General features: G+C 47.3%; 2 protein-coding genes and 1 long non-coding RNA gene across 4 annotated transcripts; 1 reads left to right on the forward strand and 2 right to left on the reverse strand.

Moving 5' to 3' along the window:
- Positions 1 to 13,029: 13,029 nt before the first annotated feature.
- On the reverse strand, positions 13,030 to 20,596 carry LOC132478687 (uncharacterized). Its single transcript, XR_009530407.1, has 6 exons — positions 20,462 to 20,596; positions 19,507 to 19,620; positions 18,272 to 18,392; positions 17,458 to 17,560; positions 15,947 to 16,067; positions 13,030 to 14,781 (listed from the first exon to the last, which is right to left on the reverse strand). It is a non-coding gene; the product is annotated as an uncharacterized LOC132478687 (long non-coding RNA).
- A 249-nt stretch (positions 20,597 to 20,845) lies between these two features.
- On the forward strand, positions 20,846 to 41,664 carry MRPL45 (mitochondrial ribosomal protein L45). Of its 2 annotated transcripts, XM_060081404.1 has the most exons (8): positions 20,846 to 20,952; positions 21,845 to 22,022; positions 22,421 to 22,538; positions 26,977 to 27,075; positions 39,357 to 39,405; positions 40,301 to 40,450; positions 40,809 to 40,982; positions 41,192 to 41,664. In XM_060081404.1, the coding sequence occupies exons 1-8, from the start codon at positions 20,887 to 20,889 to the stop codon at positions 41,276 to 41,278; spliced, it is 921 nt and encodes a 306-aa protein (XP_059937387.1). In that variant the 5' UTR covers positions 20,846 to 20,886; the 3' UTR covers positions 41,279 to 41,664. The 2 variants fall into 2 exon arrangements, with proteins under 2 accessions (XP_059937387.1, XP_059937388.1); XM_060081405.1 differs by lacking the exon at positions 40,301 to 40,450 and having other exon boundaries at positions 20,847 to 20,952.
- A 3,702-nt stretch (positions 41,665 to 45,366) lies between these two features.
- On the reverse strand, positions 45,367 to 60,566 carry GPR179 (G protein-coupled receptor 179). The gene is made up of 11 exons (XM_060081618.1): positions 59,773 to 60,566; positions 58,359 to 58,467; positions 56,668 to 56,755; positions 55,993 to 56,228; positions 54,898 to 54,966; positions 54,403 to 54,512; positions 53,876 to 54,114; positions 53,567 to 53,705; positions 52,818 to 52,923; positions 51,853 to 51,999; positions 45,367 to 50,388 (listed from the first exon to the last, which is right to left on the reverse strand). The coding sequence occupies exons 1-11, from the start codon at positions 60,564 to 60,566 to the stop codon at positions 45,367 to 45,369; spliced, it is 7,059 nt and encodes a 2,352-aa protein (XP_059937601.1).
- Positions 60,567 to 60,819: the final 253 nt, after the last annotated feature.

A 60,819-nucleotide genomic window follows, 5' to 3' on the forward strand; every position in this document is an offset into this window, starting at 1 on the left:
TGATGTTGAGCATTGTCACAGGTTGAATTCCCTTGGAAGCAGACTCACTGGGAGATGAGTTGGCAGGAGGTTTTTTAGGGAGTGCACTTGGGCTCAACATCTGTGGAAGAGAAAAGACAGAGCATGATTGAGCAAGGGAAGAAGTTGAGCTATTATACAATGTAGTGTCAGAGGCCTCAGCTGACCTTACAGAAAGCGCTGAAACTGGGATGAGCCGTCAAAAATGTTCTGAGTTTGGACAAGTGGCTGGGCTTCTGTACCCCCATGTTGATTAGTCACTGGATGTAGACCACTGCAAGAAGAGGCTCTTGTTTATTAAACATTTACTGAGTGCCTAGAGCAATTCATTGTGTGTGTATGTGTGTATAAGCTTTGACCTTGGGAAAGTCAGGGCTCTTCAGCAGAGGCAATCACTGAAGTGGACTGATTGAAAGCTGTCTGCTGGCAGCCTTCCCAACAGCTGAGGAGTAAGTCCTCCATTCCAAAAGGAGAATCAGAGTGGCACATCATAGCATTTACTACAAGCACTTTTCATGGCTTATTGGCCATTTCTATCTCTTTTTTGTGAGGCATCTTTTCAAGTATTTTGCCCATTTTTTAATTGGGTAGCTCAACTTTTTGTTGTTAATTTATAGGCACTTCTTAAATTATCTGGATATGAATCCTTGGTCATGTATATGTAAAATGAAAACTGTTTTCCCAGTCTGTCATTTGTCTACTCGTTTTCTTAGTGATATCTTTTTTTTTTTTTTGGCTGCGTTGGGTCTTTACCGCTGCGCCCGGGGTTCCTCTAGTTGCGGCAAGTGGGGGCTACTCTTCATTGTGGTGCACGGCCTTCTCATTGCGGTGGCTTCTGTTGTTGTGGAGCATAGCTTTAGGGTGCGCGGGCTTCAGTAGTTGTGGCTTGCGGGCTCTAGAGCACAGGCTCAGTAGTTGTGGCACACAGGCTTAGTTGCTCTGTGGCATGTGGGATCTTCCCAGACCAGGGATTGAACCCGTGTCCCTTGCATTGGCAGGCAGACTCTTAACCACTGTGCCACCAGGGAAGTCCCAGTGATGTCTTTTGATGAGTAAATATTTATAATTTTGATGAAGTCCAAGTTTTCAATTTTTTCTTTTATGGCTAGTGCTTTTTGTGTCCTGCTGAGAAATCTTTGCTTCCTTCAAGGTCACAAAGATACTCTTCTGTACTTTATCTAGAAGCTGTATGGTTCTTGTGCTACTCACTTTAAAAAATAAGGTTTAAGGTAAGGAGGTTTCTGATTACTTGATCAATGTAGGGAATTCAGAAAATTTAGATGAGCATTAAGAAAATAAAAATAATCAGTAATTCTAAACATATCACTGTTAGTAATTAGTATACTGACCTCCTGTCTTTTTTTTTTTCTTCAATACGCGGGCTTCTCACTGTTGTGGCCTCTCCCATTGCGGAGCACAGGCTCCGGACGCGCAGGCTCAGCGGCCATGGCTCACGGGCCCAGCCGCTCCGCGGCATGAGGGATCTTCCCGGACCGGGGCACGAACCCGCATCCCCTGCATCGGCAGGCGGACTCTCAACCACTGCGCCACCAGGGAAGCCCCTCCTGTCTTTTTTGATGATACATAATGATACACACACACACACCATGTTACATAATGATACACACACACACACACACACACACACACACACCATGTTGGGATCGTAACCTATTTCACTTAATATATTATTCAAGTATTCATGTTATTAAATATTCTTCAGTATGTCAATGGCTATAGATATGCGCTAACTTATTTAACTTATAAACTAGTTAACTTATTTAACTAATTTCCTATTCTCGGATATTCAGAGTGTGTCTAGTTATGTTTACTGTTTTAAATATAACCCCTATAAAACCAAGCTGATGGGTAGCCCAAGCTAAGATTTTACAGAAACATCATTCCAGCATTTAAAAATAAAAGAAAGAATCAAGGAAAAAGAGGAGGAGAATGAGAATAAACAAAAGAAAAAGAAAAGTAAATCTTTACTTTCTCAAGATAAAACCAAAGGGAGGGGCTTCCCTGGTGGTGCAGTGGTTGAGAATCTGCCTGCCAATGCAGGGGATAAGGGTTTGAGCCCTGGTCTGGGAAGATCCCACATGCCGCGGAGCAACTAAGCCCGTGTGCCACAACTACTGAGTACGTGTGCCACAACTACTGACACTGCGTGCCACAACTACTGAAGCCCGCGCGCCTAGAGCCTGTGCTCCGCAACGAGAAGCCACCTCAATGAGAAGCCTGCGCACCACAATGAAGAGTAGCCCCCACTCGCCGTAACTAGAGAACGCCTGCACGCAGCAACGAAGACCCAATGCAGCCAAAAATAAATAAATAAAAAAATAAATATATTAAAAAAAACAAAACCAAAGGGAGATTCCATTAATAAGACATAGCAAAGCTTCTCAAAATCCTCTCTTCTCTTCTCCCTCTTTCTCTTAATACTTCATGCAGAGGACAGTTGTTTGAAACTTCCTCCCAACTAGCTCTGCTTTTCCTGGTTTCTCCATTTCCTTCCTTACTTTTCCCATCATCTCTTTGGTCCCTGACGCCAAACAGTCTGATAAAATTCTTCTCACTTTCCTATAAATATCTGCCTTTTTCAATGTAAATTAAATTGAAGCTCTATTGCATTTTCTCCAGGACCCAATACCCTCACTTTACCAATCGAGCAGCAAAACATTCTTTTTGCCTTGTGGGAGAGAGGAAGGTTGTGAAAATTCATACTAACCATATGTTTTTCTGTCATATAAAGGAGTGGTCCCCAACCTTATTGGCACCAGGAACCGGTTTCGTGGAAGACAATTTTTCCACGGAGAAGGGGGCTGGGGATGGTTCAGGTGGTAATGCAAGTGATGGGGAGCAGCAGATGAAGTTTTGCTCACCGGCCGCTCATCTCCTGCTGTGCAGCTCGGTTCCTAATACGCCACAGACCGCGGCCCCAGGGTTGGGGACCCCTGATATAAAGAACTTATATGAACAAATTTATAGATACAGATATACAATACCTTTTTCCTCCTACATGTGATTATTTCCTTAGGCTCAATATCTAGAAGTAAAATCAGGGATCAAAGAGCGTGAACATTATTTTTTATAATATTTACTTTCTCTTCTGCAAATATAATCCCTCCAGTTATGTACTTTTTTTGTTTTTTAAACATGCCACATTTAAATTTGTTTATTTATTTTTGGCTGCATTGTGTCTTCGTTACTGCGTGCAGGCTTTCTCTAGTTGCAGCGAGCGGGGGCTACTCTTCCTTGCAGTGCGGGCTTCTCATCGCGGTGGCTTCTCTTGTTGTGGAGCACAAGCTCTAGGCGTGAGGACTTCAGTAGCTCTAGGCTACTCTAGGCGCGAGGGCTTCGGTAGCGGGCTCAGTAGTTATGGCTCGCAGGCTCTAGAGCACAGACTCAGTAGCTGTGGCTCACAGGCTTTGTTGCTCAGCGGCATGTGGGATCTTCCCGGACTAGGGATCGGACCCATGTCCCCTGCATTGCCAGGCGGATTCTTAACCACTGCGCCACGAGGAAGTCCCAGCATGAACATTTTTTTTTTTTTTTTTTTTTTTTTTTTGGTACGCGGGCCTCTCACCGCCGTGGCCTCTCCCGTTGCAGAGCACAGGCTCCAGACACGCAGGCCCAGCGGCCATGGCTCACGGGCCCAGCCGCTCCGCGGCATGTGGGATCCTCCTGGACCGGGGCACAAACCCGTGTCCCCCGCATCGGCAGGCGGACTCTCAACCACTGCGCCACCAGGGAAGCCCCCAGCATGAACATTTTTAAGGCTCTTAAAAATGTTGCCAAACTGATCTCCAGAAATGTACAAATTTACATTCTTTTGAGCAAAATATGAGAATATCTGCTTTCACACCCTCCAGCATCATGTTATTAACTTTGTTTTCTTTTAATTTGTCAGTTTGGTAGGCGAAAGTGGTATCCCGTTGCTCTTTATTTGCATTTCTTTGATTCCTAGTTAGGAAGAACTTTTTTTTTTAACATTGGCCACTTTTATTGCTTTGGTGAATTGCTATGCACTTTATACTATGTATTCTTTCACTTATCTCCTCAAGTACCACATGAAGCACATGGTATTATTCTCATTTTGGAAAACTGAGAAATGCATGGATTCATTGACTTGCCTGGGATCTCAGTGGCTAGTAACTGGCAGAGCCAGTGCAAGAACCCAGGTTAACCTGACACAGGACAGGCACTCTTTCCACCTCAACGCTCAGTCTTCCCATGATCTCTTTCCATAAACTCCTGGGCTGATGTAATTTAACCTAAAGAATGGCTGGAACAAGACAAGTCTAGAGCTTGAGTTCCCATTTAGTTCTTCCCTAACAGATGGTGCATAAATTGGCCCACTCAAGAGCAGATGAGGGGACTTCCCAGGTGGCACGGTGGTTAAGACTCCACACTCCCAATGCAGGGGGCCCGGGTTTGATCCCTGGCCAGGGAGCTAGATCCCGCATGCATGCTGCAACTAAGAGTTCACCTGCCGCAACTAAGGAGCCCACGAGCCGCAACTAAGGAGCCTGCCGGCCACAACTAAGACCTGGCGCAACCAAATAATAAATAAATTAATTAATTAAAAAAAAAGAGTAGATGGGTTTCCATCACCTGTTTCATTTAAATATTGAGAACTGTGCATAGCAGCAATATTCACAATAGCCAAAACATGGAAACAACCTAAAAGTCCAGCGACAGATGAATGGATAAAGAAGATGTGGTGCATATGTACAATGGAATACTACTCAGCCATAAAAGAGAACAAAATAATAACATTTGCAGTAACATGGATGCAACTAGAGATTATCATACTAAGTGAAGTAAGTCAGAAAGAGAAAGACAAATACCATATGATATCACTCTCATGTGGAATCTAAAATATGGCACAAATGAACCTATCTACAAAACAGACATAGAGATCAGATTTATGGTTGCTGGGGGGTGGGGGGAGGAGAGGGATGGACTGGGAATTTGGCATTGGTAGATGCAAACTATTACACTTAGAATGGATAAACACCAAGGTCCTACTGTATAGCACAGGGAAATATACACAATCTCCTGGGATAAACCATAATGGAAAAGAATATTTAAATAAGAATGTGTATATGTGTAAAACTGAGTCACTTTGCTATACAGCAGAGATTGTCACAACATTGTAAATCAACTATACTGCAATAAAAAAATAAAAATAAAAATAAAAATAAATGAATATTGAGAACTGTGAAAAGATATTATTTTCTCCTTTTTTATTTTATTGTATTTATTTATTTTTGGCTGCTTTGGGTCTTTGTTGCTGTGCACAGGCTTTCTCTAGTTGCAGCGAGCCGGGGCTACTCTTCGTTGTGGCACGCGGGCTTCTCATTGCAGTGGCTTCTCTTGTTGCGGAGCATGGGCTCGAGGCGCACAGGCTTCAGTAGTTGTGGCACACAGGCTCAGTAGTTGTGGCTCGCGGGCTCTAGAGCGCAGTCTCAGTAGTTGTGGTGCACGGGCTTAGTTGCTCTGCGGCATGTGGGATCTTCCCGGACCAGGGCTTGAACCCATGTCCCCTGAATTGGCAGGCAGATTCTTAATCACTGCGCCATCAGGGAAGCCCCATTATTTTCTCTTGATGGTCATCAGATTCTCCCACCTTTTCAACAGGGCCACCCAAATCTGTCTCTAGAACCTCTCAGTGCCTTAATTTCTTCATTTGTAAAATTAGGTGTTGGACTAGATAAACTTTTAATTTCTTTCTAGTTCTTAAATTATAGTTTTCTAATTTTCTGTGGAAAAAGTATGCTTCCATCCATCAGCTGTGGCTAATGAAGGCTGCATTTGACAGTTTGTGAAGTTTAGGAAATTCCTTTTAAGAATGCTTTTTTCCTTTTTGACCTGCGTTTCTGTCCTTCTCATTGTCCTATCCCCTTGATATGTTGCCATATTTTCCAAAGGATCTCTATGTCTCTCTTCTCTGTCTCTGTCTCTCCCTGCTTGGATTTTGATATTTCCCCCCCAGTTTTGTTTCCATGGTCACACTCTGTATGTTTCTACTTTTACCCTAGACTCTTTACCATTCTCTTTGCATCTGTTTTCTGTGTTCATCTCTGTAGAAGTTACAAGATAGCCATAAAGTCTGGAAACATAGATAACAGTTTATATTTTTACAGATTGAACCCCCTTGTTTACTTCTTCTGGGGTATGTATGTTTATTCAGTGAAAATGAAAATCAAAGATAAATTATACGAGACAAGGTATCACAGACTCATTTGCAAGGAATGGTAGAAACTATGCATTAGCACTGCATGTGCTGTGGGTTGTTGGCCCATCGCATCGAACTAAGCATCCCTAGTGTGGAACATATTGTGTAACGTTACTGAACATAGCATGTTTTGTATTGTAATATTCATAAATCTTTTAAGTATATTCACTCACGTTTCCAGATTTATGGCCACTTGTAGTTCATTAGTGAATTTTTTTCTTGCCTTTCCTTTCTCTTTGTGTTATCCATATTTCTTCATAAGTATGCTCTTCATTAGAACTGGCCCCGGTTTTAATGACTTAGCTTTGAAATAGAACAAAATGCTTAAGTGGAGTCTATTGAGAACCAGAAGTTGTAGAACAGTTGAGTTTTATTTTGGCCCTTCTATGTTTCTATCCACAGCCAGAATTTCTGTCCCAATTAAGAAGAGGAAGTTACTCAAGAGAGGTCCCTTAGCAACACTCAGCACCCATTTAATAAAACAGCACATCAACCATGGCCTTTTTACTTTACTGAAACAATCCGTGAAATTACTAAAAACAATAAAAAATATCCCTATTGAGTATTATTTCCTGAGGCCTTTATTTTTTATTTTATTTTTTAATAAATTTGTTTATTTATTTTATTTATTTTTGGCTGCATTGGGTCTTCGTTGCTGCACGCGGGCTTTTCTCTAGTTGCAGCGAGTGGGGGCTACTCTTCCTTGTGGTGCACGGGTTTATTGCTGTGGCTTCTCTTGTTGTGGAGCATGGGCTCTAGGCACACAAGCTTCAGTAGTTGTGGCTCATGGGCTCTAGAGTGCAGGCTCAGCAGTTGTGGCCCATGGGCTTAGGTGATCTGCAGCATGTGGGATCTTCCCGGACCAGGGCTTGAATACGTGTCTCCTGCATTGGCAGGCAGATTTTTAACCACTGCACCACCAGGGAAACCCTTCCTGAGGCCTTTAAATGTTTATCTATTATTCCTTGCTTTCCTTATTTTGCAATATCATTGAGAGACAAGAACTTATTATTCCCACAGCACAAATGAGAAATGGATGTACAGATAGGTCATGAATTTCCAAAGTTCTCATTAAGTTGGACCAGATCTGAAGCCAGAGACTGGGTCTCTCTGCTGATTGAGTCTCTTGGCCAGGCCTTTTTATCCTACAAGAAGCTGTCTAGTTCATGTAGAAGATGTGGCTTGCTTATTCATTGCTCTTGGAAAATGAACCTCTTTTTCTGTTCCTCCCTGAAAGAAAGAAAGAAAGAAAGAAAGGAGGGGGAGGGAGAAAAGAAGAAAGAAAGAGGAGTTCCCTGGCAGTCCAGTGGTTAGGACTCGGCGCTTTCACTGCCAGGGCCTGGGTTTGATCCCTGGTCAGGGAACTAAGATCCTGTCAGCTGCACTGCAGGAAAAAAAAAAAAAAAAAAAAAAAAGGAAAGAAAGAAAGGAAGGGAAAGGAAAGGAAGAAAGAAAGAGAAAGAAAGAAAGGAGGGAGGGAGGAAGGAAGGAAGAAAAGAAAGGATCCATAGCAGCCTGCCATCATCTGGAATGGCTCAGGTGATAGCCAGCCACTTAGAGGCAGGGAAATTGTTGTGGTCACTGGTGATTTCAGTCATTTTTCCCACCACCAGCTGTCATCACAATTTCCAGAAAAGCTGCCAAGAAAAAGTAGGAATTAGCATTTCACAGATCCCCCTGCCCCCACCATTATGGATCTTGGAACTTTTCCTGACTCCTCTTTGCCCTCATACCTTCCTTCCCACACCAGTCCAGATAAACAGGCGAGGTATTTGGCCTCACCTGCATTTGAAGACCTCACTGCCCTTCTGTCAGAAGTCCTTACTGAGACTGAGGTAGGATTTCTTTCCCTAATCTGGATCGTTTCCTTAAAATTAAAACACCCAGGGAAATGGACTTTATCCATACTTTCCCTTTTCCCTTTCTCCTCTTGTCCTCCCCCACTCCAAACAAGGCAGTCAAGGTTCTAACTATTAAGACACTTATCACACTGTAGGTAACTGGTAGTTGAAGTGCTTATCTTCACTCTAGAGCTTCTGACTTATTCATGTTGCACTCTTACACAGCACAGTGCCTGGCCCATTGTTGGGACTCAGTGAATGTTGGTTGAATAGAACTTGCCTAAATTGGCCTCAGGCACCTCCTGAATTTCACAGTGTGCTGAGCTCTAGGGAAAATTAGACTGACTAAGCCAACTGCTCCCTTCCTGTCTGGGGAGACCCACCCAGAGACCACAACAGGAGGCCGCACCTCTGCAGAGGGAGAGAGAGGGCTTGACTGATGTCCCCCTCTGCCTGTGATCCCACCCCACACTTTTTCCTCTGTAAACATGGCCATCCTGAAACTTGTTTTTTCCAGACACGTTTGTGGGGCATAGGTACTAATAGAACATGCTGTGGCTAGACAGGGATCAGGGTAGAGACCATAGCCTGAATTATATCATAGGAAGCACCAAGAAAGATAGGTTAGAATTTGATAAGAACCGAAGTAGACTAATCTCTGAAGAGAGATATCTGTCTGTAGGAGTTAAGAGTGTGATCTCTACAGACCTGCTACCTAGGTTCAAATAGTATTTGTGCAGTTTTTAAACTGTGTGACCTTGGACAAGCTACTTAACCTCTCTGTACCTCAATTTCCTCACCCATGAAGGAGGGATAATAATAGTACCTGCGTGACAAGGTTGTTAAAAGAATTAAATCAGGTAATACATGTTCGTGCTCAATATTGTTATTACTAAAGAGGATGGCTTTGGATGGCAGCAGGTTTAATATGCTGAGGTTTGTATGTGCAAATGCAGGGATGGGGAGAGTTAATCATTAGGGTCTGGAGACAGTGGAATTACTTTGTACAAATCAATGAGAAGAATTTGGAGTTCAGGGTGGGGTAGAAATCAGAGGAGACAGTAAGGAGAAGAAATGAGGGAGAAGGGAAAAATTAAAAGCCATTTCAAATTTCCAATAGTAAAACAGCAAGATATCTTGTAAGAACAGGTATATTTAATTTGAAATTACTTATGTTGCTGAGCTCTAAACCACCACTAAAGTAAAATGGTACAACCTGGAGAGCAGTTTGGCACTATCAAAATAAAAAGGTACACATCTTTTTTTTTTTTTTTTTTTTGCGGTACGCGGGCCTCTCACTGTTGTGGCCTCTCCCGTTGTGGAGCACAGGCTCCGGACGCGCAGGCTCAGCGGCCATGGCTCACGGGCCTAGCCGCTCCGCGGCATGTGGGATCTTCCCAGACCGGGGCACGAACCTGTAAAGTAAAATGGTACAACTTGGAGAGGAGTTTGGCACTATCAAAATAAAAAGGTACATATCTTTTGATCCTTCAATTCTATTTCCAGGAATTTATCCTACCTTGGTACTTGCAAACAGACTTATGGCCTCTTTGTAATGCCAAAATTTGGGGAACCACCTAAGTGTCCATCAGCATAGTCTATCTATGCAATGGAATACTATGTAGCCATTAAAAAGATTGAGGCAAAGTTATACATATTATTTATGGTTAATAGCCAAGCTAAAAAGAAGAGGGTTCTATCGTAGGCAGAGGGAGAGCAACCAAGAGCCAACTGGAGGAGCAATGCCAAAGTCCAAGCTGGAGTCTACATCCTAGAAGAATAGAGACATCACGCCTGGAGCGGCCGGTGGGAGTAATGAGAGTTGGGAATCACAAAGCCTCTGCAGAGTTGCATGGAGGGAAGATCAGCATGAGAGCACGTGGGGAATTAGCAAGCGGGAAGGTCGTTGATGATTCCTTTAAAAGCAGCTGGTGTTGGGCTTCCCTGGTGGCGCAGTGGTTGAGAGTCCGCCTGCCGATGCAGGGGACACGGGTTCGTGCCCTGGTCCGGGAGGATCCCACATGCTGCAGAGCGGCTAAGCCCGTAAGCCATGGCCGCTGAGCCTGCGCGTCCGGAGCCTGTGCTCCGGGAGAGGCCACAACAGTGAGAGGCCTGCATACCGCAAAAAAAACCCAACCAAACAAAAAAAAAGCAGCTGGTGTTTGTAAGTCCCATACAGAAATCGGTAGTTGTGTGATGCCTGGGTCTGGTTTGCTTAATGGACCAGGGACAGATCACAGCAAGGTAGTAAAGGAGCAGGTAGATGGGGCTAAGAAAATGAGCCTGGGAGTTGTGGGCGGATAATCACAGTTATGTCGATTTTTAACTAGCTTTTCAACTGACCTCAAAGGATATTGATTTAAAAAGTTGATATCAATAAAGAGAGGGGCCTCACTGTTGTATTAGATATTTTAAAAATCAGTAGCTTAGATGATGATAGAAGCAAGATTTAAAATCATCTTAGACAGAGAAAGACAAATATCATATGACATTACTTATATGTGGAATCTAAAAAAAAAAAAAGATACAAGTGAACTTATTTACTAAACAGAAATAGACTCACAGACATAGAAAACAAACCTATGGTTACTAAAGGGTAAATGGGGGATGGATAAATTGGGAATGTGGGATTAACAGATACACACTACTATATATAAAAGAGATAAACAACAAGGACCTACTGTATGGCACAGGGAGTTATATTCAATATCTTGTAATAACCTATAATGGAAAAGAATCTGAAAAAGAATATATATATATGTATAACTGAATCATTGCTGTACACTTGAAACATTGTAAATCAACTATCCTTCAATTAAAAATAAATAAAGAAAGAATAAAATCATCATGACAGATTAGAACAAAGTGCCAAAATCAACATGATGAAATTTGACAGGGATAAAGTAAAGACTCACATTTAGGTTAAAAAAAAAAAATCAATTGTACAAGGAAGGCATGGGACTGGCTTGACAGCATTTTACGTGAAAAAGGTTTAGGACTCACCAAAACCAATGCAGTCACCGTTTCATGAAAAGACACAAGGTCAGAGCAAAAATAGCATCACTGTGCTTTAAAATGACCAGTTCTGGGTACCTCATATTTATTTATTTGACAAATACTATAATTTATTATTTTCTTCTAATGAACACCTACCATGGGCTTTTTTTTTGAGTGGAGAAAATTTTTAGTTTTTTTTTTTTTTTTTACAGCACACGGGCCTCTCACTGCTGTGGCCTCTCCCGTTGCAGAGCACAGGCTCAGCGGCCATGGCTCCGCGGCATGTGGGATCCTCCCGGACCGGGGCATGAACCCACGTCCCCTGCATCGGCAGGCGGACTCCCAACCACTGCGCCACCAGGGAAGCCCCTAACATCTTTATTGGAGTATAACTGCTTTACAGTGGTGTGTGTTAGTTTCTCCTTTACAACAAAGTGAATCAGCTATACATTTGGTAGTACATATAAGTCCATGCCGCCCTCTCACTTCATCCCAGCTTACACTTCCCCCTCCCCGTGTCCTCAAGTCCATTCTCTACATCTGCGTCTTTATTCCTGTCCTGCCCCTAGGTTCTTCATAACCATTTTTTTTTTAAGATCCCATATATATGTGTTAGCATACGGTGTTTGTTATTCTCTTTCTGACTTACTTCACTCTGTATGACAGACTCTAGGTCCATCCACTGGGTACCTCATATTTAAAAAGATATTGATGAACCAGTGTATGCGCAGGGAGAGATCAGGTTGGAAAAGGATCCAGTAACATGTGAGGAATAATTTGATGGAGTTTAAAGATACTAAATATTGGGAAGAAAAGACTAAGGTGGATAAATAATTGCTATCCTCAATTAGCTGTTTTTTGTTTTGTTTTGTTTTAAGTACAGGCCAACAACACAAAATTGTCAGTATCCAACCATCTTGATCTATAAAAATGCAATTTCGGGCTTCCCTGGTGGCACAGTGGTTGAGAGTCCGCCTGCCGATGCAGGGGACACGGGTTCGTGCCCCGGTCCGGGAGGATCCCACATGCCGCGGAGTGGCTGGGCCCGTGAGCCATGGCTGCTGAGCCTGCACGTCTGGAGCCTGTGCTCTGCAACGGGAGAGGCCACAACAGTGACAGGCCCGTGTACCGCAAAAAAAAAAAAAAAAAATGCAATTTCATTTCAGTCAACCGAATAGAAGATGATGTCAACTCCTTTTGTAATGCTGCAGAGGGCAAATGAGAATCAATGGTTGAAAGAGGGAAGCACATATTACATCAGCACAGGAAGGAATCAGTCACAATCAGATGCTCAAGAACAGAATGAGCAGCCTCACAGAGTTCTAGGTTCTGTCTCATTGAGAGAGCCCAAGCAGAGCTGGGTGACAGTCTGTCAGGAATATTTAGCATTTTTTGCATTCAAGTGGGAGGCTCTCCATGATCTGGCCTGAGCATCCAACCTCTCTACAGTACAGACAACACACAAGACCACTGTGACAGCCACCCTGGCCATCCTGTGCCGTCTCACACTGCTGTGTCTTTGTGCATGTCAGTCCCTTGCCTAGAACTGCACATCTCCTTGCTATGTACCCTGCAAATTCCTACTCATCTCTCTAGATGCAGCTCAAGTGTGGCCCCACCTGAACTCTAAATGGTGTGTCATACTCTTTTATACCTTGTACCTTGTGCTTACTTCTACAGTGGGACTTGTTCTTTTGCAAATGTTTTGTGAACTTCTCTCTTTCCTACTAAATGTGAGCTGCTCGTGGGCCAGAAACATGTCTCTTTCATCTTCCATGTTCCCAGTGATTAGAGCAATGTCTTTGGATACTCAATAAATATTCACTAAATGAATGACGTTGGATGTTTTGATTTTATATATATGTATACATAAAATAAAAATTATTATACATATGCATTTTGAATCAAATGTTAATCAAAATGAACGTCCTTACTATGTGTGATACACATTGATATTTTCTTTTTAATAAATTTATTTATTCAGTTATTTATTTTTGGCTTCATTGGGTCTTTGTTGCTGCGCGTGGGCTTTCTCTAGTTGCAGCTAGCGGGGGCTACTCTTCGTTGCAGTGTGTGGGCTTCTCATTGTGGTGGCTTCTGCTGTTGCAGAGCATAGGCTCTAAGCGTGTGGGCTTCAGTAGTTGTGGCACACGGGCTCAGCAGTTGTGGCTCGCGGGCTCTAGAGCATTGTCTCAGTAGTTGTGGCGCACGGGATTAGTTGCTCTGCAGCATGTGGGATCTCCCTGGACCAGGGTTCGAACCTATGTCTCCTGCACTGGCAGGCGGATTCTTAACCACTGCGCCACCAGGAAAGTCCCACATTGATATTTTCTATTTTATTCATTTTAAAAAATGGAAGTCATGATCTAGGTTCCAAAATTAACTTGGGTTCCCAGACTTACACCGAAACACACTGAACTACAGGGTCAACAGCAGGGATCTGAACGTTAGATATGAGAACTTGATAGAAGCTACAGGCCTTCTTGCCAGAAAGATGCATATATGGACTAAACCGACATTCAATTTCAGAGGCTTCCTGGACCCACTGAAGTCCTTCTGTACATCACAGGTTATGAGAAAGTTCCTTCTAACGCTGCAATCTTATTTTTGTGAGACGCATTAAAGTAGTCTAGGAACATTTCGGAGTTGTCCATACAGAAAGCACAAAATTGGAAGGGAGGTACATCAAAACAAAGAATAGAGGGAAAATTCTTGAGATGGGATAGGCAGGACGGATAAATATATGTGAAAGGTAAAGGAATGGGGTACAAAATAAATCCTGGCTAAGGGTTAGGAGGAAGGGAAAGGTAGGTGCTGCTAGTCCAGGGTTTTAGGCCTGTGGAATCTGACATTCTTTCCAGACAATGGAGCTTGGGGTTCCAGCCCTGTAGCTTTCTTCTCCCCTCCCTATGGCTCACTATTCCTCCCTCCCATTTTTAGGCAGCCCTTATGGAAACTCTGAAACTCTTTTTCTCTTTTCTTCCAGATGGGAAGCTCTGGCAGAAAGAATGTTTTGGCCTGTGTGCAATGACTCCATTCTCTCTGCCAAGGGATAAAGCTGAAATCTGCTTTCTTGGAAACCAGCTCATGTCTTTAGGAAGCATGACCCTAGTTAGGGAGCAACTGGAACCTTTGCGTAAAGGGGAGATAAGAAAATAATTTTCAGCATCCACTAGTACGGTGACACACAAGGATAGTAGGATGTGAACACCAACAAATGATTTAAAAATGGAATCTCCTGTCTCTAAGATCTAAGCTCACACAGACTACTACACTGGGCTTCTTTGAATCTTAAATAACTCTATAAAGTGTTTTCAACAATCTGTCAGGGAGGTAACAGACATGCAGCTCACATGTTCACAGGACAAACAGTGAAAGGGACATGTATGAGGTCTAGAAGCATAATACAATTGACTTCCTATGGAGCCCTCAAGAATCTGGAGATTTTAAGAACTTTTGTGAGGTCCAGGGCTTCCCTGGTGGCACAGGGGTTGAGAGTCCGCCTCAATTCTTCCAATTCTCCAGAAGGATCTTCCATGTTCAAATCAACAGTGCTGTCCGATGCAGGGGACACAGGTTCGTGCCCCGGTCCGGGAAGATCCCACATGCCGCAGAGCGGCTGGGCTCGTGAGCCATGGCCGCTGAGCATGCACGTCCGGAGCAGAGGCCACAGCAGTGAGAGGCCTGCGTACCGCAAAAAAAAAAAAAAAAAAAAAAAAAAAAAAAGAACTTTTGTGAGGCCCAGAGAACTCAGAACATTACTATAGTCCACAAGTAACTAGACTGAGGTAAAGAGAATGGAATTTGGGGTGGGGTTAGGTAACCTGAGTTAGTCCCTAGATAGGCCCCTGACTCACTATGTGATAATGGCTGGTCACTTCCTGGCTCAGTGTTCCAGTCCCCGTCCACCCTTTCCCCGGGCCCTTTCCCTGCCCAAGAAAAATAAAATCACTTTATTCTTTCTTGAGAAAGTTAACCATAATTGTTTCTATAAAGCAATCTGGAAAATAGCCGATCTCTTAGGGCAGCATTATGAGATGATTTTGTTCATTTTATAACCAATGTAACCTCCTGGGTGGTATATAAAGCCATGAAGATGGCACACTTTTTATTTGTTGTTGGGATCCTCACATGGGCATGGAATAAATAAGTGGTCTGCTTGCCTCTTCTGCCTCTTGTGTCTTTTGGGATGACACTGTTGTGTAGTAAAGGCCTCTGGAGAGAGATCTGGGAGATAACTGGGTAACACCCAACTAAGTCAGGGAATGAGTCAGGGCTCAAGGACTCGATACCAACCTCTCCCACTCCTGCCAGGAAACCTCTGGGGTGAGACAGAGATGAGAGAGGAGCCGAGGGGCGGGCCCCACAGCAGCCTGCCCTGGGGCCTCTGACTCGTGGTTTCACCCTGGTTTGCCCTGCAGCTGTAACGTGTCTGCTGACACGCAAGCCCTGACTCGCTCGTCCTCCTCCTTTCCCAAACTTCTGCTCAGTCTCAGAACTGTCATACAGAGTGAAGTAAGTCAGAAGGAGAAAAACAAATATCGTATATTAACATGTATAGGTTGAATCTAGAAAAATGGTACAGATGAACTGGTTTGCAAGGCAGAAAGAGAGACGCAGATGCAGAAAACTAACATATGGACACCAAGGAGGAAAAGCCAGGGGGGTGGGGGTGGGATGAATCGGGAGATTGGGATTGACATGTGTACACTAATATGTATAAAATGGATAACTAATAAGAACCTGCTGTACAAAAAAATTAAATTCAAAAATAAAAAAGAAGACGCAGGGCAAAAATACAAAGGACTTTTTGTCAAGGAGGTGACGAGGAAGTAGAAACTGAACTTACCACCGAGGAAGCCAGGATAAGAGAAGGGCAGAAGAGTGCCATGGCTGGGCCGACACAGAGAATAGGACCAAGGGCTAAGGCTGAGCAGGACCAAGCAGCACTAGCCTGGAATCCTGTAAGACTCAAGAGCAACATAGCAAAAAGTCACATTTCTTGTTTGGAGGTACTCACTTCTCACAAATCCATCAAAACCATTCCCAGTTTGTGGCAATCCTGAGAAGTCTGCCCTAGTGAAAAACAATTTTAGGCACCTACCGTGTACCAGTCATATGCTTTCACATAGGATTTCACTTAGTGCTCACAACAGTCCTACGAGGTAAGTTTTATTATCCCCATTTCACAGATGGGTACACTAGGCCTCAAAAGACTTAAGGAATTTGCCCATAGAGTTTGGACCTGGCCAGTTGGATTCCCCTACACCAAGCTGCCTTTGATTTGAAGTCAAATCAAATCAAAATAATGTCAAAATAGTAGAGACTTCTTAGGCCTTCCAGGAACAGTAAGGAGCAGACCAGGTAAGGAACAATGCATGGAGACCTCTAAATCTCTGAACGTAGGTACTTAAAAACCCTGGAACTGCTGGGTTTGCATAGGCCTCTATGCAATCTGAGATCCCAGTGAAACCTTGGTACCCTCTAGTGGAAGTTTCCTGCATTCACACAGCTTTCCTGGCTTCAACGGCGAAGAGTTGGAAAGGAAGCCCTCACCAGGCCACTGGAGAGCATCCCCAAAGAATGGCCAACTGGAAGATACATGTTTGTATGTCAGGGCCCATGGAGGGTAGAGGAAAGAATACAGACCAGAGGGAAGGTGTGCTGAGCCACTGGTTCACAAGGGTCCCCAAAGGGAGTCCTTGTTAGGCCTTTGTGCATTATTAATAGGAGCTCAATACACATCAATGGGGGCTGTAGGTTTTTAGGGCTCAAGAGAGTGATTTTTTTTTTAATGGGGGAAATTAGTGATCAGAGATGCAAAGTGACTCCCAACGCCACAAGGAAGTCAATGTCAGCAATGGTGAGACTAGAACCCATGTCTCCTGCCTCCCAAACCAGAGTTCTTCCCATTGTATCACACTTCCCATTTTTTGGGAACCCAGCCTATGAGGACAAGCTCCCAGGTTCCTGAATCTCATGCCTACAACCCTGCAGGCATTCCTGGAGCTTCTTCCCCAAGTTCCCAGTGCCAACATGTCAGATTTATTTCTGTCTCCCTCCTCCCCGCAGAGGTAATCCCTGGGAATGGAAGTGGGTTAGAAACAGATTACTCTGATCCAGGGGCTTTGTCTTCTCCTCCCTGAACGTGGCGGGGTGGGGGAGGGCCCGGGGTGAGGGAGAGGGGAAGTCACAAATAGCCTGAAATTCCCTTTTAGGATTATCACTTGATTTAGCCAGCTGGGGCGAAAGTGGAGCAAGAAGAGGGGAGGGATTAGTTCTAGACTAGCTTGAACAGCGGGGTGCATGGGCTTCTTTTCTGGCTGAGCCAGGATGAGCAATATCTCTTCCTTAACATACCTTTAGAAGTAAAGAGGCTGAGGCAGGCAGCAAAGGATAAAGGAAAAAGCCTTTGTCTTCAGCAGCAGGGATGAATGCAAGGATGAATGAGACAGAAGAGCAGCTGGAAGAAAGTCATGCAGCACAGAAATAAGGAGTCACTTTTGGGCATGGAAACAACCTTCATTTCAATGGTTTTAACTTTAACAGAGCTGAGAACTGCTCCCTAGAGGAAAAGAGCTAACACACATAGGGCTTCCTGAGGATTTCCAGCTCATATCCAGGTTATGGGCTCTTCTGCTTTAGGAACACTGCATTGGGGTGGACTCTGGGACTGCCAATGTTATCTGTGTCCAGCATAAAGAACAGACACTTACTAGGACTCTGCTAGGCTCTATATATCCCTTCCACGGCTATCACGGGGCTTGGAAGCAGCTACCATAACTAACCAGAGCGGGAACATGTATTAATTCATTTAATGACTTAGTAACAATTCTATGAGTTAGGTACTCAATTACCCCTTCTCTATGGTGAGGAAAAGAAGTGGAGCTAAGATGTACACTCAGGCACCACTAGGTGAGAGTCATAGATAGTCACCTCTCCTAGTGACAAAGAACCTCTGCTAACATTGTTAGCTAGAGATCAGTTGAGAACATTTCTTAGAAAGTCAGAATTCTTGGTTTCTTCTATGTCACCTTATCTTGGACAATTCACTTCACTTCCTTTGCTCTTCACGAGCTCTCTCAAGGGAGGGAAGTACAACATAAACACATGGCAAGCCTATCACTCGCTTCAATCGAAGTATCATATTGTTTACAGTAATCAATAAACATACTGTAATCAGATTCTTCCAATTCTCCAGAAGGATCTTCCCTGTTCAAATCAACAGTGCTTCTCCTAGAATGCAGACTACCAGGCAGAATTTCAGAAGTTCCAATATTTGGTATCATCTGCCACTGAAAGGGAAAAAAACCCAAATACAGTACATATCCCACTGCTCATGGGATATCCCATCTTCTTTGGATCCATTTAGAAATCTCAATAAGACGAGTGCTTCCAGGAATGCCCCGTATTTGGGGAAACAGGAAATCAACTTTGCCCTCTGCCTCATCATCTTTTATCTGGGATTCTACTGATCCACTTATTTATTTTCCCCCATGATCACTTACTGAATAAATATTTGAGTGTCTACTATGTGCAAAACTGTTTTTTGCAAGGCTAAGCCCCTAACCACCTTACTCCTTCCTCTAATTACACAATGAGTTTCCTTCTCTTGCTCTTACTTTGCTTTTTCTGAAATGTGAATTACTTGGGTTGTAGGATTATGAAATATCCTTTTCGTGTTAACTTCCCCAGGCAGACAACTCCCAATTTTCCATGGAGTTAATGAGATAGGAAGATAATACGAATTTTCCAAAACAGCAGCTAATAAAACCCACTTATAATTCATCTCAGAATGAATTAAACAAGATTGACTTCCCTTATTATTTCATCCAGGTTGATATGGAACACGTTTGCATTCCCTGAGAAACTGACCAGAAGGCAGGCAGAGATGATCTGGGATGTGTTGGCTACCATGTGGCTACATAAAACTCAACAGTGAAGCAGGTAATCCCAGAAAGACTATATCAATGTTCTGTATTAATAACCACTCATCATGGATTGGGATTTCCCCACTTTGTCAGGAAAACCAGCAAAAAAAAAAAAAAGTTCATGTTTTATTTTCTGGGGCATAGAGTAGATTGACAAGACTCTGTTTAGAAATAACTAGATACATCTTGGGACTTCCCTGGCGGTCCAGCGGTGAAGATTCCACACTTGCAATGCAAAGGGCACGGGGTTCAATCCCCGGTTGGGGAACTAAGTTCTCACATGCCGCACAGGGTGGCCAAGAAAATGTTTAAAAAAGTAAAAATTAAAAAAAAGAGAAATAATTAGATATATCTCATTTAAATGCTTAATATATATTCTTTAATTATCACATATGTATAACACCTAATTTCATGTCACTATTAATGTATCATGCTATAGGTTCTATGCTGTGGCTAGGACTTGTGGGGGAATTCTTACCCTTGAAGAATATACAGGGACTTCCCTGACAGTCCAGTAGTTAAGACGCTGTCCCCCACTACAGGAGGTGCAGGTTCAGTCCTCGGTTGGGGAATTAAGATCCCACATGATGCCCTGCACAGCCAAAAAAAAAAAAGGAAAAAAAAAATCAATGTGTGTGTGTGTGTGTGTGTGTGTGTGTGTATACACACACAGTATAGTTAAAAAGTCAAGATTTAAGACATGAGATCCCCAAACTCAAAAGTAATCTCTCTTTCCTTTGATAGTCCTTAGCATTTTATTTGGACCTTATTAGCAATTCTATTTCAACCTGTACAGCCCATAGCTCCCAACTCACTGCAAAATACCATAGGTAAATGCTCAATAAACGTTAATTGACAGAATGAGAAAAAACCCAAGGGTACGTGTGAAAAGTGTTTTGTCATTCAACGATGATTACAGCACTGGGTTTTCTAGGATGACCTCAACAACATGAATCCTTTAACCACTTACTGTGAAGCAATACAGCGTAGTAGTCAGTGCATGGGTTCTGGAGTTTGCTTGAATTTGAATCCCAGTTCTACCAGTGATTAGCCGTGCGACCTTAAATAAATTACGTACTTAATTTCTATGCAACATCATATGTAAAAGGAGCATATTACTCGTTTGTGGTGAAGACTGAGTTAATATATGTAAAAAGTTTAGAAAGATGCCTGGCACCCGGTAAACAAGTTCTAAGTATAAGCTATTTTTTGTTAATAAAAATATTACTGTGCCTCATATTATTATGCCTCTGTCCCAAAATGGCAAACAGATAAATGCTTTTGTCAGTCCACGTGTCTTTTGCTTCAGTAAACATAGTAGTCATTAATTTCCTTAATTTGCTAGTAAGAAAGAATATTCTTCATACGGTACAGATTGGGAGAACTAGAGCTCCGGATTAAGGTTACCCAGAATATCGAGGTCGGATACAGACCCAGCAACTAGTCATTTTTTCCCCTTCTAGGATCCAAGAAGGCACTGAAGAAAAATAGTCATCTCAGAAGGGAAACATCTTTTCGTTCACAAGGTGCAGCACTGTCCCAGTCTTACTCGAACGCAGCAACTCCTGGCAGCCAGGAAGCCCGGCGCGCAGGCGCAGCTTCGGCTGCACGCTCTCCGCCTGGCGCGTGACAACCGTGCTTCCACCCTACCCCCAACGCCGTTTTACTGCGCATGTGCATCCCAACTCCCACCCCCCACCCCCGGCGGACGCGTACGTGCGCGTTCGCGCCGCTCACACTTCGGCGGCGGGCGCGTGCCCTGGAAAATTCCACTCCCGAGCTAGCTCCGCCCTATGCACCTCCTTTCCGGCCCCAGGCTTTTTACTGTCTCCATCCCGGCTGCCTTTGCGTGAGCAAAATGGCAGTCCCCGTGCCGCGGGGTTTGTCTTGCTTATCCAGGGCTTTAGGATGGTGGTCTCGGCAGGTGGGTAGGGACGCGGTAGATAGGAGTCTAGGGGCTGGAGGGGAACAGAGTGGTGGGAAATACTCGCTTTGCAGTTGTCCTTGGTGAACTTGGACGTTACAGGTCGTACCTAGGCTAGGGAAGAGTTGAGGTAGATGAGACATAACTACTTAACTATGTGGCTGAGTGGGGAGAGCCTCGGTAGGGCCATGAGAGCGGGCAAGTTCTCGGGGATTAAGTTTCTCCGGTTTGGTCTGGGTCTGACTGGCCTGGGGGTGTTAAAGGGGAAGAAGTAATGGTTGGAAGGTGGGTTCGCTTCCCGTTGATTTTTATAAATGTCCTTAATTGAACAGTAGCTGTAAAGAAGGGAATCTCGTACCTGCCTGAACAAACCTCATGGTCAGAGAGGAAAGAGACCTGGCCTTTGAAGAGCTTATTGATCAGTTGGGAGCTAGAACGACAGAATAAAGTTTACATTGAGGCTCCCAATAGAATGAGCAGAATGGAATCTGAGTAAATGTAGAGGAGATGCCAAGAAAAGGACTTTTCTTCTGCTCATTTCAGTATTGGGTTGATATTTAAGTTCCCCATCAGACTGAGCGTTCTTTGAAAGCAGAAGCCTTGCTTTCATCAACTCTGCATCTCTAGGAGTTGGCACAGTCCTATACTATGGAAAGTACTAAATAAAGGAAAGCCTTTAGTAAACGTTGAATGGTGTTAGTAAAAGTTGCTTACTGGCTTTTAGTAAGAGACACCCATAATTGTTAAGATAGTTGTGCATTTTCCCCCGTGATATGTGGCTTTGTAATTGTTCCTAGGTTAGTCTTTGGATGTGCCCATTCTATCTTTGCTTACAGTTTGTACAAGATTGATTTTTTTCCAGGTTACCTAACCTTTTTCTGCCATCCTCCAGCCAGTCCTGGTGACTCAGTCCCCAGCAGTATTTCCAGTGAGAACTAAAAAACGTTTCACACCCCCCACTTATCAACCCAAATATAAATCAGAAAAGGAGTTTGTAGAATACGCCCGGAAAGCAGGACTGGTCATTCCTCCAGAACATTTGGAGCGTCCCATACATCTGGCCTGTACAGGTGAGACATGGTATTTCTGAGACCCTGACCCAATCCCCTTCTGTCAGAGATCTTCTTGGAAAGTGGAATGATTTGGAGTATGAATGATAGCATTTAATTAACTACAAAATCGGTTCAGTCTCAATAATTTGTATACGTTATATTTCACGAAGTCATCTTTGATCTTGTTTTCACACCATGCCTAGAAGACCAGGGTAAAATTTCTCCATTTTGTACAAGAAGAAGCTGAGGCTCTAAGAGAAGACTGAAATGATCTTATTCTACTTTTTCTAATGCAGCACGATTCCCTTTACATGGAAGTCTATTTTGTATCCAGGAGTCTTCCCAATTTTGTGTGACCTCAGGATGACTTTTTCTCAATCTTTCAATGCTTTTTTCGTTTTCTCCTCTCTTTACAGCTGGTATCTTTGACGCCTATGTTCCTCCTGAGGGTGATGCCCGAGTGTCGTCTCTTTCTAAGGAAGGACTGGCACAGAGAGCTGAGCGATTGAAGAAGAATGTGGCATCACGATTATCGTAGGTGTCTGAGACAGCTGGGAGTCAGTATTAGAATAAAAATTTCTTGTTGCTGCTTAATCCAGAGAGCCCATCTTGGGTTAATTGCATTGGCCGTAGCTCCCTCGATAACTTGACAGTATATTCTTTCTCTGTAATAGAGCTAATGTATAATATGGGCATTCTGAATCGTAGGATCTCAGCCTTGATTGTTCGTTTTTCTCACATCATTTAGGAAGTTCACATTGAAGTTTGTAGGACACTTTCTTGATCACATATTTTAAAATTTAAAGTAATAATAAGAGACAGCATATTTTTATGAGAAATACCTTAGAGTTTAAACTTAAGAGAGGAAGAAAAGCCAAAAAGGCTTAAAAAGAGAGACGTGTTCTAGGGAGCTAACTGGGCTTTCGTTAAGGAGCAGGGCCAAAACTTTCTTTTTTTGTTGTTTTGTTTTGTTTGCGGTACGCGGGCCTCTCACCGCTGTGGCCCCTCCCTCTACGGAGCACAGGCTCTGGACGCGCAGGCTCAGCGGCCATGGTTCACGGGCCCAGCTGCTCCGCGGCACGTGGGATCCTCCTGGACCGGGGCACGCACCCGCGTCCCCCGCATCGGCAGGCGGACTCTCAACCACTGCGCCACCAGGGAAGCCCCCAAAACTTTTTTCTTAAAGAGACTTTCAGTATCTGTCACTCTAGCTCTAACTGTATCTAAATGATAGGTTCTTAGGGTCATATATAGATTTCTCTGCACAAGTGTACTGAGTCAGTGTTAATTCTTCATGTGGCCATAACCTATTTCTCTAAATACAGATCTCATCACATCAACTCTTCTGTCTCAGACTCCTTTGTGGCTCCCTGTTATCTGAAGAATAAAATCCAAATTCCTCCAGTGGAATTTAGGGCTTTTTATAATTTGGCTCTTGCCTTCCTCTCCACCATCATCGCCTTATTCCATTTTTCTCATCCTAAACTTTAACCTTTCCAAACTAATTGCCAGTTCCTTGAGAAATGTTGTGCTGTGTCTCTTTGCACATCCTTTCCTTTGCCTGAAAAATGTCTTTTTTTCTCAAGCATTGTGTCTGCTTTTTTTTTTTTTAATTAATTAATTTTTATTTTTGGCTGTTTTGGCTCTTCGTTGCTGTGCGCGGGCTTTCTCTAGTTGCGGTGAGCAGGGGCTACTCTTCGTTGCGGTGCGGGAGCTTCTCATTGTGGTTGCTTCTCTTGTTGCGGAGCACGGGCTCTAGGCGTGCAGACTTCAGTAGTTACGGCACGTGGGCTCAGTAGTTGCGGCGCACGGGCTTAGTTGCTCCATGGCATGTGGGATCTTCCTGGACCAGGGCTCGAACCCGTGTCCCCTCCATTGGCAGGTGGATTCTTAACCACTGTGCCACCAGGGAAGTCCCGCTTTTTTTTAATAATGAAACTCCCAATCCTTCCCTCCCCCACCCCCTTTGTCAACCACGAGTCTGTTCTCTATGTCTGTGAGTCTGTTTGTCTTTCATAGATATGTTTACTTGTGTGTTTTGTTTTTTGTTTTTTGTTTTTTGTTTTGGCTACACCACGCGGCATGTGGGATCTGAGTTTGCTGACCAGGGATCAAACCTGCGCCCCCTGCAGTGGGAGTGCAAAGTCTTAACCACTGGACCGCCAGGGAAGTCCCTGTGTTGTATTTTAGATTCCACATATAAGTGATATCATATGGTATTTGTCTTTCTCTTTCTGACTTACTTCGCTAAGTATGATAATCTCTAGGTCTGCTTTTAATCTCTGCTTTTAAGCCTTCTCTGACTCTTTTTGGAGCTGCCTTTGTTATAATTGTAACTGTATATATATTCTTACTACTTCTGATAAGTAGTGTGATGATTTCCTCTTACGTATTTCTCTCCTGGCCTAAGAGCTGTTTGGTGGAAGGATTCATGATGATAATGATGAACAGAACACAGGTGGTTTTATTATGGAGTTATTATCTAGAGGAGGAAACCAGTTATTAAATACTGATTGTACACAAATAATTACAGATATGGTGAAGTATGAGTGCTGTGGGAACATATGGCAGGGAAAGATAACTTGGTTTGGGAGTTAAAGGTAAGCTTCCCTAAGGAAATGACATTTAAAGCTGGGACCTAGGGCTTCCCTGGCGGCGCAGTGGTTGAGAGTCTGCCTGCCGATGCAGGGGACACGGGTTCGTGCCCCGGTCCGGGAAGGTCCCACATGCCGCAGAGTGGCTGGGCCCGTGAGCCATGGCCACGGAGTCTGCGTCCGGAGCCTGTGCTCCGCAACGGGAGAGTCCACAACAGTGAGAGGCCTGCGTACCGCAAAAAAAAAAAAAAAAAAAAAGCTGGGACCTAAAGGGTTGCTTGGAGTTAGCTGAATAGAGGGGTATAGTGAGGAATAGAATTCTAGGGAGACAAAACAGTACAAGCAAGGCTCTGAGGTGAAAAGTGCAAAGGAGTGGATTTTATCAAATGCTTTTTCTCTGATTGTTGAGATGATCATGTGATATTTGTCCTTTATTCTATTGATATGGTATATTGCATTAATTGATTTTTTTAGTGTTAAACCAATCCTACATTCCTGGGATAATTTCCACTGGGTTATGGTGTCCCCCATCCTCTTAATATAGTTATAGTAACACTTTGATTAGATCAGAATTCCCTGTTTACATTATAACTACGAAAATGCTATGACAGCAGAGTCATGCAGTACATTATTATTACATTTCCTTTCCTGCATAAAAGTTTTTTTTTTGGTGTCAAGTGTCTTTTTTTCTCATTTGCTTATGGAACCCCTGGTTGTGTTAATTTTCTCTTAGTACATAGAAAACATTAAGTATTTTATCAATCCCATCTTCAAGAAGGAAGCCCTCCTGGAGCCTTCTTACCTATTTCAGTCTGGATTGGTCACTCTTTAGGCTCACTGTACATCGTGGGATCTACTTTTATCATCATCCTGATACTCCTTTTGCCTTGCTCTTATATGTATTCCCTGTTTCGTGGATTTTACCTCTCTCTCTTTCATGGTTCATTCAGTTATTTTGGTGGCATACATTCCCCAGCAGCTTCCTGAGAGAGTGTGGATGGTAGATAAATGAGATCTTGCAAGGCTAAGGAAAATTCTTTTTTTTAGTCTCCCACTTCATTTATAATTTCCCAGGTATAGAATTCTGGGCTGGGAGTCATTTTTTTCTCAATTAAAAGCACTGCTCCATTGTCTTTCTAACTTCCTTTTTTTTTTTTTTAATATTTATTTGTTTATTTGGCTGTGCCAGGTATTAGTTGCAGCACGAGGGATCTTTGTTGCGGCATGCAGGATCTTTAGTTGCGGCATGTGGGCTCTTTTATTTTCAGCATACAGGCTCTTAGCTGCGGCATGCGGGACCTAGTTCCCCAACCAGAGATGGAACCCGGGCCCCCCCGCATTGGGAGCACAGAGTTTTAACCACTGGACCACCAGGGAAGTCCCGTTTTTCTAACTTCTAATGTTGCTAGTTAGAAGCCCAGTGTCTTTCTGACTCTTGAGCCTCTGTATGAAACCTGTTTTTTCTTTCTTAGTGCTTATAGGATGTTTTCTTCGATGCCAAAATTCTGAAATTTCACTATGAGAAGCTTTGGTCTTTATTTTTTGTTTTTATTTATTTTTTTAAATTTAAATTTTAATATTTGGCTGCATTGCGTCTTTGTTGCTGCGCGCTGGCTTTCTCTAGTTGCCGTGAGTGGGGACTACTCTTCGTTGTGGTGTGGGGGCTTCTCATTGGGGTGGCTTCTCTTGTTGTGGAGCATGGGCTCTAGGTGCGTGGGCTTCAGTAGTTGCAGCATTCGGGCTCAGTAGTTGCGGCACTTGGGCCCTAGAGTACGCGGGCTTCGGTAGTTGTGGCGCATGGGCCCTAGGGCACGCGGGCTTCAGTAGTTGTGGCGCGCAGGCTCAGTAGTTGTGGCGCATGGGCTTAGTTGTTCCGTGGCACGTGGGATCTTCCAGGACCAGGGATCGAACCTGTGTCCCCTGCATCGGCAGGTGGATTCTTTTGTTTGTTTGTTTTTTGTGGTACGCAGGCCTCTCACTGTTGTGGCCTCTCCCGTTGCGGAGCACAGGCTCCGGACGCGCAGACTTAGCAACCATGGCTCACGGACACAGCTGCTCCGCAGCATGTGGGATCCTCCCAGACTGGGGCACGAACCCGTGTCCCCTACATCGGCAGGTGGGCTCTCAACCACTGTGCCACCAGGGAAGCCCGGCAGGTGGATTCTTAACCACTACACCACCAGCAAGTCCCACCTTTGGCCTTTCTTTAGAATGATGGATTTAAGTGCGAGTTAGAAGGTTGAATTTACAGGACTTGGCACATTCAGAAAACAATTATTGAATAAATGGACAGACATTAATGGATGTAAAGTAAGCTGTAAGTTATGGAAATTGTGTGAAGTCTTCTTTAGAAATGATTCTCATGCTTAATTTTACAGAATCCGAAGGATAAGAGAAAGTGATCCTAATTTTAGAATAAAGGACTTCCCTGAAAAAGCCCAGGATATCTTCATTGAAGCTCACCTGTGTCTAAACAAGTACGTGAACTCCCTGTCTTATACCCATTATGTTCTCAGCAGCTATTATTCTAGGCACAGGTTTTTTTTTTTTCTTCAGGTAAGAGTTCTAGAGTGGGAGATGTTCCTCTGTGGGAAATAACTGGAGCCTGGAGCTGTCCTTGACTCCTCTCACTGCTTCTGGGAGTTTTCACCATTTGGTCTGGCTCAGCTCCACTGGCAAGTGTTGAGACTGTGCTGAACGGCTGCTATTTTCACCCGCCTGATCCCTAATTCATCCTGACCCTTTTTGTGTGTTTATCTTGTATATGTACATTTCCTTTCCTTAATTATTTTGAATAAGTTTCTTTTAAAAATTTCCAACTTTTTCTTGATTCAACCACGGGAGAAAAGTCAGGGCTGCTAGGTAGATGAAAAATCAACATGAGGGGCCTGGAATAATCTTAAGTGCTAGTCCTTGGACTGTTGCCCACATTCTTTGAACTATAGCTTGCTGTGGCTGGGCTTCAGATAGGATCCCAAACCTGTACTCTCAAATCCATTAATTATTTCTTTTTACTTTTATTTGTTTAAAAAAAGTTTTTAATTGTGAAATATTTCAAACATATAAAAAAATACCTTGCAAGGTAATAGATGTTTACATTTTGCCATATTTGCTTCTGAATGCCTAATTGAGGGAAGAGACAGGGATAAAGCATTATAGATACAGCTAAAGCCCCGTCTCCCCATTCTTTTCCTTCCTAGAAAGAACCACTATCTTCCCTATTACTCTCATGCACATTTTTATACTTGCACCACATGGACATGTGTATAAACAACGTACAGTATTGTTTAATGTGTTGTGAAAATTCACATGAAGGATGTATTTTTTTGAAACCTGCTCTGTTTATTGTTCAGTGTAGTTTTTTTCATAATTGATATTTTTTTCCTACCACATTATTTTTTGCATTCTAGTTACCATGATTTTTCTTTGTTTCTTTTTTTCCTTTCATTTGTGGTATTGATATAATTTCCTTCTAACTTTTTTATTCCTTCCACTTGTTTGGAACTATTACATCCTACTTCTGTTCTTACAATAGTTATTGTTAAAATGTTTAGCATGTATTGTTGACAATATCACAAGAAGCTTCAAACACTTGAATTTCAGTCACTGCCTCATACATCTCCTGTGTTATTGTTATTTAGTTTTTTTAGTCGTACCTTGTTGTTATTTCACTTGCATTTTTTATTTTTGTTTTTTTCTCCACTTCATGTTTTTATTTTCATTTTTTTGAAATATTCAATACATACATTTTTTTGATCACGCCATGTGGCATGACCAGGGATCAAACCCACACCCCCTGCAGTGGAAGCGTGGAGTCTTAACCACTGGACTGCCGGGGAATTCACCACTTCATTTTTTTTTTTTTTTTAATATTTATTTATTTATTTATTTGGCCGCTCTAGATCTTAGTTGCAGCATGCAGGATATTCGTCGCTGCACATGGGATCTTTATTTATTTATTTATTTTTTGAATTTTTGAGTTTTATTTATTTTTTTATACAGCAGGTTCTTATTAGTTATCTGTTTTATACATATTGGTATATATATGTCAATCCCAATCTCCCAATTCATCCCACTACCGCCACCCCCCCCGCCCCACTTTCCTCCCTTGGTGTCCATACATTTGTTCTCTACATCTGAGTGGGATATTTAGTTGCAGCATGCGGGATCTGACCAGGGATTGAACCTGGGCTCCCTGCGTTGGGAGCGTGGAGTCTTAAACACTGGACCACCAGGGAAGTCCCCCCACTTCATTTTTGTTTATTTATTTAAAATATTTATTTTATTTTTGGCTGCACTGGGTCTTAGTTGAGGCATGCGGGATCTTCGTTGTGGCATGCGGGATCTTTTGTTGCAGTGTGCAGGCTTCTCTAGTTGTGACTCACATGCTCAGTAGTTGCGACACAAGGGTTTAGTTGCCCCGCAGCATGTGGGATGTTAGTTCCCCGACTGGGAATCAAACCCACATCCCCTGCATTGGAAGGCGGATTCTTAACCACTGGACCACCAGGGAAGTCCCTCCCCCACTTCTTTTTTTTTGTTTTTTTTTGTTTTTGCGGTACGCCTCTCACTGTTGTGGCTTCTCCCATTGCGGAGCACAGGCTCTGGACGTGCAGGCTTAGCAGCCATGGTTCACTGGCCCAGCCGCTCCGCGGCATGTGGGATCTTCCTGGACTGGGGCACGAACCCGTGTCCCCTGCATTGGCAGGCGGACTCTCAACCACTGCGCCACCAGGGAAGCCCCCCCACTTCATTTTTAAAGGATGCTTTCTTTGGGTAGAGAATTCTAGGTTGGTTGGTAGCTTCTGTCAGCATTTTTTTTTTAATAAATTTATTTATTTACTTATTTTTTAGCTACGTTGGGTCTTCATTGCTGCGCGCGGGCTTTCTCTAGTTGTGGCGAGCGGTGGCTACTCTTCGTTGTAGTGCGCAGACTCCTCATCGCAGTGGCTTCTCTTGTTGTGGAGCACGGGCTCTAGGCTCGTGGGCTTAAGTAGTTGTGGCACGCGGGCTCAGAAGTTGTGGCTCACAGGCTCTAGAGCACAGACTCAGTAGTTGTGGCACACGGGCTTAGTTGATCTGCGGCATATGGGATCTTCCCAGCCCAGGGCTTGAACGAGTGTCCCCTGCATTGGCAGGTGGATTCTTAACCACTGTGCTACCAGGGAAGTCCCGACAGTTTTTCTTTTAGGACTTTAAATACATCATCCCACTGTCTTTTGGTCTCCATTGCTTCTGATAAGAAATCAACTATAATCTTTTTGAGGATCCCTTGTATGTGATGAGTCATTTCTCTTTTGCTGCTTTTAAGATTTTCTCTTTGTCTCAGTCTGGATTTCTTTGAGTTCATTCTGCTTGGAGTTTGTTGAGCTCCTTAGATGTGAATATTCAAGTCTTTTATCAAAATTGGGATGTTTTCAGCCATTCTTTCTTTTTTTAATAAATTTTTAAATTTAATTTATTTATTTGGCTGTGTTAGGGCTTCGTTGCTGCGTGTGGGCTTTCTCTAGTTGCAACTAGCGGGGGCTACTCTTCATTGCAGTGTGCGGGCTTATCATTGCGGTGGCTTCTCTCGTGGAGCACAGACTCTAGGTGTGTGGGCTTCAGTAGTTGTGGCATGTGGGCTCAGTAGTTGTGGCTCATGGGCTCTAGAGCACAGGCTCTAGTTGTGACACATGGGCTTAGTTGCTCCACGGCATGTGAGATCTTCCCGGACCAGGGCTCGAACTCATGTCCCCTGTATTGGCAGGCAGATACTCAACCACTGTGCCACCAGAGAAGCCCTCAGCCATTCTTTCCTTTTTTTTTTTTTTTTTTTTTGCGGTATGCGGGCCTCTCACTGTTGTAGCCTCTCCCGTTGCGGAGCACAGGCTCCGGACGCGCAGGCTCAGCGGCCATGGCTCACGGGCCCAGCTGCTCCATGGTATGCGGGATCCTCCCAGACCGGGGCACGAACCTGTGTCCCCTGCATCGGCAGGCGGACTCTCAACCACTGTGCCACCAGGGAAGCCCCCATTCTTTCTTTCTTTCTTTCTTTCTTTCTTTTTTTTAAAATTTAATTAATTAATTTTTATTTTTGGTTGAGTTGGGTCTTCGTTGCTGTGCGCGGGCTTTCTCTAGTTGCAGTGAGCGGGGCTACTGTTCGTTGCGGTGTGTGGGCTTCTCATTGTCGTGGCTTCTCTTGTTGAGGAGCACAGGCTCTAGGCGTGTGAGCTGCAGTAGTTGTGGCACGTGGGCTCAGTAGTTATGGCTTGCGGGCTCTAGAGCTCAGGCTCCGTAGTTGTGGCGCACGGGCTTAGTTGCTCCGCAGCATGTGGGATCTTCCCAGGCCGGGGCTCGAACCCGTGTCGCTTGCATTGGCAGGCAGATTCTTAACCACTGCGCCACCAGGGAAGCCCGGAAGCGTGGAGTCTTAACCATCAGACCACCAGGGAAGTCCCTTCAGCCATTATGTCTTCAAATGTGTTTTTCTGCCACCTCTGTCTTCTCCTCTGGGATTCCATGATATGTGTGTTGGTGCACTTGATGGTGTCCCGCAGGTCCGTCAGGCTCTGCTCATTTTTCTTTATTCTTTCTTCTTTTTGCTCCTTAGACTGGATAATTTCAGTTGTCATATCCTCAAATCAGCTGATCCTTTTCTGGCTGCTCAGATCTGCTGTTCAACCCCAGTAGTGAATTTTTAATTTCAGTCACTGTACTCTGCAACTCCAGAATTTGTTTGGTTCCTTTTCATAATTTCTGTCTCTTTATTGATGTTCTTTTTTTTTTTTTTTTTTGAATCTTTGAATTTTATTCTTTTATACAGCAGGTTCTTATTAGTTATTCATTTTATACATATTAGTGTCTATATGTCAATCCCAATCTCCCAGTTCATCACACTACCACCCTCCCCACCACGCCACTTTCCCCCCTTGGTGTCCATACGTTTGTTCTCTATGTCTGTGTCTCAATTTCTGCCCTGCAAACCAGTTATCTGTACCATTTTTCTAGGTTCCACATATATGCGTTAATATATGATATTTGTTTTTCTCTTTCTGACTTCACTCTGTATGACAGTGTCTACATTCATCCACGTCTCTACAAATGACCTGATTTTGTTCCTTTTTACGGCTAATACTCCATTGTATATATGTACCACATCTTCTTTATCCATTCGTCTGTCGTTGGGCATTTAGGTTGCTTCCATGACCTGGCTATTGTAAATAGTGCTGCAGTGAACATTGGGGTGCATGTGTCTTTTTGAATTATGGTTTTCTCTGGGTATGTGCCCAGTAGTGGGATTGCTGGGTCATATGGTAATTCTATTTTTAGTTTTTTTTTTTTTTTTTTTTTTTTTTGCGGTATGCGGGCCTCTCACTGTTGTGGCCTCCCCCGTTGCGGAGCACAGGCTCCGGACGCGCAGGCTCCGGACGCGCAGGCTCAGCGGCCATGGCTCACGGGCCCAGCCGCCCCGCGGCATATGGGATCCTCCCAGACCGGGGCACGAACCCGCATCCCCTGCATCGGCAGGCGGACTCTCAACCACTTGCGCCACCAGGGAGGCCCTATTTTTAGTTTTTTAAGGAACCTCCATACTGTTCTCCATAGTGGCTGTATCAGTTTACATTCCCACCAACAGTGCAAGAGGGTTCCCTTTTCTCCACACCCTCTCCAGCATTTGTTGTTTGTAGATTTTCCGATGATGCCCATTCTAACTGGTGTGAGGTGATACCTCATTGTAGTTTTGATTTGCATTTCTCTAATAATTAGTGATGTTGAGCAGCTTTTCATGTGCTCCTTGGCCATCTGTATGTCTTCTTTGGAGAAATGTCTGTAGGTCTTCTGCCCGTTTTTGGATTGGGTTGTTTGTTTTTTTGATATTGAGCTGCATGAGCTGCTTGTAAATTTTGGAGATTAATCCTTTGTCAGTTGCTTCATTTGCAAATATATTCTCCCATTCTGAGGGTTGTCTTATCGTCTTGTTTATGGTTTCCTTTGCTCTGCAGAAGCTCTAAGTTTCTTTCAGTTCCGTTTGTTTATTTTTGTTTTTATTTCCATTTCTCTAGGAGGTGGGTCAAAAAGGATCTTGCTGTGATTTATGTCATGGAGTGTTCTGCCTATGTTTTCCTCTAAGAGTTTTATAGTGTCCAGTCTTACATTTAGATCTTTAATCCACTTTGAGTTTATTTTTGTGTATGGTGTTAGGGAGTGTTCTAATTTCATTCTTTTACATATAGCTGTCCAGTTTTCCCATCACCACTTATTGAAGAGACTGTCTTTTCTCCATTGTATATCCTTGCCTCCTTTGTCGTAGATTAGTTGACCATAGGTGCATGGTTTATCTCTGGGCTTTCTATCCTGTTCCATTGTTCTGTATCTCTGTTTTTATGCCAGTACCATATTGTCTTGATTACTGTAGCTTTGTAGTATAGTCTGAGGTCAGGGAGTCATCAGTGCCTTATGGTTTTCGGCATACAGGTCTTTTGTCTTCCTAGGTAGGTTTATTTCTAAGTATTTTGTTCTTTTTGTTGCAATGGTAAATGGGAGTGTTTCCTTAATTTCTCTTTCAGATTTTTCATCATTAGTGTATAGGAATGCAAGAGACTTCTGTGCATTAATTTTGTATCCTGCAACTTTACCAAATTCATTGATTAGCTCTAGTAGTTTTCTGGTCACATCTTTAGGATTCTCTATGTATAGTATCATGTCATCTGCAAACAGTGACAGTTTTACTTCTTTTCCAATTTGGATTCCTTTTATTTCTTTTTTTTCTCTGATTGCTGTGGCTAAGACTTCCAAAACTATGTTGAATAATAGTGGTGAAAGTGGACATCCTTGTCTTGTTCCTGATCTTAGAGGAAATGCTTTCAGTTTTTCACCATTGAGAATGATGTTTGCTGTGGGTTTGTCGTATATGGCCTTTATTATGTTGAGGTGGGTTCCCTCTCTGCCCACTTTCTCTGGAGAGTTTTTATCATAAATGGGTGTTGAATTTTGTCAAAAGCTTTTTCTGCATCGATTGAGATGATCATATGGGTTTTATTCTTCAGTTTGTTAATATGGTGTATCACATTGATTGGTTTGCGTATATTGAAGAATCCTTGCATCCCTGGGATAAATCCCACTTGATCATGGTGTATGATCCTTTTAATGTGTTGTTGGATTCTGTTTGCTAGTATTTTGTTGAGGATATTTGCATCTATATTCGTCAGTGATATTGGTCTGTAATTTTATTTTTTTGTAGTATCTTTGTCTGGTTTTGGTATCAGGGTGATGGTGGCCTCATAGAATGAGTTTGGGAGTGTTCCTTCCTCTGCAATTTTTGGAAGAGTTTGAGAAGGATGGGTGTTAGCTCTTCTCTAAATGTTTGATAGAATTCACCTGTCAAGCCATCTGGTCCTGGACTTTGGTTTGTTGGAAGATTTTTAATCACAGTTTCAATTTCATTACTTGTGATTGGTCTGTTCATATTTTGATTTCTTCCTGGTTCAGTCTTGGAAGGTTATACCTTTCTAAGAATTTGTCCATTTCTTCCAGGTCGTCCATTTTATTGGCATAGAGTTGCTTGTAGTAGTCTCCTAGGATGCTTTGTATTTCTGTGGTGTCAGTTGTAACTTCTCCTTTTTCATGTCTAATTTTATTGATTTGAGTCCTCTCCCTCTTTTTCTTGATGAGTCTGGCTAATGGTTTATCAGTTTTGTTTATCTTCTCAAAGAACCAGGTTTTAGTTTTATTGATCTTTGCTATTGTTTTCTTTGTTTGTTTCATTTATTTCTGATCTGTTCTTTATGATTTCTTTCCTTCAGATAACTTTGGGTTTTGTTTGTTCTTCTTTCTCTAGTTCCTTTAGGTGTAAGGTTAGACTGTTTATTTCAGATTTTTCTTGTTTCTTGAGGTAGGCTTGTATCGCTGTAAACTTCCCTCTTAGAACGGCTTTTGCTGCATCCCGTAGGTTTTGGATCGTTGTGTTTTCATTGTCATTTGTCTCTAGGTATTTTTTGATTTCCTCTTTGATTTCCTCAGTGATTTCTTGGTTATTTAGTAACGTATTGTTTAACCTCCATGTGTTTGTGTTTTTTACGTTTTTTTGCCTGTAATTGATTTCTAATCTCATAGTGTTGTGGTCAGAAAAGATGCTTGATATGATTTCAGTTTTCTTAAATTTACTGAGGCTTGATTTGTGACCCAAGATGTGATCTATCCTGGAGAATGTTCCATGCACGGTTGAGAAGAAAGTGTATTCTGCTGTTTTTGGATGGGATGTCCTATAAATATCAACTAAATCTATCTGGTCTATTGTGTCATTTAAAGCTTGTGTTTCCTTATTAATTTTCTGTTTGGATGATCTGTCCATTGGTGTAAATGAGGTGTTAAAAGTCCCCCACTATTACTGTGTTACTGTTGATTTCCTCTTTTATAGCTGTTAGCAGTTGCCTTATGAGGTGCGCCTATGTTGGGTGCATATATATTTATAATTGTTATATCTTCCTCTTGGATTCATCCCTTGATCATTATGTAGTGTCCTTCCTTGTCTCTTTTAACATTCTTTACTTTAAAGTCTATTTTATCTGATATGAGTATTGCTACTCCAGCTTTCTTTTGATTTCCATTTGCATGGAATATCTTTTTCCATCCCCTCACTTTCAGTCTGTATGTGTCCCTAGGTCTGAAGTGGGTCTCTTGTAGACAGCATATATATAGGTCTTGTTTTTGTATCCATTCAGTGAGCCTTTGTCTTTTGGCTGGAGCATTTAATCCAGTCACATTTCAGGTAATTATCAATATGTATGTTCCTATTACCATTTTCTTAATTGTTTTGGGTTTGTTTTTGTAGGTCCTTTTCTTCTCTTGTGTTTCCCACTTAGAGAAGTTCCTTTAGCATTTGTTGTAGAGCTGGTTTGGTGGTGCTAAATTCTCTTAGCTTTTGCTTGTCTGTAAAGCTTTTGATTTCTCCATCAAATCTGAATGAGATCCTTGCCGGGTAGAGTAATCTTGGTTGTAGGTTCTTCCCTTTCATCACTTTAAATATGTCATGCCACTCCCTTCTGACTTGTAGAGTTTCTGCTGAGAAACCTTATGGGAGTTCCCTTGTATGTTATTTGTCGTTTTTCCCTTGCTGCTTTCAATAATTTTTCTTTGTCTTTAATTTTTGCCAATTTTTTTTTTTTTTTAATTTTTGCCAGTTTGATTACTGTGTGTCTCAGTGTGTTTCTACTTGGGTTTATCCTGTATGGGACTCGCTGTGCTTCCTGGACTTGGGTGGCTATTTCCTTTTCCATGTTAGGAAAGTTTTCGACTATAATCTCTTCAAATATTTTCTTGGGTGCTTCCTCTGTCTCTTCTCCTTCTGAGACCCCTGTAATGTGAATGTTGTTGTGTTTAATGTTGTCCCAGAGGTCTCTTAGGCTGTCTTCATTTCTTTTCATTCTTTTTTCTATATTCTGTTCTGCAGCAGTGAATTCTACCATTCTGTCTTCCAGGTCACTTATCTGTTCTTCTGCCTCAGTTAATCTGCTATTGATTCCTTCTAGTGTAGTTTTCATTTCAGTTATTGTATTGTCATCTTTGTTTGTTTGTTCTTTAACTCTTCTAGGTCTTTATTAAACATTTCTTGCATCTTCTTGATCTTTGCTTCCATTCTTTTTCTGAGGTCCTGGATCATCTTCACTATCGTTATTCTGAATTCTTTTTCTGGAAGGTTGCCTATCTGCACTTCATTTAGTTGTTTTTCTGGGGTTTTATCTTGTTCCTTCATCTGGTACATAGCCCTCTGCCTTTTCATCTTGTCTGTCTTTCTGTGAATGTGGTTTTTATTCCACAGGCGGCAGGATTGTAGTTCTTCTTGCTTCTGCTGTCTGCCCTCTGGTGGATCTATTGATGTTCTTATTTCATACATTGTTTTCTGATTTCCTTTAGTTCTTTGTCCATGGTTACCTTTATCTCAGTGAACATAAGTAGAATAGTTGATTTAACGTCTTTGGCTAATAATTCCAGTGTCTGGGCTTTCTCAGGGATGGTTTCTGTCAAAAATTTTTTTCCTGTGGATGGGCCATACTTCCGTGTTCCTTTGTATACTTTGTAATTTTCTTGTTGAGAACTGGACGTTCTGAGCATTATTATGTGGTAACTCTGGAAATCAGATTCCTCTGCTTCTCAGGGATTGCTGAATTTGCTCATCAGTACCACTGCTATCCATTTGTGACTTTTCCAAACTAGTATTGCTAAGTGTGTATTCTTTGTTGTGGGTAGTCATTGAAGTTTCTGTTCCGTTATCTCTGCAATCAGCCAGTGACCTGACAAAGATTTCCTAAATTGTCTGGCTGAATAAAAACAAAACAGGTGTTCTTGGTCCTTTATCCCTTTAAATCTGTTGATGGGAAAAGCTGCTGCAGCCAGCAGGGCTGAAACCATGACATCATTTGCTCTGGTCTCTCTGCAATCCACCAGCCTGACCAAAATGTGCAACTCAAATTTTTGGAGCGAGGGGTCCCTACTGCCTGCCCTTGCGCCAGCCATCCACTCCAGGAACACAGGCTACTATCCCCACCAGTCATGGCAGGGCTGAGGGAAAGAGGAGGGTAGGTGGTTTGCACATGTTCTTAAACTCAAGATCACTGGCTTCTCCCTTCGTCAAGCACTTCCCTAGTTGTTATAGGTGTCCAGTCAACATCCAGAGTTCTGAAATTGTGGTTCTCGTTATTTTTTCTAATTTATCAGTTGTTTCAATGGAGGGACCCAACCCTAGTGCTTCCTCCTCTGTCATTTTGCTTGATGTCTGTGTCTGTTGATTTTGCTAGCTTCCAGATGTTTTGTAATGTTTCATTGTGAACTCATCTGCAATGGAGAGTTTTTCTTCTGAGGGAATTCCAGACAACCTAAGTTATGAATATGATCCCAGAGAGGTTTTTGGGGTGTTTCTGCCAGATACTCTAGGGATATCATTGGCCAGGTGTCAGGTTTTTTGGTTTTTTTTTTTTGCGGTACGTGGGCCTCTCACTGTTGCGGCCTCTCCCGCTGCGGAGCACAGGCTCCGGACGCGCAGGCTCAGTGGCCATGGCTCACGGGCCCAGCCGCTCCACGGCATGTTGGGATCCTCCCGGACCGGGGCACGAACCCATGTCCCCTGCATCGGCAGGCGGACTCTCAACCACTGCACCACCAGGGAAGCCCAGGTATCAGTTTTTATGTTAATTTCTTAGCTTAGGAATTCTTACATCATACAGATACTATAAATTCTGTGTCCACCTCTGGGTATAATATGGACTTAGGGCTTTAATTTTTGGGGGGACTTTTTTATATTTGTTTTTTAGATCCACCCCCCCACCAAGCCCTAGAGTGAGGGAAACTTTATATCTAGGTCGGTGGACTATTGTCTAGTTTCCCTTTCCTGCAGGTACAGGACTCTTTTTGAGGGTCATAGCTTTATGCAGGGATCTCAGTTCCAACTCCCTGTCCTTCCAGCATCCAAGGTTTTAGGAAAAGTCAAGCTCTAGCCATCAGATCCTATTTCTAGATCCCTAAGTCATCTCTGTGCTGTTGTGGTATCAGGTGGTATTCTTTCCATTCTGCTTTTAATTCCCTCTTCCTTTCTGGCATCTAAGGACTTACCTTCCTTTCTTGTGAACTAGGCTAGAGATTTTTAAATGTGTGTGTGTCTGTATGTATTATATTCTTTCCAACCTTTCTGGATGTTTATAAGTGGGAGCAGTTTCATATAAGCTTGGTCCATTATGTTGCCCAAAGCAGATGTCCTCCTTTTATTTTTCAGGGTAAGTTCTATTGCAAAATACTGAGTGAACTCACAAAATGGGGAATTTATTTCTACTGAAGATTTCTAGGCCAGGACAGTGACGAGGAAGAATTTAGTCTGAGGTGAGGTGGCAGGCGTGGTGGTTGTAGTAGCTGTCGCCACGCCTCAGTCTGGTCTAGTCTAGAGCTACAGTGGGGGAAATGACTCGGAATCTTTTTTGTTGAGAATAGAAGTGGAAGGGAAGCAGATAGACAGAACTAATCCATTACCCACTCTGGGATTAGAGACACAATTTTTCAAAGGGTGAAGACTTAAACTGCTCAGAAAGTATTAAATTGTGGGGAAAAGTCATGAATGTATATCTGAAGGAAACTAATCTGTGGTCTTCGGTTTATTTGAAGCCCTTCAGTTAGGAACCCTCCTAAAATCTTACATGTACAGGAGCAGGGGTTTTCAAACTATTTTCTTACTGTTACTGCATAGAATCAGCATAACTAGGTCACTCTGGCAGCAACAAAGATGGGGCGGGGGGCAGTTTTGTGTAGAAAAGACCAGAAAAAACAGATGGTTATCTTTTGGCTAGGTTCAAAGATGAATGTGTAAGAAATAAGGCTAAGCAGTTGGTATTGATGATGTGTCCATGGTAAGAGGAGATAAATTGAGCTTTTGATTGTTATTTGTGTTGGATTTTGTTCCAGCTTAGAACAAAAAAATCAGTCCCCACATCCCAGTGAGGGTTTCTTGCCCATCTCAAGGAGGTATAGTAATTTCAGAGAAATTTCTTTCTGCTCCTGAGATTCAAATATAACTTTACACTGCTCTTAGATCTCACGGTTTTCTGGCAAATCATGTTGTTTTTCATCTTTGGACTAGGACTAGGACTTAGTATATTATCTGGCTTATAGTAGGTGTGCAGAAAATGTCTATAAAAATGAAGGGAGTTGCTTTCCATTTTCAGGGCCATTTTCAGCTTTCATACACAGTATCATAAAAGCAGGAGTCAGTGATATATATCTCTTTCTTTTTTAGCTCAGACCATGACCGGCTTCATACCTTGGTAACTGAAAACTGTTTTCCGGTAGGTTCTTATCTTCCTTAGAACTGTGGGACCCCTGAGTAGACAGATTCTAGATATCACCTCTGATTTTCTTAAGGATCAGTTTTGAGAGTACAGGAAGTTTAAGGCAAAGCTGAAGTTCCATTATTTTTGGCTGAATGATAATGACTTGATATGGACTCTGGTAAAGGCCATGCAGTTGAAGAAAGAGGAAGTCCCTCAGCAAGCAGTGCTGAGACCACAGATCCTGAGGTGAGGGTGTGGTCACATTAGGCCAGCCCTGCACATACCTATAGTACAATAAAGGATTTAACCAGTGTTCATGAGGCTTACATTGTGTGATAACAGGGGTGCTAGGTACTCTGGGAGACCCCTAACAATGAGGACTTTGTGGTTCAGTTAGAGGTTCAAGAATAAGAACTTCAGTTTCTATCCGTTTTGCTTCATCTCCCCAGGGACAAGTATAGCTATCCTAGTCTTAGCAGGTTAGCCTTTATAAAAGGCTATAAAATTCCTATAAAATCCCACCTTTCATTGCCAAAAGGTGAGAGGAAAAAAAACAAACATGTGCAGTCAACAGAAATGCATGCAGTAATGAGCAGATTATGAAAGTGTGTAGGAGGGATAATGGTATATTAGGTAAGCTGGCAGTTTGGAGTGTGGTCTTCATTGATTTGGAGAAGGGTCCTCAAGGAGGTAGGTGGGTCTTGAGTTGTGATTTAGAAATGGAAAGAGAGTTGCTGTGAGGTGAGCTTGAGCAGCACCTTAAGGTGAGAGAAAATAAGCACCAGAGAGCATTTGATGGGAAGCGTTGCATGCTGACTGTGGTATTGCAGGAAGAGCAAGCATGGAAATAAGCACCAACTTCCCTACAGGGAGGGGAAAATCCAGTTGAACTATTCTCCTCTGCCCTCAGGACATGGTCTGGGACATCAAATACAAGACCGTCCGCTGGAACTTTGTAGAGTCTTTAGAGCCACCCCAGGTGGTGCAGGTTCGCTGTTCAAGTCTGCTGAACCAGGGCAACGCGTATGGCCAGGTCACCATCCGCATGCACACGCGGCAGGTAGAGGCACCAGTCTGCTTTCCTCCCAGCTTTCTTCACTCTGAGGTTGGGCACCTACCTCTGAGTTCTGGGTACAGCTGCCCGGGACTGTGAGCTCTAAGGAAGGGTTCACCATGGTCTTTCTTACCTTGTCACTGCACCCTTCCCACTGCTGGATGTTAGCTGTACTAAAACAGGTGTAGGGATATTCTTCCCCACCCTTCCTGGGCTCCCTCCCACCTCCTTCCACCACCCCACCCCCCCGCCCCCCAGTCAAAAACCCTCTAAGAGTCAAGTGTCAATGGTTGATCTGTTAGTCTAGATTCAGAATTAAACAACTCTGAGGACTAACCGACTGGATGTGCTTTCGTCCTTGCAGACTCTGGCTATCTATGATCGGTTTGGCCGGTTGATGTACGGACAGGAGGATGTGCCCAGGGATGTCCTGGAGTATGTTGTCTTTGAAAAGCATCTGGTGAATCCCTATGGGAGCTGGAGAATGCATGGCAAGATCATTCCCCCATGGGCACCCCCTAAGCAGCCTATCCTTAAGGTAAAGCAGCTTGCGTGGTTTAAGACATGGCATCCTAAGCCACTCCTGTTGGGCTCCACCTAGTGGACAGAGAGGGTGATGCACCACCAACCAGGAAGAGGAGTCCTCTTGTTGGCGGTGGGCACGGAGGTGGGCGTGGAGGCGGGCATGAATCTCTTAGGTCAGCCGTGGACTTGGATAGTAGGTAACTCAGTATCCTGCTCTTTCAGACGGTGATGATCCCTGGCCCCCAGCTGAAACCTTGGGAAGAGTATGAAGAGCCACGAGGAGAGGCCCATAAGCCTCAGCTAGCGTGATGGCAAAAGCGACTCCTCGGGTGAAGCGTGGGTGGTGATGTGGCTGGACGCTGTGAAGCCTGGGAGTCTGGGAGCTGCGAAGTCGTCCATTCTCTTCACGCTGTAGGAAGAGCTGCCTTTGTTCTCTCTTGCCCTGCAGTCCCATCCTCAGTAAGCACTGCTGATGGTCGGGCCCTAGTGGGTTGGCCCTGTGCACAGCAGTGGGCCTACTTCTTTTTTTAATCTTATATCTAGCTTCTGACTCCAGATGAAAAACGGTCTGTTTCAGAGAACATCTGATACCAGCTTTTCCGGCAGCAAGAACTGTCAGGAGCAAACTGGCAGAACTTTCTAATTACGGGGCAGGATCAGAGTTTGAAATAAAACACTATCCGGTATTGGACAAATGTGGTGGGTTCTGTGTATTTCTCCTGGCTCAGGACGGAAGTAGACCAGCCTTCAGAGGGCAGAAGTGGAAGTTATCTTAATTGTGAGTGATGTGACTTACAGGAAATCCAGACTTGGGAAAAAGAATTAGTGTTTATAAAAGTGGTGTCATTGAAGAGGGTCTTTTCGCATACATGGACTCACTGAACCAATAGTTGTATTTCATAGATGAATGTAAATCCAAAGAAACCATTTCGCCCTCAGCCTTTGGATTTTGTTCTTAATTATCAGCTGCATCCTGGTGTGATCCCAGGAAGCTAACGAGGAGGAAGGGGCCATGGTAGTGTGGATACATTTGGGAAATCCATCAGTACGACTTAGTTCCCTGATTTCTAGCACCTTTTGGAGATGGTGACTCTTTTTCCAGCCCGAATTTGGACGCAAAGATACCAGAATATGGGCCTATGTAGAGTGAAACAGCCCAGCCCCTTCTTTTTCCTTAGCTCCAGCTGGAGGAGGATGTGGGACTTCTCATGCTCATGTCCTGGGTCATCTGAGGTATGACAAGGGAAATCACTGTCCCAGCAGCAAGCTTGGTTTATAGTACTATTACTTTGGTCAGCCCATGAGGGCTCCCCTTAAAAATCAGGACTTTAATTCTTGTGTTTCTGTTTTTCAAGTCTAGTATTTTCTTTTAAGGAGTTTATCACCTGGGTTAAGGATTCATCTGTTCTGACCTTGTCTTGAGAGTAGAGTCCAAAGAAACTGGAATCAGGTTGAGAATAACCTGACCCCTCAGTCTCTGTAAAGCTACCATTTCAGCAAAGCAGCAAACAGACCAGGCCTCGCTGGGGAAAACTGATGTTTGAATAACAGCTGCTGAGTGCTGACCATAGAAACAGGATGTGTAAAAGCTTCGGGAAGAGGCGGCACGAGTAGGTTAATCCACAGCAGCCACCCTCATCATGCTACTTAGTTTCAACCCTTTTGGCTTAAAATGTACATCAGTTTCCAGCATTGCTGCCCAAGTGAGGTTTGATCATATCCTATTTGCCTGAGCCCTGGATTAAGGCAGAATGAGAAGGGAAGTGCTTTGAGTAGGATCCACAGCTGGGGAGTATGCAGTAAGGGGAGGCAATCCTGGGAGGGTAGGGAAACAGAAACAAAGCACACTTAATGGCCAAATGACGTCTTGATTTCTCTGAATATATGAAAAAACAGTTTCAAATAAGCTGTTTCACCCCACTCCCCTATCTCTGTCTCAGGGGTCTCTAGATAATCCTAAATAGCAGCTAAGCCAGGGAGCCACCAGAGAGCCAGAGGATAAGTGCAATTTTCATTTCCCCTTGGGATCAAATCCAGCTGAGCAAATGGCCCAGATGTACAGGATTGGCTTGAAGGGCTGGGCAGAGACCATCTGCAGTGCCACCCATGTAGCTGGGCACTGGCTGAGAATTAGCCAGACAGTCCCATTGTCCTGAAGGCTGCCATGTGGCTACCTTGGGCTTTAGAGCAGGCATTGTTCTTTCCTCATCTATCTACTATTAATGTTTAGAAACATTGAAAACATAAAATCACCGTAATGAATAAGCTAGAAACAACTGCAGTAGTCAAGAAAAAGCATTCTTTGTTTTTTTCCGCATGGTTTATTTCACAACTGTGGTTAGAGGGACAACTTTTCTGTTCCCAGCTAGTCCAGACCCAGTGGGATTGTTCTGAGGTGCAGAATTTGCATTGGCTCGGAAGCTGTGAGGCTAACTAGCTAGAGCCCAGAAAAACACCACACATCAGTTACTGCTCTGGAAGCCTAGGGCAGGGGACCTAGGTAAGAGGGAAGGCCTAGATACGGAACAAGGGCCTCTGGTCTCTGAAAGTGGGTTACTCCATTCCTTCTTCTTTTTGGAAATGGAGCACTTTGCTCCTTTTCCTGTGAAGCCCTGTAGCTGCCCAGAGTATTTACATGCAGACTGATATTTTCCCCATTGGGTATTTGGTCCCCTTCTTTTGTGTTTTTCCTCCTGGTGAATGGCATCGGTATCTGTCCAGTTAGAGGGTGGGCCCCTGTGCCATGTTTAGTCTGCCTATTTCCACCCCCACCTCACCCCTGCCAATCCTGGGATGTCTGTGACCAATGTTTTTCTCCTACCTCATTCCCCTCTGGTAGTATCACCTAATTCTAGCACTCTGTTATCTAGGACCACTTAAGTAAGGGTAGCCTGAATTGACTTGAGAGAATTGAACCGAGCTAAGAACGAGAGAGAGCTCCCTAAGAAAGGAGGCTTTGTATTTACACGATGCCCTTTCCCTGGCCCTCAGGCCTCTAACCTGCCTCATAGCACTACTCTTTCTGAGGGCAGTTAAAGTGCTGGCTGTAAACAGGACCTCCTTTCTTTCTCGGGCTTCTCGGGAAAGAGACTGATGGGGGGCCTCCTGTTACTGAGCAAGTGATTTGGAGTGGTTCTTGCATTGGAACCAGAAATTCCCCCTGGCTCCAGTTGCATTGGACAACAGAGAGGGGCCCCTTTGATGACAGCACTGAAAGGCTAGGAGAATGAGGCAGTGGGATGAACTCTGCAGATTGGCAAAAGATGGAGCAGGAAGGAGGGAAGGCCATCTGAAAAGGCTTGTAAGAGTCATACTTCTTAAACTGGGCTTAGACTGTTAACGCTGGTGTGGGAAGGACCTGGAGCAATTGCCTTTCCCTTTATGCTCTCTGTCTCTGATGTTGCTTTGGATGCCAGACGTTGACGTAAGTGTGCTTGATTCGCTGTACTTCAGCGGTCAAGCAGGGCAGGTGTGAGAGAATCGATAAAGCAGAACCTGGAGATCCAAAGTCAAAATGACAGGATCTTTTTTTTTTTTTTTTTTGCTGTACGCGGGCCTCTCACTGTTGTGGCCTCCCCCATTGCGGAGCACAGGCTCCGGATGCACAGGCCCAGCGGCCATGGCTCACGGGCCCAGCCGCTCCGCGGCATGTGGGATCTTCCCAGACCGGGGCACGAACCCGTATCCCCTGCATCGGCAGGCGGACTCTCAACCACTGCGCCACCAGGGAAGCCCCAAAATGACAGGATCTTTAAGGCATTTCAGGCACCTCTTTTGAGCCATTTAAGTTTTCCCCCTGATCTACCTTTGAACTTGAATGAGTGGCTTCTAAGCTTCCCATGGTGACCTGTATAACCTTCTGTAATCCTCAGCCCCTATCTGGCCAATGCCTTGAGTGGTTTAGTTTCTTCCCAAAAAAATGTCCTTCGTAGACTTCACAGAAGAATGGGTCTCCTTTTGAGAAAATGTGGGCTGGGCACAGCTGACTTCCCTTTATCACTAACATTGGCTTTACAAGTGAGTGTCCTGTCACAGACAGCTTGTGTTGAGTATTCTAGCTGGATGGGAGGATTCATTAGAAGTAGAAGGTCCAGCCCTTGTTCTCTGGAGCAGGAAGAAGAGTTGGAAGTAAAGAGGGGATGGGGTTAACTTTTGCGGTCCGAGCTAAACCCTATTTGTACAGTTTGTCTTGGAATGAGTTGACTTCTGGCCACCTTGGAGAGAGAAAGTGGCCAAGTGTGTTTGATTCAGTTTTTTGGAAACACCTAGGACTTGGAAAGGACCTTGGCTTCTAAAAGATAGCCACCCAGTGTTTCGCCTCACCTGATACAGTTGTTACTCCTAGTCCCAAGGATAGACAGTTGGAGGGGTGAGTTCTTCGTGTTGAGCTTTAGAAGCTACTTCTCCTTGTCTTCAGTTAAGGAGGAAGACTTCTGAGCCTTAGGTTCCTGGAGAGTTGGCTCTGGGACTAAGCTGGTCCTCGGCCCAAGTTCTGAAGGTCCTTGGAGTTCTCTGACACCTTCCAGAGTAAAAGTACCAGCTGGCTTGCTCACTTTGGGGCAGGGGCTTTTGCCTTCTGGAAGGAAACCACCCAGAGGTCTGTGGACTAAAAGGCATGGTGGGTTCTCAGGGGCTATGGGGCAGAGTTTTTCTGTCTGAGTTTCCGTTAAAGCCAGGAGGCCAGATTCGTCAGACGGGGCTCCAGTTACCTCCCAAAGACATATATCGATGTCTGCCGTGGTCCCCTTTATTTTATTTCCTTCTGGATCTGTGACTTCCCATTGACATAGCTCTGCCATCCTGCTCCCCATACTGCTTGCTCTGTGGGGACTCACTTTGGGTTGGTCCGTGTCTGGAGCATCTGGCTGGGGGGAGAGCCCTTCTGACCTCGTGCCTTCCCAAGGACAGACCGTCTCTCGCTCTCTGTTGACTTTCACTTCTTCTGAGAAGTGTTCTTCAGTCCCTCCAGATCCTGCCTTTTGCAGGAACATCTCTCCTTGCCCTTGAGATTCTCTGTCCACCTCTTGTTCCAGTCCCCCTTTCTCTGCTGCTCCTTGACTCACCTCCCAAGGGCAGATTTCTGTTTTCTTATCAGAGGGAGCCTCTTCTGCTTCCCGTGGACACACTTCTGCTACTCTGGCCCCCACGCCGCCTGCCGCCTCGGAACTGTCTTTGCTTCTGTCAGAAGCTTGTGGGGCTGGTTGTGGAGACAGACCCCCACGATCTTGACTCTCCTGGGGACACACAGCCTCCTGTTTCCCATCTGCACTCCCTGAGTTTGCCTGAACGGCCACAGCTTTGTGCTCTGGATTTTCTGGGGCTTTCTCCTCCTCCTCTGGAGGCTCCCCTTCTCCATCCTGTCTTGACACCCCTTCCTCGGGGATTCTTTCAGTCACCTCCCAGGGACAGGTCTCCGCTTTGGCGCCGCTGTCAGATGCAGGAGCATCCACGGCAGGAGCATCCCACGGGCAGACCTCAGCAAGCCTGCCCCCAGCGCTGAGCGGTGTCTGAGCACCGGCTTCAGGTTGGTCAGGGCCGTGACTGTCTGGGTGGGAGAAAGAGCCCGCTGGGGCCATGCTCTCCTGTAGACAGACAGGTCGTAGCTCATTGCTTGCTTTTTCCCCATCTTCAGCTGTGAATGCTGCTTTTTCTGCTTGTTCTGGAAGGGAGCCCATCTTTGGGTCTTGTGTCAGGTCCCCTTTCGATGCTGCTTCATCACTCACTTCCACGGAGTGCCCCTCTGCCGCTCTGCTACTCCCGCTGCTGGACAAGTCTGAGACCTCGGCCTGAGCAGAGGGTGTCCTCGAGTCCTTCTCCCAAGGACACATAACTTCCTGCTCTTGACTCAGTTTTGTCTCCCATTTTGATATGTCTTCTCCCAGGGAGGTGAGTCTCCCCTTTTCTAGAGTCTTCTCCCTCTGCCCCATGGAATCAGTCCCCGTCTCTTGTTCCGATTCCTCCCCGGGGGCTCCTTCATCCACCTCCCAGGGACAGATCTTGGCTTTTTCAGTGGTAGGCGCTCCCTCTGCTTCCCAGGGACACACCTCAGCTGGCCTGCACCCCACACAGTCCAATACCTGGAGCCCAGCTTTTGGTCTCTCGGTGCCCAGAGTGTCTGAATGCCGAGAGGAGCCCCCTGGATCCAAGCTCTCCCAGGGGCAGGCCACCTCCCGCTCCCAGGCCTGCCTCTCTGGCTTCTCTGGAGCAGTAACAGCTATCTCTCCAGGTCCAAAATCTGCAGAAGCCCTTCCTGTATCCTTTGGAAATTGCCGAATGGCCTCAATTCCCAAAGCCCTTTTCTCCCCTGCTCCAGCACTCACCTCCCAGGGACAGATCTCTGCCTTCTCAGCCGGCAGGATTTCCTCTGCGTCCCAGGGACAGATCTCAGCAGTTTTGCTTCCCGTCCTGCCTGACATCTGGAAAGTGGCTCTGGGTCTATCTGTGTCTCGAGGACCGGGTTGTGGGGAGAAGCTGCCAGGGTCCACCCTCTCCCAGGGACAGACTGCTTCCTGCTTTTGCACCTGTCCCTCAGGCTTTTCCCAAGCTGTGCTATCCTCGATTCCTGATGTCCCAGGCATCTTCTCCTTGTCCTTCTGAGACTCTCCTTTTGGTGCCTGTCCTGATGTCCAGTCCTCTGTGGTTCTTTCACTCACCTCCCAGGGACAGATTTCTGCCTTGGCAGGTGTTGCTGCCTTTGCCTCTGACCTGAGATCTTCCCAGGGACATACCTGCGCTGCTGTGCTTCCACCCTTGCTGAGGAGCTGGCCACCAGCTTTGGATGAGGAGTTTTCTAGACGTGGGCTGGAGTGCCCAGGGGTTGTGCTCTCCCAGGGACACACGGACTCCTGCTGTTGACTGGATTTCTGCGCTGCTTTCGCAGTTTGTTCCCACGTCTCTCCAAAGCTCCCTTTTCTGGAGGTTCTTCCCTTTTCCTGGAGAGATTCTCCACCTGTCCTCTGACTCATCATTTCCTTCCCTATTACCTCATCACCCAGCTCCCAGGGACAAATCCCTGCTTTCCCGATGGCAGGAGCATCTCCTGCCTCCCGTGGACACGCCTCAGTGACGCTGCTGCCCAAACTCCCCGAGCCCCCGGAGGTTCCCGGGGCCTGAGTAGAGACTGCTGAGGGGCCCCGGAAATCTGTCCTTTCCCATGGACAAAGAGATGCCAACCCTTCACCCAGTTTCTGTTCTTCCAAGAAGATTGCCTTCTTGGGACTTTTCTGCTTTGCCTGGGGGAGCTTCTTTACTCCCTCCTGGGACGGTTTCTCACTCTCTCCTCCTTCACGTGCCTCCCAGGGACAGAGCTCTGCCTTGGTGATGTCAGGTGTACAAGCTCCTGGGCCAGCGGCTTCCCACGGTCGTGTCTCTGCCTCTCTAGGCTCCACGCTGCCCACCGTCCCAGACCTGCCCTTGGTGCTGTCAGAGTCCCGAGGGGCCGAGCGACGGGACAGACCCCCAGGATCGGCACTCTCCCAGGGACACACTGCCTCCTGTCCCCTGACCAGCCTCTCCGGCTTTTTCTGAGCAACGGCAACCACATCTTTGGGTTCTGACTTTTCTGAGCCTTTCCCCCTCTCATCTTGGGAGGCATCTAGATCTTGCCTCAGGGCCTCCTCCTCAGGAACTCCACGTACCTCCCAGGGGCAGATTTCGGCCTTGTTGCTACTGTCAGGCTGACACGTTTCTGACTCGGGGACTTCCCAGGGGCATACATCTATCACCCTCTGGTCAGCACTGCCCAGGGGCTGGAGGCCAGCTTTGGGCCGTTCCCGCCACCGCCCAGGGGCTTCTTTTGCTTGCTTAACATTTTTGTCCCTAACTGTGCCCCGCCTGACTCGCCTCAGTGCGGCAGGCCCTGTTTTACCTGCTCTCGCAACCTTCCCCTCCCCTAGACCCTGGGACGGCCTCCTGCCTCTGTCTTCTTGTTCCCTGCCGCCCTCCTGGTGACAGACTTGGAGCATTCTGCTTGTGTGAGCGTTCTGCTGGTTCTGGAAGGACTCCTCGTCATCACAGGGGGCAAGCGCGGCCTGCTTACTCACCGCCTTGGGGCGGCCTGGCCTGGGAGATCTGGGACACGCACCCACACCCTCTCCCAAAGCTCGGCCCTTCTCTTCCTTGCCAGGACTCCCTTTCCCGCCCTCCTCTCTGTATGTGCTCCGAGAACGGGTCAGAGCTTTGATAGCCAGTCCCAGACTACGCATGGAACCCTGCTGAACAGGGGTCTTGAGGCTGTGGGATTTAGAGAAGAACTTAGGCCTGTCCTCATCCTCATCAGCTTCCCCCTGGAGACACCCGTCCTCCGTGTCCATCCCACTCTCCCCAGCCCCCCTCTTCTCTACTGCTATAGACAGGGCCCTCCAGAGCCTGGCCCGACCTAAGGCGGGAGAGCGGTTGCCTCGCTCTGGCCCCGAGGGGCCTTCCTGAGCCACATTTTCCTTCTTCGATGGCAGCTCTGCATTCTCCCAGGGGCAGATGTAGGTGAGTAGGCTGGGGCTTTGTGGGGGTACTGGGATGGGTGCCAGGGCAGGGGCGGGAGCTGGCAGCAGAGCCAGAGAGAGGCTGGAGGTGGGAGCCAGGCCCACCGCAGACGTGGCCATGATGGGTGTGGAGATCTGGTGCTGGACGGGCGGGTGGGGCAGCCTTCTCACGGCCTCCTCGTGCAGCTTTCTGGAGGCGTGGTAGCTGTCCACGCTGCTCCTCTTGGCCGGGGAAGGTGGGGCCGACAGGGGAGTCGCTCGGGCTCGCTCCAGCCTCCAGGCCGAGGGCCTCCGCGCCGGGCTGGCCAGGGCGGCCTCTGCCTTCCTTCTCTCCTCCCGCTCCCTCGCCCGCTGGTAGGTCTCCTCCAGGTAGGCCTGGCTGGCCTCGAGCAGGGCCTTTTCCCTGGAGCCAGCCACGACGCTCAGCGACTTGTGCAGCGAGGCGGGCCGGACGCAGGGCAGCCGCTCTCCCACCGTCAGATTGTGGGCGCTGGCCGACCTGAAGTTCAGCGCGGGCGGCCCTGCCGCCGACTCGCGCCTCTCGGATTGCGGGCCCTTCCTGGCCAGCTTCCTCCTCAGCAGCGAGTCGTGCAGAGGCGGGTACTGCTCCCCGCGGGGAGCGCGGTCCTGCTCGCAGGTGCTGCGGGACTCGCGCAGAGCCGGCGGCGCGGCGGGCTCCCGGAGGCTGGCGCTGGGCAGCCTGGCGCTGAGCAGCCGGCGGCGGGAGGAGCCCCCGGGCAGGCTGCCGCGGGCCGGGGAGCCCGAGTCCCGGGAGTGCTGGCGGGTCAGGGCCTCGGGGAACTCGGCCAGGTACCTCATGAAGGAGCGGCCCAGGCCCTGGCGCCAGCTGCCTCGCTTCTTGCGCAGGTGCGGGTTGTTAGCGGCCATTTCCTTGGTCTTGTGGACCTCGAGCTGGGCGTAGAGCTTCTTCAACTCGTCCTGGGGGCGGGGGTACCCGGGGAGCGGAGCTGGCGGTGAGGACCAAGCTCTCCACCCCCGGCGGCGCTGCTCCGCCCCCCGGCCCTTGCTCAGACCATTTTCTCGGGGGGGATCTCTCTCCCACCAAGCTGTGTCCCTTCCCAGCTTTTAAAACTCAGAAGTCACCTCTCCGTCCTGCGGGGCCAACAACCTAGTTCCCGAGCCCGACCCGCTCAGCTCCGAGGCCTCAGCGCACCACTGACTTCTCTGGGCGCTGTGGTCTGGTGGGGAGCCTCCAGCTTGGGGGACGGGAAACCTGGGTTTGAGATTGCTGTGACCCATCATGCGCCTCCAGGCTATTTTCTAGCCCTCTCTGAGCCTCTGCTTCAATAAAGTAAGGAAAACTGGCTGCCTAGTGTTCACTTCCTGAAGAGGATTATATGAGATTGGTGGCGGGACCAGTGGGCGTGAAAACTGCCATATTCAGGTGTAAGTGACGGAATGGGGCTTTGAAAGTCTTTTGTACTTTGGATCTCTCCCCGCAGCCAGCAGAGGGGAGGTACATGGGCTGCTGCTCCCCATACTGGAGGGTCAAGGATGGTGTCTCTGTGGCAGCGTGCCTCCACTCTTTGGCCTGCCTGCTGGAGTCGGTTCTCAGTTCAGCCTATCCCCAGGGGGCCGGCGGCTGGGCAGGCAGAGCTCAGAGGATGAGGAGGATACGGGGGAAAGAGAGGCAAAGGCAGTTGAGACAAGGAAGGAATTGGGGGATGTAAGCAAGTCAGGTGTGGAGGGGGCCCCAGGAGAGGTGGAGGGATGGACAACATGGCTTCCTGGGACTGTTCCCACATGCAGGTTCTATAAGACAATGGGCTTTACCGCCAGGTCTCTTTATTTCCTACCCTCTGAGCCTCTCATTAGGGGTTCTGTGACTATAATGATATTCTTAAGCAGAAAAATAAGGTAAGGATGCTCTCCTGATGTAAGACTCAGGAAGAACCTCCTTTCTCTAACACTGCTGGGCCCAGGGAAAGGGGATCCCGGTGTGGAAATCCCTGGTAGCCACTCACTGCCTGAATTACCCAGCCCCAGTGGCCCTAGGTCACTAACTGCCTGGTGTATTGGGGACTGAGGGGTTTCGTAGGCTGCCCCTCACGGTGGCCCTGCTGAGTGGGAGTGGAGGACACAGGGGACACAGGGGATTTCAGCTCCACTCATGGTTCTGCTTCTATCTTGCCAAGTGGGCCTCAGGAACCTGGGTTCTGGGGTTTTGCAGGGGGCGTCTATCCACTGTGTGGCCTCCTTTGAGTAGAGTCAGGGGAAGCAGCTTAGGGCAATGGCGGAGAAGAGAGGGAGGCGGGTCTTAGAGGAAAAGCTATGGGGAGGAGAGGGGACCTGCAGTGGCACACAGCCCGGGTGGCAGGGCCGCTGTGCCCCCTGCCCAGCCCCTAAGTAGCATCAAGAGGAGGCGGGGAGGGCAGCACCTACCCGAATGTCTCCAGGGTCCAGGCTGTGCTCGCTCCAGGCTGAGGCGATGCTGCTGTTCAGGTAGGAGCCTGAGCGCTGCAGGTCCAGCTCGTCCTCGTACACCTCATCCAAGATCTCCTCTCGGGGAGGAGCCCCCGGCTTCCGGAACTGGCCATGGTGGCGGGCATGATCGGGAAAAAGACTCACCTTGGCTCCCTCCCCCGTGGCATATGTATTTACTCCGTAAATCTTCACCCTCTCTCTGATTTGGAAATCTGGGGGTCCAAGGAGTATTGTTCCCTCTCCTTCCTGACTTTCTCTAGCTCAGAGACCAGGGGTCTCAATGCCCTGGCCCCACAATTCCTAGCCATGTCCTTCAGCTCCCCCCCTCACCTATCTTTCTGTAATTGCTTCTGAGTTGAGTTTCAGAGTCTGCCAACCTTCCAATTGTATTACAAGGACTCCCTTCAGCTCTAGCTCTTTTTTTTTTTTTAACTCCAGGTGTTTTCATTATTTTTTTAAAAATTATTTATTGACTCATTTATTGGCTGTGTTGGGTCTTCATTGCTATGTGTGGGCTTTCTCTAGTTGTGGAGAGTGGGTGCTACTCTCCGTTGCAGTGCGTGGGTTCCTCAGAGCTCAGTCTCAGTAGTTGTGGCACATGGGCTTAGTTGTTCCGCGGCATGTGGGATCCTCTGGGACCAGGGCTCAAACCCGTGTCCCCTGCATTGGCAGGCGGGTTCTTAACCACTGCGCCACCAGGGAAGTCCCGGCTCTAGCTCCTATTTCCCTTGCCCAGGGATTGGAGACGGAGATTCCTTCCGTGACTCCTAAGTGGGCTCCTTGCTTAGGGCCCAAATCCCTCAGGGCCCAGGGTGTCATTCTCACCCTGGCCTGGAGAGGGTGCTATGGGCACAGCAGCTCCACAGAGCCCCTGGTACAAAGGGCTGCGTCTCCCTCACATCGAGGCCAGGGGAAGACCTCACCTTAGGGATGAAGATCAGAGCCAGTGTGGCGGTGACTGTGCTGTGGGTGTGAAAGAAGAAGAGGAGGAGCGTCCAGTCTGGGTGCAGGGAGGGAACCAGTACAAACCTGAGGGTGAGGTGGGAAGGGGACGGTTAGCTACAGGTGGGAGTGGCCTCCTTCCTCTCAGCTGTTTCAGTGGCTGTCCTTCCCAGCCCCCGCCCTGATCTCCTGGAGGTGCTCCGTGCAGTGAGGAGGGCACTCTTCCTTCTTCCTGCCCTCCCACCTCAGGGCTCACGTTAATCTCCACCTCTGAGAAGCCCTCCCAGACGACCCCAGCTTGCCTTCTCTGGCTGCTTATAGCACTTAACTCTGTTATGGACCACCCTGTGGGTTGGTTCTACCTTCACCACAGGGCCAGGTCCTTGTGGACACTCATAGCAGGCCCGCTGCAAGGACAGTTGGGGTGTGCGGGGGAAGAAGGCAGGGAGAGTGGAGCCTGTATGTGGAGGAGAGTCGGGGTGGGGCGTGTGGAATGGGAGAGGAGTTAGGAGTGGAGCGTGCTTCCTCTTCTCGGGTGTTGGGTGAGACATGGGTTACAGGAAGGGTATCTGTGGGGTAGGGAGAGAGCTACAGGTGGGGGCCCTCCTCACCTTGCTGAGGCGTAGTAGGTGTTGCAAGGAGGGCTGTGGGATGGGGGTACCCCCACCTGGGAGAGGTGAGGAGTGTTATTAGGGTGGGAGCCGTGGCGGGTAGGAGGGCCCGTCCTCACCTGGCTGCGTGGAAGGCAGCAGAAAGCAGCAGCTCATTGTGCAGGGCGATGCCCATGTACCGCGGCTCGTGCAAGGCTGAGGGAACAGCCCGGGTGGCGTAGCAGAGGAAGCTGCCCCAGCACAGGAGCAGCATCTCGGCTGCGGGGAAATAAGGAGAGCCGGGTTCCACCTCAGCAGCCATGCCCCCCTTTCTCTGTAGGCCGTGCTGGGGGGACCCCGGTCCAGGGGTCCAGGTACAAGGCAGGAGGACCCCTGGAGGTACAGGGAGGGGGACCAGAGTGAGGCTGGGCTCAGTGGAAGCAGCTCACCCACAACCATGATGTAGTCCCAGCGGTCGTGGTGGCAGACGTAGAAGTGGCGGCCTGCGTGGGTGTGGCCTCGCGCCAGCAGGGCTGTGCGCTCACTGCCTTGCTCCAGGACCCCCGCTGTCCATACAGCCAGGAAGCCCAGCACCAGCAGCAGAAGCAGCCCCAGACGCTGCAGCAGCCGCCCACTGCTCAGGTGGGGGCCCCGCTGGGCCGTTCGAGACAGAAACAGCTGGAGCACTCTACGAGGGTTAGAGTGTGGCTGGTGGATGCAGGGAGGGGAGATGCCCCTGGCCATTGCCTCCCGTCCCTCCGCACATCCCTGTCCTCCCCTCCCTTCCATGGTTCACCGCCTCGTCTTACCCCCAAACGATTTACATGGCGGGGAGGGCCATAGTGATGGGAGCAGGCCTCGGGGGCACAGAGGGGTGGAGCTGGTAGGGTTCTGGCTGTGAAGAACTTCATTCCATAAATGAGCTGGGGTAGCCTGGAGTGAGCAGCGTGAGAGCAGGCTCTGCCCCAGACCCTACCTGTAAAGCTTGAGTATAATAGTGCCGTAGACAGTGGCAAACCCCAGCAGCCGGACCCAGCGGAGGGCGATGCAGCGGAATACACTGGGCTTGAAGTACAGGATGAACACCTGGTGGGGAGGGGGCAAAAACAGTTGCTCTCCACTGCACTTCCACCGTGTGCCAGCCTATGCCAAACACACTGCTGATGCTCCTAACCGCCTCTTCATAGAGGCATCATCACCTCCATTCTGCAAAGGAGTAGCTTTGTTATCAGAGAGGTTAGGTAACTTGTCCTAAGTCACACAGCAGGTCATAGAGCTCCTTTTGAGCCTGGCTGTTTGGTTCCAGAGCTTACTAGACCAGCCTGTCATTTGTGGGTATGAGTTGGAGGATTTTGAGGTCTCTGAATCCCCCCAACAGGACAGAGAGGAAGGATTCTGGGGCTTGGAGGGTACCAGGTTGGGACTATGGGGGATCCTGGGAGGTGGGGTCAGCCTCTGGCCACAGACTCACGGGGAAGTACAGCAGCAGGGATCCAAACAGGATGGTTTCCAGCAGCACCACCCCAGAGGCCCGGATGCTCTGCGGACCCGGGAAAGAGAGAGGTATGTAAGCGGGGCAGCGAGAGGAAGGAGCCTGGAGGACGGTACAGGAGGCTCTCAGGCCTGTTTGAGGGGTCGCCCCACGGCCCTGGGCTAGAGCTTCTCCCTGTAACGTTAGCTCTGCCCTCTCCATCCACAGCCACCCTCACCACAGGCTCTTAGCTCCCCTGGCACTAAGCCTGGCTGAGGCAAAGGTTTCATGTAGCTCCTGCCACCCCGGGCCCATGCCCCTCCCAGTCCCAGCCTGGGCCTTGCTGCAGACCTGGGCTAGAATCAGAGGTTGCTGGAGCTAGAGGGGATCTCAGGCTTTCCTCCGAGCTTTGGGTCAGACTGCCTCCTTGTCTAGAAACTCGCTTCTCTGTCAGTTGACCGTCAACGTTGGCTCAAACGTCATGTTCTCCGGAAAGTCTTCCCACGCCATCTCAGGCAGGGTGACTGGGTCCCTTCTCTGAGCTGCCACAGCAACTGACACCTCTATCCTGGCCCCTGTTCTGCTGTGCTGTCATTTTATTTACATGTCTGAGGGGCCAGATCACTTCCCCCAGTGCCTACACCGTGTTTTGTTTGTTTGTTTTTTTTTTTTGCAGTACGCGGGGCTCTCACTGTTGTGGCCTCTCCCGTTGCGGAGCGCAGGCTCCGGACGCGCAGGCTCAGCGGCCATGGCTCACGGGCCCAGCCGCTCCGCGGCATGTGGGATCTTCCCGGACCGGGGCACGAACCCGTGTCCCCTGCATCGGCAGGCGGACTCTCAACCACTGCGCCACCAGGGAAGCCCCCTACACCGTGTTTTGAATCAAGTCCAATGCCTTCATTGAGCAGGTGAGGAAACAGGTCTAGGGTGGTGAGGTCACTTGCCTCATGTCACATAGTGAGTTAGATTAAGAATCAGGGCCAGAACCCATTTCTCTCACGTTCTAGTCTTAGGTAGTCCTGGTCTCCGGTTGATGCTAGACACTCAAGATGGGTAGGACTCGTGTGTAGAAGAGAGATGTGAGGCCTTCCTTGCCTTGCTCTGGCGGCAGCGATAGGAGACCAGCATACTCAGGAAGACGGCCAGCATGCAGCACGTCTGAGAGGCCAGCACCACTGCCCGCAGCGTGGGGGCTTCCTCCACCAGGCACGGCGTGGCATCCAGGCAGCTGGAGCAGCCCTCAGCACATGGTTGGCACCGCAGCAGCCTCCCGGAGCTGCCTTGAGGGGACCCGAATTGCCCGGGAGGCCGGGCAGCACCCTCCTCTGAGCCTATAAAGAACAGGATGTGTGCAGGGAGAGGGGCATGGCTGGGACAACCTGAGACCCCAGCCTTCTCTCCCAGTGGTCACCACAGCTCTCTCCCTGCCCTCTTACGGTCTGTGGCCCCTGGGGTAGTGTCAGGATGGGTAGGAATGAAGAAGTGGGTACTTTCAGGGGAAGGCAGGGCAACAGGAAGAGGTGATGCCAGGCTAGGACTCACTGCGAGGTCAGCTTGCATCAGACTGGCATGTTATAAGCTCGTTCTCGGAAGGAACAGACACCCCCAAATTGGACCCTGCCTGCCTCTCCTGCTTCTCTCGATATTCTTCCCTTGCTCCATGAGTTTCCTCCCAGTGTCTCACCCCGACCTGCCTTTCTTCCCCAGATGCCCCGCTCCAATCAGCCCAGCCTGTAAAACATCTCCCTGGCCCTCCGCACAGTTACATACCCCCGGAGCTGCTTGCCCCATAGAAGCCGGGTCGGCAGCGGCAGAGGTAGTGGCCAAGGACAAAGCCCTGACTCTCCAGGGGGACACACTGTGGGGATGACAAACACAATCGGTATTTATATGAGGCTTTCCCTCCCGGGAAGAGACGGAGGGTGCATCTACCTTCCTATCCACGGCCCCTGGGTCTACACCGGGGAGCCCCACCAGAAAGCCACCCCAGCCCTTGGGAAGCCTTCCATCCCTGGAAACCCTACACTGCCCCCACCATTGCCTCTCTTCTCAAAGAGACCTCCAAGCAAAGAGTATGGAGATGGATCACGCTTTTATTCAGACTGGCCCTGACAGGAGCCTCACAGGTCCCATTTCCCAGTGCCCAGCTGATGCTAGAGCAAGGTGCTGGGGAGGTGGAAGCAGGGAGAAATCTGAGCTCAACCACACCTGTGTGCCTGCATCCTGCTTCCAGGGTCCCCATCAGCCTCCCTCTTTGGCACACAGGTGGGTTGAAAAGGCCCCCATGGAGGAGCAGCTTCCTCCATCAGGGCCATCTGGCTTTGGCGCAGGACTGCTCTCCCCAGCCCTAATGCCAGGCTAATGCCAGGCTGGTGGGATGCCAAGGCCAGCTCTTTATTCCACCTCCCCCCATTGATGTTTGCCCAGCAGGGGACAGAGAAGACCTCAGAGCCTGGCAGGGAAGATGAGCCCGTGGATGAGGTCAGATATGCTGTAGGGAGTGGCTGGGAACAGACAGCAGTGGGGCAAAGGAAGGAAGATTACATATCCAGCCCCTAGAAGGTGCTTCTGAAATCATGGCCCAGCTTCCCCTCTTACTCAGACCACTGGAAAACGTTCTGTTCCTGCCATAGACAAATGCATACCCAGAGACACGAATGTGGCTGGGTTTAAAAGTGCACTGGACAATGGGAGCCCTTATCCATCCCTGGACTGATAGCTCCAAACACATGAGCCCTGAAGAGCAACAGATGCCCAAACCCACCACACCTCCCAGCAGGCTGCAGGGCTCCCCTTGGCTTTGGTCCAGCTCAGGAGCAAGCATGCCGTCAGTGTAACTGTGGAGCGGATTAGTTCACTGACCTGCCAGTTTCCCAGTACTGGGCTTGCAGGATTACCAACCATTGCTTTCCATTATCCAGATTCTCCTGCATCCACGGCTTTGATTTTGCCAGCATCTCGCCTGGGTTCCATCACCTTGACCAGTCCCAGAGCTCTTCAAGTTCCTTCTCTGGTTAGTCTCCTCCTACACCCCAGCCAGCAATTCTACTTATTTCAACAAACACCCAACAGAGCATCCTTTGTGGGTCAGAAAGAGCCCAGAGCTCTGTTGACATGGAGAATGTGATTCAGGAGAAGGAAAGGGGACAATTAATAGAGGCTCAGGAGGCGGTCCTGGGAAGGGATCCTGGAGCACCTAGTACCCGAAGGGAGAGCAGACAGGGAAGCATGCTGAGAATGCAAAGGAATGAAGGTGGCTGTCTCGGGTGGGGGATGGGGCTAGGCTGTATGTGTCCTCACTCTCAAAAAGCCTGGTGGTATCTCATCTCTATCTATCTTATCAGTAGGGACTTCCCTGAAGCCCGGAGAGGGTGGTGTGCCTTTGTCAGCTGCTCCTGATGGCAGTGATGGGAAAGGGGAGGGAGGCAGGACACCAGCACCCCCGCCCTCTGTATCCTTACCTGCGTGCTGTTGAGATCACACAGGTGTGTGTTAGAGTACCAGCCTGGGCCGCTGGCACACTGGTTGATGTCCACGCTCTGAAGATCTACGTCCATCTGCACCTGCCCCCTAGGGCAGTGAATTGGCAGTTAGGGGTACAGTGAACGATGCCAAGGCGGACATGTGTCCTTGGACCCCAGACTATGAGGCAATGCAAGCTCTACGGACTTTAGCACAGTGGCTGCAGTGTGCCAGGAGAGAGGGCACAGACGCACGCCATTTCTCCAGTGCTATTAACCCTCGCTGTCTCTGCAGCAACAATCCTCCTCCCCCTAGGTTTTTCCCTGCCCCCACCCCCCATCCCTCAGGTTTTCAACATCCTAGCATTTCTTGATTTCTATCACTGGGAAAGGGAGGGGGCGAGACATACAGGAGCTGCGGCTCTGATGATCTGTCTGAAAGGGATATTCACACTTCCCCACTGCAATGTATACACACACACACACACACACACACACACGCAAAGCGCAGCTATTAACTACCCCCTCACTTTGCCCAAACCAGGTCTGAATTGATCACAGCAAAGGAGATATGGAATAGAGGGGCCCAGGGTCAGAGCCGCCTGGCCCAAGGGCTCTCAACCCCTGCTCTGGGCTGAATGGGGAGAGAGCTGGCAAGGAGCCAGGCTGCCTGTGGCCAGGAGAGGAACTCTGCCCGGGACCATGAATGGGGACACAGAGCTGGGAAAACAACGTTGATGGTTGAATGCCTTGCGGTACACTATCCATCTGCTCCCTCCTTCCCGTCGTGGCTCCCAATCACCTCTTTACTCCAGCTGAGGGAGGAAGTCAGTTATTTGAGGAGTATCGTAGGCTACTGGGGTCAGGACTTGATATAAGAATATAGCCATTGGGAGTGACCCTGGGGATCTGGCCAACTCCTGGGCAGAAGAGGCAATGGTGCCAAGCCTCCCCCCAAGTGCTTTCCTTCCTTTGCAGAAGCCTCCTTTTACAGTTCTAGACTGCTAGGGAGCAGCGAATTTCACTCCCGAAGCACCCATCTGACTCCTCTGAGAAGCCAGTGCATGGATTATCACTGTCTCCTGCACCAAGCCCTCTCCTGCCTTGTACCCACTACTCAGACCTGGAGGCCAGGACCTATGCCCAGCTATGTCCACACATGTGTACACACACACGTGTATACCTACTTGTAAATGGAGTGATATATATGTAGTACATACACACACCTGTATATATTAACACACAGTTACAGATTCCCAGGGTCAACTGCAGATATACACAGCTGAATGCAAATACACACATCTGTGTCCCCCACACATGTGCATACCAAATGGCCTATGCACAGCTGGCTGGACTTGGGCCCCCCACCCCACAAATACACAATAGCATCAAACCCTGCACAAAAACCCCTTACCTGATTTCCGGGCTGAGGTCTGGCTTGAGTCCATAGAAGGCCGCTGAGAGTGTGACAAGCCAGCCCGGACGGAGCCGGCCTTCCTGGCATTCCAGGAAGGGAGGAGACAGCCTGACGTGCTGCAAATCCCCCACATATCCATCCCCCTGCGGCCACTTGGGGCTGCCAAGGCTCCCTAGGTCGTTGGTCAGCACCCGCTTCTGCAGGTCAGGGGTGTCCAGGGCTCCGGTTGGGCTCTCCTTCTGCACCCTGCTCCCTGACAAGTCCTGAAGGATGGTCTCCTCCCCCATCCGGGTGGCCTGCAGGGCCAGCTGCAGGTGGCTGGCCCCCAGTGGAGGGTTAAAGGTCAGCAAAGCCCGGTATGCCCTCGGGTCCCCCTCGGCCACGCTGCGGACCAGTGCCTGGTACCACTCCACATCCTCCTCCACACTGGACTCCCGGATGTCGTTGGCTTGTAGCAGCATGTTGAGGAAATTGGCAGCCTGCGTAATGGTGCCCGCTGCCCTCCATAGGATTGGGGGGAGTCCTGGTCTGGCTCCTGCCCCATGGGCTTCATAGCGCTCACTGCAATTAGCCCCTGACAGCTGTTGGGCATCTCCAGAGTAGAGAAAAGCCCGGGCTGCCTCAGCCCCCTCCGGGGGCACCCACATGGGTACAGATCCTGGCTTGACTTGGGAGGACAGCGCGGGCAGAGAGCGGAGGAGCCTCGGACCCCCCAGAGCCCAGCCACAGAGGAAGGAGCAGCCCAGCAGCCCCCACACAGGAGGAGGCATGACCACTGCCCTGGTGCCCATCCTTGGGGCAGCTCTCAGGGACCCTGGGGTCCAGGCTGCCCGGGGTATTGGAGATCCCAGGCAGAGGCTGGTCGCAGTCTGGGGCCGCCTGCTTGCACGCCTCCGATCCTTGCCTTCTCTCTTCCTCTCTTCCTCTCTCTCATGCTCACGCTGTCTTGCTTGTTTTTTTCTTCTCTTTAACGTCATCAGCTGGCTTCTGGACGTAGGCATGAGGGCTCTGTTCCCTGCTCTCTCAGTGTGGCCCCCCCATCAC

Source organism: Mesoplodon densirostris, chromosome 18 (genome assembly GCF_025265405.1).
Source record: "Mesoplodon densirostris isolate mMesDen1 chromosome 18, mMesDen1 primary haplotype, whole genome shotgun sequence".
Classification (NCBI taxonomy): Eukaryota; Metazoa; Chordata; class Mammalia; order Artiodactyla; family Ziphiidae; genus Mesoplodon; species Mesoplodon densirostris.

Coding starts and splice junctions, on each gene's coding strand:
- MRPL45 (XM_060081404.1), top strand. CDS start 20,887: ATGGCAGTCCCCGTGCCGCGGGGTTTGTCTTGCTTATCCAGGGCTTTA. Junction 27,076..39,356: donor GCTCACCTGTGTCTAAACAA/GTACGTGAACTC, acceptor TTTCTTTTTTAG/CTCAGACCATGACCGGCTTC. Junction 40,983..41,191: donor CTAAGCAGCCTATCCTTAAG/GTAAAGCAGCTT, acceptor CTGCTCTTTCAG/ACGGTGATGATCCCTGGCCC.
- GPR179 (XM_060081618.1), bottom strand. CDS start 60,566: ATGGGCACCAGGGCAGTGGTCATGCCTCCTCCTGTGTGGGGGCTGCTG. Junction 58,468..59,772: donor GACCTCAGCCCGGAAATCAG/GTAAGGGGTTTT, acceptor TCACTGCCCTAG/GGGGCAGGTGCAGATGGACG. Junction 54,115..54,402: donor ATTATACTCAAGCTTTACAG/GTAGGGTCTGGG, acceptor TAACCCTCGTAG/AGTGCTCCAGCTGTTTCTGT.